The sequence below is a fragment of the Bombina bombina genome, chromosome 9 (genome assembly GCF_027579735.1).
Source record: "Bombina bombina isolate aBomBom1 chromosome 9, aBomBom1.pri, whole genome shotgun sequence".
Taxonomy (NCBI): Eukaryota; Metazoa; Chordata; class Amphibia; order Anura; family Bombinatoridae; genus Bombina; species Bombina bombina.
In genome coordinates this window covers 169,812,273-169,884,361 of record NC_069507.1, presented here as the reverse complement: position 1 = coordinate 169,884,361, position 72,089 = coordinate 169,812,273, and positions in this window count along the sequence as shown.

Here is a 72,089-nt window from a genome sequence, read left to right as displayed (position 1 = left end):
CATTTCATGGTAAAGTTGAGTTCAATTAGTTTTTGTGTATGGGGTGGGAGCCTAATAGGGAGAGCTTCACATTTTTCTAGGTTAATTTTATAACCTGAGATAGATGAGAACTTATCTAGAAGTTGGTATAGATTCGGGAGGGAAAGCAACGTTATTTCCATTTTTAAAGGGACACTGAACCCATTTTTTTTTTCTTTCATGGTTCAGATAGAGCATGCCATTTTAAGCAACTTTCTAATTTATTCCTATTATCAAATTTTCTTCGTTCTCTTGGTATTTTTATTTGAAAAAGGAGGAATATAAGCTTACAAGCTGACTCATCTTTGGTTAAGCACCTGGGTAGTGCTTGCTGATTGGTGTTTAAATGTATCCACCAATCAGCAAGCGGCACTCAGGGTGCTGAACCAAAAATGGGCCAGCTCGTAAGCTTGCATTCATGCTTTTTCAAATAATGACACCAAGAAGAAAGAAAAAAAATGATAATAGCAGTAAATAAGAAAGTTGCTTACAATTGCATGCTCTATCTGAATCATGAAAAAAAATTGGGTTAAGTATTCCTTTAAATTTAGTTCATTCTCTCAATTTCTTTTGTTGAAAAGGAGGTTGGTAAGCTCAGGAGTGTGCACTTATCTGGAGCTCTATATGCAGCAGTTTTGCAAGAATGCTTTTAACAATGTTATACATTTGCAGGACCATTAGACAGCAGTGAAAGCACCATATAGTGCTCCAGATGTGCACAGTACCTACCTAGGTATACTCTTCAACAAAGAATACCATGATAACAAAGCAAAAATTATAGCAGAAGTACTTTGGAAACTTTTTTTGAAATCTTGCAAGAACCCTCTTGAAAATCATATCATACCTATACTTCTTATAATCTTTGATTTTTTTTATTTTTTTTGTTGCTATTTAATTTTTCTAATTCAAATTCTTATGGAATAGAACAGACCTCCCAACGTTTCCGATGTAAGATGTACAGTCCCTAGTTCTGAGCTCTGTCTTGCTGTACTTCTGAGATAGTCATATTGCCCAGACATGCCCATCAACCAATAGGCACACCCATGACTGCACCCCCCATCCATGACCCGCCCCCTCTGGCATGGCTCTTCCACAAAACAGTGACAGTCCCCTTCAACCTCTTGGGCTCCTTACACATAACCACAAATGTTGGGTGGTGTAATAAAATAGCTTGAAAACAAAGAATAAAAAAAAAAGTAAAATGAAATGGAATCAGGGTTGTTGTGTGGAAGACATGCCATAGTGTAGAATTTGCCTTTCCAGTCACATGGCAGCCTTTCAAAAACATCACAAATTAATTTAGCAACAGTTCACCTGCATGGAATTCCCTTTTGATTGGCAGTAAGTGTTCTTTTTAGGAAGGGTAGCCCTACATGCCTTATATTTAAATCTAGGGCAACCAATGGGTAAAACTTTAGCTCCTTATCCTTTCACGGCCTTACTGCTATACAGCACTTATACACAGCAAGGAGTTAGTAGATAAAAAAACAGGTGGCAACAGTATTGGACTTAATTAAGGAAAGCAAAGATTAGAATTATGGTAGCAGGTGATTTAACTGGCCCTCTGCCCATTTAATGCGCACCAGCAGCAAGAGGAATCCAGAATCTACGATGGAATTTTAAAGTATTTACAAGTCTTAGAAATGCCTCTGCCAGCCTGGGCCACTTTCTTTGCTGAATATGAAAGATGGTTTTATTAAGGGGTTTCAAATAATTTTAACACCTGGGATTTCTGGCATCAGATGTAGTCAGATGTTACATAAATAGAATAGAGTTTTAAGGACACAAGGACTTGAGAGAAAAAAATTGAGAAGGAGAATACTGTGTCCACTTCTACAAACATTTCCACTCTGCTTCTTTCAACACCCTCTGTTTGATCTTAACCTCAAAACATGTTATTAAAAATAGTGATTTTTTTCCATTTAAAAAGGGGAGCGTTGATTTTTGGGAATGCAGTCAAGTCTAGTGTTGAAATTCAGCTGGCTATATCTGACCTAATATTATCCAACATAACGTTAGATCATGTATACACTTGATCTCTGCTTTTGTAATTAAATCGCAACCAATTATCTTGTGGCTATTTCATTCAGTTGTGACTGTTATGGTGTTAACACAGATACTGTGAGCGTAAGTCAGAAAAGTAGTCACATGTGATCATGAAGTGACCTATGTAACCACAAATACTTACTTTATATTACTGATTTGAAGGACAAAATATGGATTAAAGGAATATTAAACAATAAAAGTATTTCATGTACCGCCCTCTAATTAGGGGTGCCGCCATTTTGGAATCTATGTTTCATTGCAGGTATCTGAAGGAGAGTTGCTGCACAAATATCAGTGAAAACTAGATTTCAACATGGCAGCTCCTATGAGGGAGGCAGAGAATATCTTCAAAATTATTCTCATAAAGGGCTAGATTACAAGTGGAGCATTATTTTAACGTGCACCTGTAAAGGGGCAAATTTGCCCATTTATGGGCGCTCGTTAAAGGGACAGTAAAGTAAAAAAAAAATCTTTCATGATTTAAATAGGGCATGTCATTTTAAACAACTTTTAAATTTACTTTTATTACCAATTTTGCTTTGTTCTCTTGGTATTCTTAGTTGAAAGCTAAATCTAGGAGGTTCATGTGCTAATTTCTTAGACCTTGAAGACTGCCTCTTATTTGAAAGCATTTTGACAGTTTTTCACCATTAGAGGGCGATAGTTCATGTGTTTCATATAGATAACATTGAGCTCAGGCACTTGAAGCTCCTAGGAGCCAGCACTGATTGGCTAAAAATGCAAGTCTGTCAAAAGAGCTGAAATAAGGGGGCAGTTTGCAGAGGCATAGATACAAGGTAATCACAGAGGTAAAAAGTATATTATTATAACTGTGTTGGTTATGCAAAATTGGGGAATGGGTAATAAAGGGATTATCTACCTTTTTAAACAACAAAAATTCTGGTGTTTACTGTCCCTTTAAATAACCAGCAATTACAAGTGGCTGGTTAATGCTACCGCAAGCTCATGGTAGCACTTTGCGCTAAGCAAGATTTTCCAGAGGTCAGACCTCTGGTTAATTTAAATATATTGCCCCAATTACCCCCCCCCCAAATAAAGTGGACAGTTCCTTTATGAAAATAAAAAATATCAGCATCTTTATTTTTTTTTTAAAATAACTGCATGAAGCAGTTATAAGGGGTTAAAGTGAGAGGATGTGGGGTGTTAGAAAAAAAACGGCACTGAAAAGTGACTTTACATAGTGATCTATGGGGACTGTGTTTAACCCCTTAAGGACCAGCGACGTACCCTGTATGTCGCTGCCCTTTTTTTGGGACTTGATTATTTTATAGCACGGTCTTGCCACCAGCGTTGAGACTGCTCTATTCCACAAAGCCTGCTGGAGGGAGGGAATTAATAGCGTGTTCTTGCTAGACTTGTGCTATTATGTCCTGAAAAAACCCTTAATGACCAGTGACATACAGGGTACATTGTGGTCATTAAGGGGTTAAACTGTAAATATATATGTATATGCTTATATACATATAAATTTATGTCTTAATGAAAACAACTTTACAATATGGGAAGCACATAAAAGTGTCCTAAGAGGAGAATTTATTAAATATAAAGCGCAACAACAAAAATCCCATCGTAATACATATAAATAACTAACTGAAACCTTCACTCGCCTAGATTATGCTCACAAAAGAACACCCACTGACCCTAAAATAACCACAGACCTACAAAAAAACAGGGATGATTTAGATAATTTCTTACAAATTGAATATCAATCATTATGCCGTAAAACCAATAGCATGTTTTACTTTGAAACCAATAGATCAGGAAAATTGTTAGCTAGAGAACTAAAAAGAAAATGCATGAAACCATACTTATATGAACTCAAACAACCACATAATGTAGCTCTAAAGACCACAAAAGATATTCTGCACTCTTTTCATGCATATTACACATTATTATATAATCTACAAGATGAAACCCCTGCTCCAGATCATCATTCCAACATGATATCCTATATTAATAAATGCCATTTACCCACCCTTAGCACAGAACAGCTACAATCTTTGCATAAACCAATTAAAACCCAAGAAACTAAAAATGCGATCAAAACATTAAAAAAAGGAAAGAGCCCAGGTCCAGATGGATTCTCCACACAAAATACTATCAGTTATTCTCCTCCTTACTATCCCCATACCTCTCCACTATATTCAATGAAACTTCCACAGACAACTTTCCCACCATCCATGTTAGAAGCCCAAGTAGTAGTAATCCCCAAACCTGGCAAACCTCCCAAAACACCGGCAAATTTCCGTCCAATCTCCCTACTGAACATAGCTATTAAAATATATGCAAAAATACATGCAACGCAAATAAATACTGTCCTCCCAACTCTGATACATCTCAATCAATCAGGATTTACACCACATAGGGAGAACAGAAACGATATCATCAAAATTATCAATCTAATGGAATATGCCACTCACAACCAACTTCCCTCTGTGTTCATCTTGATGGACGCAGAGAAAGCCTTTGATAGGCTAGATTGGCTTTTCCTAAAAAATACTCTCCTTAAATTTGGCTTTACCCAAGAATTTGTCGGAAACAATTTCTCCCTATATAATAATCGTAAAGCATCAATAAAACTAAATGATTCAATATCTCAACCATTTCACATCAAGAACAGTACAAGACAGGGCTGCCCTCTTTCCCCCATTTTATTCTTCCTAGCTATGAAAACCCTTGCGTTAGTCATAAGAAACTCACCCGACATAACAGGTATTAAAATAAAGGACCATGAATAAAAAAATCACACTCTATGCGGATGACATTTTCCTAACGCTTACTAACCCCACCGCATCAATAACCCCCCTAATCCGAACTTTAAACACCTATGGAACCTACTCAAATGTTAAAATTAATATCCTCAAATCCAAGTTACTAACTATTGCCCTACCTACGGACGATATACGCACAATACAAAACCAATTTCATTTCCGCACACAACCAGTCGCAATGAAATATCTAGGCATCCATATCTCTCCAAACCTAACAACTTTGATAGACCTAAACTACAACATAATGAGGAATAATATTTAAAACAACTTAAGAACATGTAGCGCCAAACCTCTCTCCTGACTAGGTAGGTTCAATTAACTTTTACAGACCACCTTGGTAGCAAATGCTGGCTCCCTTAAAACCAAAGACACTTCCTAAAACCTCTTCCCCTGTTGATCAAAGAAACACCCAAAGTTTGGGATATACACATAAAGAAACACTCCCATATCTCTACCATACCCTCTCCACTTACCACATTGCTAGGAAACCCTATCCTATCCTTGCGACCACCATTCAATAACGACCCTAAAATTACCATCCACAATTCAGTTAACTGCTATATATTATTGATTGATGGAAAACTTAAAACTCTACCTGATAACAAAACTAGGACCTGCGCCTACACACTGGTACACATACTCCCAACTATCACATTTTATCTCAACTCACCCCCTCAAAACACAAATCCTTCGATCACTGACAGGATTTGAGAATCTTTGCAATAACTCTACCTTGGATAAATGACTACTATCTTTAATACATAAACAACTTTTTACAAATATACACAAAATCTCAACCTTCATATACCCGCAAGTGGGAGGAGGAAATCTGCTACTCTCCCGCTCATGGAGATTGGCTAAAAATATTCTCCTCCATGAGCAAAGCCGCATAATCTATACACATCCTAGAAATTAATTCTAAATTCTTATACAGGTGGTATTACACACCATATACTTTAGAAGAAAGCAATGGCACCACTCCTATTTTATGTGAGGGAACACTATAATCTTTTATAGATAAGCAAACCTATTCATATATTGTATATGGAGTGTAAAGGTGCTAAGTATCAAAATTGAAACATTTTAGAAGAACAATTCCAGCATAGAAACTGGACAGGATACTGTAAAAAGCACTCTTCCCTCTAGTGTGGGGATTGTGTACAAATGGAATATAAAATATATAAACTTAGTTATAATTAAAATTGGGTAACAAAATATAAAAACACTTGCAGCAAGTAAGGTGCTGTATCTAACTAGATTACTCAAATATGACAGGTTAATACTAGTGATGGTCCTGGGTTAATATAATCTACTCATGTACATGCTACCTGCTCCTATGGGTGGGGGGGCTAGAATTGACTAAAACCCACAATGAATTGTGGAGTGGTTATAGGTACATTGAAATGACCGCCTAAGACGGATAATGGCCATATAGGTGTGTAACTGCTAGACCATGCACAATCAAATAGGTTTGAAAGCAAAAATATAAGGTAAATATGATGACCTAATATAATAATAGAGGTAATCACCTTAGGACAGATACTGGCCAGGTAATTACAGCTGCCTAATCATATATGGCAGGGCTGGATTAGGAGTCTGTTGGTATTATACTAGATGTAGTATATACAGTCGGAGTTGCAGCTGAATAATTATATTGGTAGCGAGTATTAAGATACACTCTGCCAATCAACCAGAATACCCCATATATTGTAACACTCTCAGTGGGGTGTAGGGAGAGAGCCCAGCCCTTTTTAAACAATGTTCCTGAATCAGCTTTAAATACGATTCTCTCCTTGCCTGAGGACCCATTAAAGGTCCCTTTACTACATATCTAAAGCCCCCCTGGGAGCCACATTGCATTGTAGATTCTGGAAATGGACGGTAAGTAAATCAGGATTGGAACTCGCAATCACTAGCCCTATTCTGCACAGGATTATCATTGCAGCACATATTTAGGGCTAGATTAAAAGTGGTGCAGTATTTTTTTTCTTCCAGATCACGACAACTCTGATAGAACCCGAATAGCGTGAGAAACCTAACTTAAAGGAAATGTAAACTTGCCTGCATTCGATAACGTCATAGCATAGATTTTACAAAATGAGGCAGACTTTCATTTATAATTTTTTTACATTTTGTATATTTCTTCCAAATTCTACCTTTTTATGCTCTAACAATTAGCGCCGGATTAAATAGACTAATCACTTTTCCCCCGTGGCTTTCGGCCACTTTCATGACACGTCACGATTAGTTGATTGAATATTCCTCATCGGTCAATCAAGTAACCAGTATGGCGGGCGTAGGAACGGCCCTAATCGTTAGAGCATAAAAAGGTATAATTTGGAAGAAATATACAAAATGTAAAAAAATGATGAATGAAAGTCTACCTCATTTTGTAAAATCTATGCTATGACGCTACGAGTGCGAGCAAGTTTACATTCACTTTAAGTTTTGTGTGCGCACGCATGTATTCCCCTATACAAATCAATGGAGAAAAAAACTAGAAAAAAACTGAACACCCGATATCGTGCAAACACCATTGCATTTTCGCATTCAATGGAAAAAAAAAATTGTTGAAAAAAAAACACTCATTGCGCAAACAACAAAGGGTTTTAATGCACATATATATATATATATATATATATATATATATATATATATATATATATATATATATATATATATATATATACACATATAAATACATTAATATATATGCAAACATATATTGTCTATGAATAAGGCTAAACAAGGGCTAAAACGCGTAAGACAAATGCCTGCCTGCAGTTCTTACTAACCTTTTCATTGCTTGCCTTTTGCTTTTAATCTATCACTAAGCATCAAATAAATGGAGTTGCTTTGAGCTTTTCCTCTTTTTTATTTTTATTTTGGCTATATATATATATATATATATATATATATATATATATATATATATATATATATATATATATATATATATATATATATATAATAATAGATTAGACCACCTTCTCATGTCAAACACAGGATTTATATACAACACAGCTGACGTAGCAATGCCTGAACAGTGAAACACCGGAATATACTAACAAAGGAATTTTTCTTAACCATCTGATAAGGTAGGCGTACACATTGGAGCCATAAACCGTTGGAGATGACAGTTAATAAGAAGTCGAGGTGAGACCGGTAGATAAGTAATTCGGGACTGTTGCAAACATTACTCTACCAGTGTTCTGTATAAGTGGTTTTACAGTAACCCTGTAATAAGTATCTCCCGCTAAGCAACTAATAAGGCCTTCTTTCATTTTTATGTAAAGGACTGGAGCTGCTACAAACTTTATGAGACACTGAATTGACAAAAAATAGATATTGTAGACATCGGATGGATACTTATATGGGATACATTAGTATTTACTCTGTGAATGTTATTTGAAGTGGGCCCACTCGGTTTTGCTTTATATGGTGGTTATTAAATCACAGTGTGTAATTGATAATGCCATAGTGTGATTAATCTCATTGTTGCAATTTTTTGATATTTATGTTTTCTGTTGTGGCTAACTGCTGCTTATATAGTTCAAGATAGCATATTATTAGTGACATACTTAGGGGCTGGATAAGGGATCTTTTGACATTAGATGGTGGTGCTAATTATTATTATTATTATACTTTATTTATGAAGCACCAACTTATTACCCAGCGTTGTCCATGAGTAGAAGTCACTTAAATAATACAATGGTATAAAACTTGTAAGAGACAGGACACATATAGGAAGAATTGAGGGCCCTATTCCCGTGGGAATTTACAATCTAGAAGGGTAGGAGCGGAGGTTGAGAAACAGACAGGAGGTGAGGACTGCAAGAGTGAGAAAGAAGTTAATACAGAGTTATATGAGGGGATGCTAAACGATTATTATTTAAAGTTTATCCTGATAATGTATTATTGAATTTTTCTCAGCACACCCAAAATACTTTGTCTATAGAAAGCAGCAGGTTGATTAAACAAAAAATTGATTAGAAATGTCAATCTTTAATGAGAAGGAATGGGAATATGACATGGAAGAAACTTTTTCTACAAATATAAATGAAAGTAATAAAAGCGCAGAAAATAGTGCTACAAGTAATATTTATAAATGCTTTAAAGACTTTTAAAAAAAACTAATTAAAGAACAAAAATATAGATGGGAGGTATCTAATTTGCATAAATATACAAAAGCAAAAATGATACCTAGGGGTGTGACAATAAGAAAAAAACAGGCACATATCTAAATGATTCACTAGTACCAGACTTCAAAAAGAAATGGGAGGAATTTGCGAGTGAATGCTCTTTAGAATGGATGAAAATTATGTTAGAAGAAAATTAATTAAGGAAAAAGAAAATAGAACAAGAAATTAAAGATTTAGAAACAACATTAAAACAATGGGAAAGTTTGGATGAATATCAGAGATTATTGGATCTGACAAAAATGTAAGTTAGGAAAATTCATGAAGAGATAAAATATAGAAAAAAGCGGAAATTCAAGAGAGATTGGGGGGAATATAAAGAAGGAAAAGTATATGATTACACTTAGGGGTGGACCTAACATTGGTGCAGCAGGTGCAGTGCACCAGGGTCCAAGTGATGGGAGGATACCCAGGTTGCTACTTTGGCCCCCCACACATATACCAGTGAATATTATTGTTACATTGTTTATGGTTTTATTGGCAACAGTGATTGTTTCATTATTTCTTTGCATTGCAATAGCATATATTAGAGTAGCACTTTTAAGTCATAATTTTGAATATATATCTATTAGATATAAGCTGGATATTTCTGCTTGGGAGACGTCCCAATAGGTAAAATAATTTTTATTACTTTATGATACAATATGTATACTTTTACCACCTTATGATATTTATCTGTTTTTAATAAATTGTTACATTTTTTACACATCCTTTATGATCCCTATTTGCAGCTTTCAGTTAGCGCTTTTCTCTAATCTTTTTATATTTGCATTTTAGTCTAATTGGAGGGGTTAGTCTGAGAACAGCATAGTAGGTCTTTACATCAGTAGGCGCTTCTATCTTCTATTTGCGTATCCAAGTGATGGGGGGCCCATATCAGCTAGTCTATACATAGACAGAATGTGTATAATCCTAATGCAGGGGAGCCATTTATTAGTGCAGGTTGCAAGTTCATCTATCTATCCTCAAAATCATTATACAAAACAGCATATATATTTTTACAATTGCTTACTACTGTGTAACCGTTGGGCCCATAATATATTTTGCACCAGGGCCCTCTGTTGAATAGGTCCACTACTGAATACAATAACATTCAAACCAACAGTTCAGAATCAGAAACCTCAGGAAATGAACAAAATAAATTTAGGAGAATGAGAGGCAATATCAACAGAAATTGTTTTTAAGACAGGAAAAAAATACAAAATCGAAAACAAGAGAAGAGGAAAGAAATATCAGAGAGGATTCTTTAGAAAGAAGTCAGAGATATCCGTTGAGGAAACAAAATTACAAAACACAGAAATAAGAAGAGAAGTTATAAATCTTACTGATAAACAACTAAATAAAGCACACATTTTAATTTTATCAAAAGGCTTAAACTTTGCCCCTACTAATATCTGCAATAAATTTGAACTATTGAAGGATTTCAATTTATTTGAAAGAAAAATAGTTTTGGAAAAGTGGTTAAATAACAAACACAAAGATAAATATGAAGGGTTTGATATTAATGATAGAATGGCTCTCCTTCAATTAGATGAACTAGCAAAAGGCATAGGGGCATATTTATCAAGCTCTGAATGGAGCTTGATGCCCCGTGTTTCTGGCGAGCCTGCAGGCTCGCCAGAAACAGCAGTTATGAAGCAGCGGTCACATAACCTCTTGTGAGCTGCTGGTGCAATGCTGAATACGGCGAGCGTATTGCTCACCGTATTCAGCGAGGTCTGTCTGACCTGATCCGCACTGTCGGATCAGGTCCGACAGACCTTGATAAATAGAGACCATAGCCTCAGAAGTAGCTGATATTAGAATAAGATATACTACATTAAGAAACCCCTCTTCCTATATGCCGGTCCTATCCCAAGTGTCATGTGTAAATAATTTTGTAAAACTTGTTGAAGAAGATATTAATAATTTAAACATAAGAAAATATAACAATGATAATTTAACACCAGACTTAAGGAAAGCTCTAAAAGATCTAATTAATGACAAAGAAATTACTATAAAACCATTGCATAAGCGCGGCAATGTGGTGATATTAAAAACTAATGACAATGCCAAAGAATATTCTAGACGACTTTTAGATAGACAACAGTATACAGTTCTAAAAAAGAACCCAACTGAAGATTTTAAAGCTATACTGGAGGAACTAATAAAGATAGGTTTGAGTGAGCGACTCATTAACAAAATGGGAGCGGATTTTCTAACAGTAAACGTCCCAAGAGTAGTAACTTTTAATACTACCCTGTAAAATACACAAGAAGAAAATACCACCACCGGGTAGACCAATTATTTTAGGCCAGAATTTAATAACTAAAAGAGCATCTCAGTATGTAGATTATATATTGAGACCATGGGGCCTATCTGTCAAGCTCCGGATGGAGTTTGAGGGCCCGTGTTTTTGGCGAGCCTGTAGGCTCGCCAGAAACAGCAGTTATGAAGAAGCGGTCTAAAGACCGTTGCTCCATAACCTGTCCACCTGCTCTGAGCAGGCGGACACACATTGCCGAAAATCGACCCGATTGAGTACAATCGGATTGATTGACACCTCCCTGCAGCCGATTGGCCGCAAATCTGTAGGGGGGAGCGTTGCACCAGCAGCTCACAAGAGCTGCTGGTGCAATGCTGAATACAGAGAGCGTATTGCTCTCCGCATTCAGCGAGGTCTGGGGAACCTGATACGCAGTGTTGGATCAGGTCCGCCAGACCTTTGATAAATATCCCCCCAAGTCTAATGAATTTGCCATCATATGGAAAAGATTCCCAGGATGTACTTAAAATCATAAACGGAATTTCCTTTGAAAAAGATTGGCTGCTGGTAGCAATAGATATAGAAGCCCTCTACTGATCAATAATTTATGATAAAGGGATAGCAGCAAGTAAATACTATTTAAATCAAAGAGGTCAAATATATTCAAAACATACTGAATTTGTAGTTTGGTTGCTAAATTTCGTCCTGGAATACAATTACTTTACATTTGCTGGAAAATATTGTTAACAAATAAGAGGCACAGTTAGGCATCATAGAAATTGTACCAAAGTGGAAATATTTAAAGAGGAAGCTAGAGATCTTAAAAATAAATTTAAAGCCAGGGGATATTCATAAAACAGTTTAAAATCAGCTTATACAATAGCAGTAAAAAGTGACAGGGAAACATTATTAAACAAGGGCAAGGAAAAGAAAAATGAGGATAAAATAACATTTATCTCTGAATCTAAAAAACAAATGGCAAGACATAAAAGGGCTATATTACAAAAACACTGGAAAGTATTAACCATTGATAAGGACATAATATAATTTGTGGGGGATAGAACATTGATGTCTGCACGTAGAGCCACTAATTTAACCCTTTGAGTGCTAACCACGGCTCTGAGCTGTCGCAAAATTGTCCCAGTCAGGTGTTGACAACGGCTCAGAGCCATCGCTAGCACTCATCCACCTTGAAGGCAATCTGGGGGCTCCCACCTACTCCCACCCCAGCGATCTAGCCTGTATAGTGAGAGGCATTGCCCGGGCTTCACGAATTATGCGGTGACATCATGCGCAATGATGTGATGACGTCACCTCGCAACTTTATTTAAAATTAACAATGGACAGTATAGGGAAATGGGGGCATGCTGCTTAGAAGCCTGTATCTCAGGCATCTAAGCAGCTACAGACCCCCAAGACCCACTGTTGGAAAGGTAACAGTATAAGTCTTGGGGATCTGGAAACAAAAGTATAAAAGTAAAAAATAAATATATTTAAAAGCAATTTAAAAAAAAAAGCTCAAATCCAGCTTAGCACCCAGGTGGGAAATGGCTTAGCAGCCAAGAAAAATTAATACATAGCCACTACTTAAAAACATCAGGAAATTGGCTTCAGAAAACTAGTAAAAAAGAGGGAAATTTTAAATGCCATAAATGTTTAGCATGCAATAATATGCAACTTGGGTAATATTTGCAGATAAATATGGCAATACACACAAAATCAAAGGTAGAACAAACTGTAGGAGTGATTCATTTAGTTTTCTGTAATTGCCCGATGTATTACGTAGGTAAAACCTACAGGGAATTGAAAGAAAGAATAAAAGAACATAAAAGAGGTAATAAAAATGTAATCATGGCCAGTAGTGTTTCTCGTCGCTTTAAAAAATTCCATAATATCAATGCTGAAATGCTAAAATTTCTGGGATTGGGAAAAGTAGACATAAATAAAATTCTGCTACAAATAGAATGCAAGTGTATATTTAACTTGAAAGCTTTAAAAACTCTATGATTAAATGAAGAAATTAATTATGCACCTTTTCTATAACAGAGACTAAGAAAGGATCAGGGGCGCGATCCGATATAGATTGCAGTTTGCGGCGCAAGCGAGGGAACCCGCGTCGCCCGCAGTTTCAGCTCGCAACTCGAGCTATCCCATATATGTCGCCGTCAGATGCTAACGTGCCGTAAGTCTGATAAACCAGCGATGTCCAGAAATCTGCGCAAGTACAAATTTCTGGCGTCGCCAGTGACTTGCGGCACGTTAGAAACTGCCGGCGCCTACAAAACCTGACTAAAGTCTAAATTACCCGCACTGTCTAACACGCCTCCCTAAAATAGCCCGACACGTCTAACACGCCTCCCTAACATAGCCCGACACGTCTAACCCACTATCCGCTATCCCCCCTCACTATCCTAACAATAAAATATGTATTAACCCCTAAACTGCCGCTACCTAATAAAGTTATTAACCCCTAAACCGCCGCCAGCTATATTAAATCTATAACCCCCTAAAGTGAGCCCCTAACACTGCCGCCATCTACCTTACCTACCCCCTAAAGTGAGCCCCTACCCCGCCGCTATTTTTAAATTATTAACCCCTAATCTAATCCCCCTCCCCCGCCGCCACCTATATTAAATTATTTAACCCCTAAAATACTAAACTATCCCTACCACTAAACCTAAGTCTAACCCTACAAATAGCCCTGAAAAGGGCTTTTTGCATGGCATTGCCCCAAAGTAACAGCTCTTTTGCCAGCCCTTAAAAGGGCTTTTGGCGGGGCATGCCCCAAAGTAACAGCTCTTTTGCCAGCCCTTAAAAGGGCTTTTGGCGGGGCTTTGTCACAAAGTAAACTGCTCTTTTGCCTACAATCTACATCCCCCTACACCACGGCCACCTATAATAAATGTATTAACCCATAATCTAATCCCCCTACACCGCCGCCAGCTATATTAACTATATTAACCCTAATTATATTAGGGTTAATATAGTTAATATCGTTATTATATTATATATATTAACTATATTAACCCTAATTATATTAGGGTTCATATAGTTAATATCGTTATTATATTATATATATATATTAAGTATAATAACCCTATCTAACTCTAACATCCTAACTAAACTCTTATTAAAATAAATCTAATATTAATATTATTAATTAAAATATTCCTATTTAAATCTAAATACTTACCTATAAAATAAACCCTAAGGCCTAGATTTAGAGTTCGGCGGTAGCCGTCAAAACCAGCGTTAGAGGCTCCTAACGCTGGTTTTGGGCGCCCGCTGGTATTTGGAGTCAGTGATTAAAGGGTCTAACGCTCACTTTTCAGCCGCGACTTTTCCATACCGCAGATCCCCCTACGCCATTTGCGTAGCCTATCTTTTCAATGGGATCTTTCTAACGCCGGTATTTAGAGTCGTTTCTGCAGTGAGCGTTAGAGCTCTAACGACAAGATTCCAGCCGCCTGAAAATAGCAGGAGTTAAGAGCTTTCTGGCTAACGCCGGTTTATAAAGCTCTTAACTACTGTACCCTAAAGTACACTAACACCCATAAACTACCTATGTACCCATAAACCGAGGTCCCCCCACACCGCCGCCACTCGATTAAAATTTTTAACCCCTAATCTGCCGACCGCCACCTACGTTATATTTATGTACCCCTAATCTGCTGCCCCTAACCCCGCCGACCCCTATATTATATTTATTCACCCCTAACCTGCCCCCCACAACGTCGCCGCCAGCTACTTACAATAATTAACCCCTAATCTTCCGACCGCAAATCGCCGCCACCTACGTTATCCCTATGTACCCCTAATCTGCTGCCCCTAACATCGCCGACCCCTATATTATATTTATTAACCCCTAATCTGCCCCCCTCAACGTCGCCGACACCTGCCTACACTTATTAACCCCTAATCTGCCGAGCGGACCTGAGCGCTACTATAATAAAGTTATTAACCCCTAATCCGCCTCACTAACCCTATCATAAATAGTATTAACCCCTAATCTGCCCTCCCTAACATCGCCGACACCTACCTTCAATTATTAACCCCTAAACTTCCGATCGGAGCTCACCGCTATTCTAATAAATGGATTAACCCCTAAAGCTAAGTCTAACCCTAACACTAACACCCCCCTAAGTTAAATATAATTTTTATCTAACGAAATAAATTAACTCTTATTAAATAACTTATTCCTATTTAAAGATAAATACTTACCTGTAAAATAAATCCTAATATAGCTACAATATAAATTATAATTATATTATAGCTATTTTAGGATTAATATTTATTTTACAGGCAACTTTGTAATTATTTTAACCAGGTACAATAGCTATTAAATAGTTAAGAACTATTTAATAGTTACCTAGTTAAAATAATAACAAATTTACCTGTAAAATAAATCCTAACCTAAGTTATAATTAAACCTAACACTACCCTATCAATAAAATAATTAAATAAACTACCTACAATTACCTACAATTAACCTAACACTACACTATCAATACATTAATTAAACACAATTGCTACAAATAAATACAATTAAATAAACTAGCTAAAGTACAAAAAATAAAAAAGAACTAAGTTACAGAAAATAAAAAAATATTTACCAACATAAGAAAAATATTACAACAATTTTAAACTAATTACACCTACTCTAAGCCCCCTAATAAAATAACAAAGCCCCCCAAAATAAAAAAATCTCTACCCTATTCTAAATTAAAAAAGTTACAAGCTCTTTTACCTTACCAGCCCTGAACAGGGCCCTTTGCGGGGCATGCCCCAAGAATTTCAGCTCTTTTGCCTGTAAAAGAATAAATACAATACCCCCCCCCCAACATTACAACCCACCACCCACATACCCCTAATCTAACCCAAACCCCCCTTAAATAAACCTAACACTAAGCCCCTGAAGATCTTCCTACCTTGTCTTCACCATCCAGGTATCACCGATCCGTCCTGGCTCCAAGATCTTCATCCAACCCAAGCGGGGGTTGGCGATCCATAATCCGGTGCTCCAAAGTCTTCCTCCTATCCGGCAAGAAGAGGACATCCGGACCGGCAAACATCTTCTCCAAGCGGCATCTTCGATCTTCTTCCATCCGGTGCGGAGCGGGTCCATCTTGAAGCAGGCGACGCGGATCCATCCTCTTCTTCCGATGTCTCCCGACTAATGACGGTTCCTTTAAGGGACGTCATCCAAGATGGCGTCCCTCGAATTCCGATTGGCTGATAGGATTCTATCAGCCAATCGGAATTAAGGTAGGAATTTTCTGATTGGCTGATGGAATCAGCCAATCAGAATCAAGTTCAATCCGATTGGCTGATCCAATCAGCCAATCAGATTGAGCTCGCATTCTATTGGCTGTTCCGATCAGCCAATAGAATGCGAGCTCAATCTGATTGGCTGATGGGATCGGCCAATCGGATTGAACTTGATTCTGATTGGCTGATTCCATCAGCCAATCAGAAAATTCCTACCTTAATTCCGATTGGCTGATAGAATCCTATCAGCCAATCGGAATTCGAGGGACGCCATCTTGGATGACGTCCCTTAAAGGAACCGTCATTAGTCGGGAGACATCGGAAGAAGAGGATGGATCCGCGTCGCCTGCTTCAAGATGGACCCGCTCCGCACCGGATGGAAGAAGATCGAAGATGCCGCTTGGAGAAGATGTTTGCCGGTCCGGATGTCCTCTTCTTGCCGGATAGGAGGAAGACTTTGGAGCACCGGATTATGGATCGCCAACCCCCGCTTGGGTTGGATGAAGATCTTGGAGCCAGGACGGATCGGTGATACCTGGATGGTGAAGACAAGGTAGGAAGATCTTCAGGGGCTTAGTGTTAGGTTTATTTAAGGGGGGTTTGGGTTAGATTAGGGGTATGTGGGTGGTGGGTTGTAATGTTGGGGGGGGGGGTATTGTATTTATTCTTTTACAGGCAAAAGAGCTGAAATTCTTGGGGCATGCCCCGCAAAGGGCCCTGTTCAGGGCTGGTAAGGTAAAAGAGCTTGTAACTTTTTTAATTTAGAATAGGGTAGGGAATTTTTTATTTTGGGGGGCTTTGTTATTTTATTAGGGGGCTTAGAGTAGGTGTAATTAGTTTAAAATTGTTGTAATATTTTCCTTATGTTGGTAAATATTTTTTTATTTTCTGTAACTTAGTTCTTTTTTATTTTTTGTACTTTAGCTAGTTTATTTAATTGTATTTATTTGTAGCAATTGTGTTTAATTAATGTATTGATAGTGTAGTGTTAGGTTAATTGTAGGTAATTGTAGGTAGTTTATTTAATTATTTTATTGATAGGGTAGTGTTAGGTTTAATTATAACTTAGGTTAGGATTTATTTTACAGGTAAATTTGTTATTATTTTAACTAGGTAACTATTAAATAGTTCTTAACTATTTAATAGCTATTGTACCTGGTTAAAATAATTACAAAGTTGCCTGTAAAATAAATATTAATCCTAAAATAGCTATAATATAATTATAATTTATATTGTAGCTATATTAGGATTTATTTTACAGGTAAATATTTATCTTTAAATAGGAATAAGTTATTTAATAAGAGTTAATTTATTTCGTTAGATAAAAATTATATTTAACTTAGGGGGGTGTTAGTGTTAGGGTTAGACTTAGCTTTAGGGGTTAATCCATTTATTAGAATAGCGGTGAGCTCCGATCGGAAGTTTAGGGGTTAATAATTGAAGGTAGGTGTCGGCGATGTTAGGGAGGGCAGATTAGGGGTTAATACTATTTATGATAGGGTTAGTGAGGCGGATTAGGGGTTAATAACTTTATTATAGTAGCGCTCAGGTCCGCTCGGCAGATTAGGGGTTAATAAGTGTAGGCAGGTGTCGGCGACGTTGTGGGGGGCAGATTAGGGGTTAATAAATATAACATAGGGGTCGGCGATGTTAGGGCAGCAGATTAGGGGTACATAGGGATAACGTAGGTGGCGGCGTTTTACGGAGCGGCAGATTAGGGGTTAAAAGTGTAATGCAGGGGTCAGCGATAGCGTGGGCGGCAGATTAGGGGTTAATAAGTGTAAGGCTAGGGGTGTTTAGACTCGGGGTACATGTTAGAGTGTTAGGTGCAGACGTAGGAAGTGTTTCCCCATAGGAAACAATGGGGCTGCGTTAGGAGCTGAACGCTGCTTTTTTGCAGGTGTTAGGTTTTTTTTCAGCTCAAACAGCCCCATTGTTTCCTATGGGAGAATCGTGCACGAGCACGTTTTTGAGGCCGGCCGCGTCCGTAAGCAGCTCTGGTATCGAGAGTTGCATTTGCGGTAAAAATGCTCTACGCTCCTTTTTTGGAGCCTAACGCAGCATTTGTTTGAACTCTCGATACCAGAGTTAAATTCATGGTGCGGCCAGAAAAAAACCCGCGGAGCGTTAACAGCCCTTTTACCGCCGAACTCTAAATCTAGGCCTAAGATAGCTACAATTTAATTAATAATTACATTATAGCTATGTTAGGGTTTATATTTATTTTACAGGTAAATTGTTAATTATTTTAACTAGGCATAATAGCTATTAAATAGTTATTAACTATTTAATAGCTACCTAGTTAAAATAATTACCCAATTACCTGTAAAATAAATCCTAACCTAAGTTACAAATACACCTACACTATCAATAAATTAAATAAACTACAAATATCTATCTAAAAATACAATTAAATAAACTAAACTAAATTACAAAAACAAACAAACACTAAATTAAAAAACAAAAAAGATTACAAGATTTTTAAGCTAATTACACCTATTCTAAGGCCCCTAATAAAATAATAAAGCCCCCTAAAATAAAAAAATTCCCTACCCTATTCTAAATTAAAACAAGTTCAAAGCTCTTTTACCTTACCAGCCCTTAAAAGGGCCTTTTGTGGGGGCATGCCCCAAAGAAAACTGCTCTTTTGCCTGCAAAAAAACCCACAATACCACCCCCCAACATTACAACCCACCACCCACATACCCCTAATCTAACCCAAACCCCCCTTAAATAAACCTAACACTACCCCCCCTGAAGATCTCCCTACCTTGTATTCACCCCGCCGGGCAGAACTCCTGATCCGATCCGGGCGATGTGTTCCAGCAAGCGGCAGTGAAGTCTTCTTCCATCCGGGCGATGTCTTGAAGCAAGCGGCAGAGAGTCTTCTTCCATCGGCGACGTCTTCAAGAAAATCGGCATCTTCAATCTTCTTACTTCGCTCCTCCGCCGTGGAGCATCCTTCCGGCACGACAACTTCCCGACGAATGAGGTTCCTTTAAATGACGTCATCCAAGATGGCGTCCGTCGAATTCCGATTGGCTGATAGGATTCTATCAGCCAATCGGAATTAAGGTAGAAAAATCTGATTGGCTGATTGAATCAGCCAATCAGATTCAAGTTCAATCTGATTGGCTGATTGGTTCAGCCAATCGGATTGAACTTGAATCTAATTGGCTGATTCAATCAGCCAATCAGATTTTTCTAACTTAATTCCGATTGGCTGATAGAATCCTATCAGCCAATCGGAATTCGGTGGACGCCATCTTGGATGACGTCATTTAAAGGTACCTCATTCGTCGTTCAGTCGTCGGCCGGGATGGATGCTCCGCGGTGGCGGAGTGAAGAAAGAAGATTGAAGATGCCGCTTCATGGAAGATGCTGCCGGAAGGAAGAAGACTTTGCTGCCGCTTGGAGGAAGACGTCGCCGGGAGGAAGAATTCTTCTTTGCCGCTTGGAGGAAGACATCGCCGGAGGAAGAATTCTTCTTTGCCGCTTGGAGCAAGACATCGCCCGGATCGGATGAGGAGTTCGGCCCGGTGTGGTGAAGACAAGGTAGGGAGATCTTCAGGGGGGTAGTGTTAGGCTTTTTTAAGGGGGGTTTGGGTGGGTTTAGAATAGGGGTATGTGGGTGGTGGGTTGTAATGGGGGGGGTATTGTATATGTTTTTAAATGCAAAAGAGCTGAATTCTTTGGGGCATGCCCCACAAAAGGCCCTTTTAAGGGCTGGTAAGGTAAAGAGCTTTGAACTTTTTTTAATTTAGAATAGGACAGGGAATTTTTTTTATTTGGGGGGGCTTTATTATTTTATTAGGGGGCTTAGAATAGGTGTAATTAGCTTAAAAATCTTGTAATCTTTTTTTTATTTTTTGTAATTTAGTTTAGTTAATTGTATTTTTAGATAGATATTTGTAGTTTATTTAATTTATTGATAGTGTAGGTGTATTTGTAACTTAGGTTAGGATTTATTTTACAGGTAATTGGGTAATTATTTTAACTAGGTAGATATTAAATAGTTAATAACTATTTAATAGCTATTATACCTAGTTAAAATAATTAACAATTTACCTGTAAAATAAATATTAACCCTAACATAGCTACAATGTAATTATTAATGTAATTAATTATGTAGGTAAGTATTTAGATTTAAATAGGAATATTTTAGTTTATAATATGAATTAGATTAATTTAATATAAATTTAGTTAGGGGTGTTAGGGTTAGATAGAGTTAATATAGTTAATATAAATACTATAGTAACTATATTAACTATATTAACCCTAATATAATTAGGGTTAATATAGTTAATATATATAATGTAATAACTATATTAACTATAATATACTTAGGGTTAATATAGATAATATAGCTGGCGGCGGGGTAGGTAGATTAAATTAGGGGTTAATAATTTTAATAGAGATGGCGGCGGTGTAAGGGGCTTACATTAGGGGTTAATAATATTAATATAGCTGGTGGCGGTATAGGGGGATTAGATTAGGGGTTAATAATTTTTATATAGGTGGCGGCAGTGTAAGGGGTCAGATTAGGGGATAGATAAGGTAGATGGCGGCGGTTTTAGGGGCTCACAGTAGGGGGTTAGTTTATGTAGATGGCGGCGGGGTCCGGGAGCGGCGGTTTAGGGGTTAATAACTTTATTAGGGATTTCGGGGGGGGATCGCGGTTGACAGGTAGATAGACATTGCGCATGCGTTAGGTGTTAGGTTTTATTTAGCAGATCGCGGGTGACAGGTAGATAGACATTGCGCATGCGTTAGGTGTTAGGTTTATTTTCTAGCTAGTTTAGGGAGTTACGGGGCTCCAATAGTCAGCGTAAGGCTTCTTACGGCTGCTTTTTGTGGCGAGGTGAAAATGGAGTAAGATTTCTCCATTTTCGCCACGTAAGTCCTTACGCTGCATATTGGATACCAATCTGCGCTGGTTTGGTATACCTGCCTATGGCCCAAAAAACTACGGGCGACGGCAGAAATATACGCGCGTAACTTCTAGGTTACGCCATATATGTGATACCAAACCAGCGTAAATATTGGCGTCGCCGGCTTTTGCGGGCGACGATTTTTATCGGATCGACCCCTAGATGAAGAAATAAACTATACCTTCTACACAATAAATAAAAGATTAACAGATGAAACATTGAATTTAAAATATACAATACATCCGGTATTCCCTAACCTTCTTAAATAGAATAAAATAACAACATATATTTTTTAACAAAAGAGTAAAAATTAAAATAAACATAACAATATATTGTTATATAAAGTACAATGAAGAAGAAATATAGGGGATGCCCTTTCTAAAAGACATGTGCAATGCTAAAAATGTAGTTTTGTTTTGTTTCGTTTTCATTAGTGAAATAAATAATTTTGTTTCGGCAAATTAGTTTAGTTAAGGTTTAAAAAATAAATTGTTTTGGCAAATTAGTTATGTTAAGTTAAATCGTTTTTACGGATCCGTTCGTTTTTTCAGGATCCATTTAAAATTACAATTATTAACTACCAATTTAAAAATAAATACAAACTTATCTGTGAAATAAAAATAAACCCTAAGCTTACACTAATAAAACCTAACTTACTAAAAATATTAAAACCTAACATTACTAAAAATAAAAATCTAAGATTACTAGAAAATTAAAACTACAATTACAAAAAATAATAAACACTAAAATTACAAAAAAATAAAAAAAACTACCATTATAAAAAATAACAAACGAAATTATCTAGAAATTATTCCTATTCTAACACCCCCATTTACAAAAAAACAAAAAAAACACCACCCTGAAATAAACCCCCCCCCCTAATCTATAATAAACTACGAAGGGCCCTTAAAAGGGCCTTTTGTAGTGCATTGCCCTAAAGTTAACAGCTCTTTTGCAAAAAAATAAAAACAAACCCCCCTAACATTACAAATCCCCACCCCCAAAACCCACAAAATAAAAATAAACCTAATCTACCCATTGCCCCGAAAAAATCCCATTACAAAAAATAACAAACTAAATTATCCAAAATAATAAAAATTATTCCTATTCTAATACCCCGTTTAAAAAAAAAAAAAAACCTAATCTATAATAAACTACCAATAGCCCTTAAAAGAGGGCCTTTTGTAGGGCATCTTTTAATAAAAAATTATAACAAACACCCCTAACATTACAAACCTCCAATCCCCAATCCCACAAATAAAAGAAACCTAACTAAAAAAAACCCTAATCTACCCATTTGCCTGAAAAGGGCATTTGTATGGGCATTGCCCTTAAAATGGCATTCAGCTCTTTACTGACCTTAAAAGGGCATTCAGCTCTTTTTCGGTCCATTAAACTAAAAAATGCCATAATGTAAAAAAAAAAACACTCCAAAAAAACAAAACAAAATACCTAACACTAACCCCAAAATCAGTACTCACAGTTGCTGAAGTCCAGCCAAAGATCTTCATCCCAGCGGCGAAGCATCTTCATCCAGGCGGCTCTATCTTCATCCATCGTGGAACCAGCATCTTCCATCTTCTTCATTCCGGCGGAGGCGGAGTGGTCGGTGGATGTGCGGAGGCCCAGTTGGAGGTTCATCGGCCCAACGTGGAGGTCCTCTTCATGTGATCATCAAGTCGAGGTGAGACCGGTAGATAAGTGATTCGGGACATTTGCAAACATTGCTCTACCAGTGTTCTGTATAAGTGGTTTGAGAGTAACCCTGTAATAAGTATCTCCTGCTAAGCAACTAATAAGGCCTTCTTTCATGTTTATGTAAAGGACTGGAGCCGGCGCCGCTACAAGCTTTATGAGACAATCAATTGACAAAAAATAGATATTGTAGACGTCGAATGGATACTTATATGGGATACATTTGTATTTACTCTGTGAATGTTATTTGAAGTGGGCCCACTCGGTTTTGTTTATATGGTGGTTACAGAGCCATCTTTAATATTGACTGGACCCTCGGCAAACATTTTCACCCCCCCCCCATTTTCACCCCCATGCATTTTTGCTCTCCACCCCAACATCCCAAAAAACAACTAAAGCTGGGCTAATCATAAAAAAATTAAATAAATTGCAATATGTGAAACTGGACCTAAGCAGTACTAATAAATTAATAAATATATAAATTCCTCCACTGTGGATCAATTTAATATGCTTGTGAATGTGATTCTAGTGTGAGGTTAGCTGGTTAAAGAGATTTAGGGCAGCCAACATTAGCAAAGCAAGGTAAAGACTGAGGAGGAAGCATGGAGGTGCAGACAATTATAAGTTTTTTGACTGGAACAGCAGAACTACTATGAGAAGCTGTAAAATCTGAGACAGAGAAAAAAAACTATAAAAATAAACCTTACCTTAATGTGTAAAGTATCAGCATGACACTATACATCAGCCACAGCAGCACATGTCACTTCTTTGCTAGGAATAAGTTCCCTCTCACCCTGCACTAGACAATGCTGCATGGTGGAGGGGTGTGTGTGCACTCACTTATTCTTCTCACTGACAGCTTTCTACAAAGCACTGTTCCCCTAACAAACTTCAGTTAGTTTATCTTAGGTCCACAGCAGAAAGAGCAGGGCTAAGGGGACCAGCAGACTGGATGCTGTCTGCCCAAGGCTGCATGGATACAGTGTGAGACGAGTCACACTGCCTCAAGACTGAAGAGAGCAGTGTGTGCAGCTGCACAGATGCTCAAGTCCTCACGTGCCTGCCACTCCAGATTTCTGCTGCATGCACCTACAGTCAGCCCTACCCAGAAACAACCCCACCACAAGAGCAGTTACCTGGAAACAGTGGTAACCCCAGCAGGACCTTTTCTGATGCAGTGGGATTGGCTGGATGCTGAGTTAGGGCTTAGCATTCAGTGCTGCACATTGCAGATCTAAAACAGCACATGGCACTAGCTTGTCATGTCACATGACACCGGCACAGTCTGGCACAGTTTCTCACAAATAAATATAAGCAGTTAACTTTTGACTGACAGTATTAGGACTGTCTAGGCGTCTCTGGTGTTCATAACCATAATGAGTACCAGTTGTCAGGGTGCCAGGAATCAGACGAGAAGTGCAAAAATAATCACACTTTTATTAATAACAAAAAATAATAAAAAGTCCACAAGTCAAATAGCAAGCCAGGAGTCAAAGCAAGAGCTGGTAGTCAGACGAGCTGAGTCAGGAGCCAAAGCGAATAGTCAGACGTGCCGAGTCAGGAACCAAAGTGAGTAGTCTGATGACCCGGAATCAGGAACAAGGAGAACATCAGAGTCAGGAACAAGACAGGGATCAGGAACCAGGAGGGATGTCAGACAGCCAGGTAATACACAGGAACTGGAACTCACAATCAGGTCTGAGACAACGCAAGGGCAAAGCATACTGAACAGAGGCCCTTTGAATAATAAGTGATGACATCACAATTCTGAGACTGCAACCTGTCTCACATGGATGATGTACACCAGTCTGACCATAAGAGGGCATGCAGGAAAAGAGCAGCATCACACACTCTGCACTAGACTCAGCAAGAGAGGTGAGTAAAATGGCTGCCAGCAGCACATGGCAAACATAGCAGGGGAAAACCCCTGACACCAGTGTTCTAATTTCATCTGTACCTCACTACATCTAGAGGTTAACTATAATCCATGATTAATAGTACCCTGCAATGGTACAATTATTCCTTAACTCAGGGGGATACAATTATAACTTCTTATGAAAATTTATATTAATAGAATTAATGTACGTTGAGATCAAGGTACATTGGTATAATACTATAACCCAATTTTGCATCACACAATACAACCTTATATTAAATGTTGTTAGGACCAATCGTAACTGTGCTTTAATGGTTTCATTTCTATGTTGGTTATTTTACTTCTATAACCAATAAAAGTTAAATTTTAAAATCCTCTCGAACCGGATGTCAATATAAACACCTGAATTTACCTGAATTTAAGGTTGTTGAGTGCTATATATGTACATTCTTTGCCAGTACTTTACTGGCTTTTTTTGTATTTAACCTTTGTTCAGTGTACAGCACCCGCCTAACAGTACCAGTTTATTCAGTCCCATACCAGTACAGTGGGAATATATTACTGATAGTATTATAGGCAACAACCTATGTAGTGCCATCGTTATTCTCTTTCTTAGCCTATGATTAGGACTGACTGTGTGTGTCCCCCATGTCACAGGACATCAGCAGTCTGGGCCCCTCAACAAAGACTGGGCCCTGGGCAGCTGCCCCTTTTGCCCTGTGTTAAAGATGGGTGGTTATTAAATCACAGTGTGTAATTGATAATGCTATAGTGTGATTAATTTAATTGTTGCAATTCTTTGATATTTATGTTTTCTGTTGTGGCTAGCTGCTGCTTATATAGTTCAAGATAGCATAGTATTAGTGACATACTTAGGTGCTGGATAGGGGAAACTTTCCTGGTGTTACTTTAGCCCAGGTTTCTTATATTACTGTGATATATATATATATACACACACATATATATATATATATATATATATATATATATATATATATATATACATATTTTAGCAATGTAAAAAAGTTATTTAAAAATGAATAGTGTTTCTGGCCAGTATGAAATGGCTGCCAAGCTCAGCCCACTGATGACATCATGATCTGGGCTGCATATGGCATCCAATCACAAAAGGCTCACTAGTTAAATTCAACAGACTGTCAATGTTATTTAGCAGAGTGCCTAGATGCAGCCCACATTGTGATGTCATCAGTGGGCTGAGCTTGGCAGCCATTTCAAACTGGCCAGAAACAATATTAATTTTAAAATAACTTTTTTACTGTTCTTGCTGCATGATATAGAAAGGGTGCAGGAGGATATTTGCAGCTTAATCTAAGGTAAGACTTTAAGATGACTAAGGTGTAGACTGTCCTTTAATATGATTGATTAAGTGTTTTGTACAACTTTTTTGTTTCAGAAAACAGTTAACCACAGCTCTGAGATTGCGGTAAGTATTGAAGCCTAACTGGCGATTGCGCTAACTTGTAATATCAGCACAAGGAAAAAGGCTTGCAAAAAGACATTATCGCTTGCACAAAACAGTTTGCGCCTCACTTCTAGCCCTTAATGTTTATATTAAAGCTAGTAAAATGGACGGTAAAGCATTATTATCTCTGGCTAGTGTAAAGTCATTTTGGATTGTATTTTGTTTTAGGTTCACATTACTTCCTCATTACGTTTTGATAGTGCTTGAAAATGTTGTCAAATTACACAGATTACCTTACTTAATTTCCATTTAATGTTCTGTCATTTTGGATTTTTTATAAGAAAAAAATTATCTCAGGAGGTCTTGCATAGAGACTCTAGATTTTTTTTTGTCCAGACTTCTTTCATCTGTGATCAACTCAGCTGCAACAGATGCTCAAATATATTTAAAAATATTTAATAAACTATGTCATTTATTTCTATGTCAGACTCTTATGGTTATTATTTTACTCTTATGTTTATTTAATATGTTGCTCCTCATTCTAAATATGAATTATTTGATACTTAAATATGTGATATTCCAAGGATATATACAACTTTAAATGATATTTATAGATAGGTATACTTTATAGTCAAACATATTAGACTAAAAAGAATATTAAATGGAAGTCTACTCCAGAATTGTTATTGATTAACCCCTTGAGGGCCAACGACGGCTCTGAGCCGTCGCAGAGTTTCCCACTCTGGTGCTAACGACGGCTCAGAGCCGTCGCTAGCACTCTCCCACCTTGAGGGAGATCTGGGGGCTCCCACCCACTCCTACCCGGCGATCAGGCCTGCATAGTAACAGGCATCCTCGGGGCTTCAATGACGTGATGACGTTACCGCGCAACTTTATTTAAACTTAACAATGTTAAGTATAGGAGCGGGGGGCATGCTGCTTAGAAGCCTGTATCTCAGGCATCTAAGCAACTACAGACCCCCAAGACCCATCGTTGGAAAGGTAATCGCCTAGCCTTTTCAACAGTGTAAGTCTTGGGGATCTGAAAAAAAAAAGTTAAAAAAATGTTTCCCAAAAAATAAAAAATACAAAAAAAAATCTTAAAAAAGCTTAGCACCCAGATGGGAAAGTGCTTAGCACTCAAAGGGTTAATCTCTTTATTACCCATCCCCCAGTTTTGCATAACCAACATGGTTATATTAATATACTTTTTACCTCTGTGACTACTTTGTATCTAAGCCTCTGCAGACTGCCCCCTTATTTCAGTTCTTTCGACAGACTTGCATTTTAGCCAATCAGTGCTGACCCATAAGTAACTCCATGGGAGTGAGCGCAATGTTATCTATATGGTACACATGTCAAAGGTCAAAATACACTGAGATAAGAGGCAACCTTCAAGGGCTTAGAAATTAGCATATGAGCCTACCTAGGTTTAACTTTCAACAAAGAATATCAATAGAACAAAGCAGATTTGATAATAAAAGTAAGTTGGAAACTTGTTGAAAATTGCATGCCCTATCTGAATCATGAAAGTTTAATTTTGAATAGACTGTCCCTTTAAATATTGATATTCAATTTTATTTAATATGTGTGTATTTTACATGTTTTAAATATGTTTAACATTCTTTAATACAAGTTGTAAAGCACACGCTTGATTCCTTATGGCAAGATTCTGTGCTAATTAAAGGGACAATAAAGCAAAACTTAAAGTTTCATGATTCAGACATAGATTGCGATTTTAAACACCTTACTTCTATTATTTAATTTGCTTAATTTTTTATCTTTTGTTGAAAAAGCATACCTAGGTAGGCTCAGGAGCAGAAATGCATGACTATAAGCTAACTGATGATTGGTGGCTGCACATAAATGCCTTTTGTTACTGCCTCACCCATGTTCAGCTAGCTACCAGTCGTGACATGCTGCTCCTTCAACCAAGGATACTGAGAGAAGGAAGAAAATCTAATAATACAAGTAAGTAGGAAAGTTGTTTGACAATTGTAAGCTCTATCTGAATCATGAAAAAATAATGTTTAACTGCTCTAATTAATTTCAATGTTAGCTGAAAACACCCTTCAGTTGCATTAATGCGGCTAGAGCAAAATGGCATTCTGACTGCTACATGAACAGCTGTAAGTGGTTATGGTTATTGTTACTAACAGCATTTAACAGCCTGTAGAAAATGAGTGGCTTTTATAAAAACATGGCCCCCAAAGACATTCTGCGTTTAAATAATTTGCATGAAAAAATTGATCAGACCACAATATATATATTATATTTCCAATTAACAGTATTGCATAGAAAATTATTTATTTATAGCTCTATAAATACATTTATTTACACATACACACGTATATATATGTGTGTCTGTGTGTGCGCGTGAGCATGTGTGTTGTTGTCTCCTAACAGATACATTTTAGTTTTATATACGAACATTTTTAAAAAATGAATTGCTAAATTTGACTTGACTTCTACAGTCCACTCATTCTTTAATCCCAGAGGTTAAAACAAATTTGTGAGTCAGAGGTCAGACCTTACACAATGGAACTAATTTAGCCATCTAGGAATCTATTACTAGACCAGCCAGGCTGTGAGAGACAGGTAGACACACTACTTTGCTTTCCCACCTCTATTTTTTTATTACAAATGTCCATGTTTAGTCTCTACTTTGATGCCTGCAGGTAATGAAAATGAAAGTAAATTTTATAAGAAAAATTAAGCTCTGGACCACTGAACCTGCTGCACCACCAGTAGTTCCGCCTCTGGTTGGAGCTAGCATTAGTGTAAGAAGAAATTTCCCTTTAAAGGGACAGTAAACACCTTGAGATTTTAATATAACATGCTTAGTTATACAGAGTAAAACAACTTTGCAATACTCACTCTGAAAATGTTCTCATTTCTAAGGCTTGCAAAAGCACCCTGTAGACTTCTCAAGAATGACCCTACTACATATCCCTAACTGACAGATAACCACTACAAAACAATGAACTTTATAATAGCAATTTGGCCATAGCTAGCCTTGTTGTCTGCAGACTAAATCCTGTATTCCCTCCCCCAAATAAGGCAAGTGGTGTGCTGAGTTTAGCTATTGAAAAACAGATACAGCAAACAAGAAGTTTATTTGTTTTAAATATATTTGCACTTGGATGATATTCTGTTCTTTAGCAACACAACAGAAATGGCTTGTTGTAAGTACAAGGGGGTCTATCCATTAAGAGGTGAATGTCAGGTGAATTGAAATATTTTAATTCCCAACATTAAAGGGATACTAAACCCAACTCCTATTATCAATTTCTCTTCATTCTCTTTCTTCACGCTAAGAGGAAAGCAGGAAATGAAAGGTGGGCGTAACTAGTAAGTTACAAAATATACATTTTAAAACGTTATGAATACATTAAAAAAAAAATGATTGCAGCAAATTTTATATTTAATACATAAACAATCCAATGACATCTTCTCAATACATTAACTTTACCATCACTTTAACCAATCAGGTCCATTTAAACAATAGCACTTGCTCAGATTGCTACCTCTTTGCATAAGTAATATAGCTTTGGCTGTAGTATGGATGTGTGTGGGTCATGAGAAACTCTACCTTGGTCCTTGAAAGGTAAGTTAAAACGTGTAAGTTAGGAGGATGAGTATTGCCTATAAAGAAGCTAGTGTAAAAAGTGTTTGCCATTTCCACAGGACACAGCACTACCTCCATTTGGCCTGCAGTCGAGTTTAAAGGGACGGTAAAAACCTTGGAATTAGAAGACATTTCTGTTGAGTTGCTATAGAATAATATATCAGCTAAGTCTGCAATTGTTTTTCAAAAGCCAAACTCAACCCACCATTTGACTTATTTGGAGGAGCCAATGGGGTCTTTAGTGTGCAGACAACAAGGCTAGCCACTGATAGAATGTTAGTATAAAGTGCATTGTTTTGCCGTTGTTATCAGTTAAATCAGGGACTGATGTGTAGCAGGGTTAGTCTCGATAAGTCAGCAGGGATCATTTAAAGTTCTAAAAATGTGAATTTTCATAGCTAAATTGCATGTTTTACTGTCCTTTTAATTTTGCTGTAATTAGTGGGTGGCCTACTGCTACCTACTAGCCCCGCATTGGAAACTACAGCATCTATCTAGCATTCTATGGATTCATTTGGGATCACCATGATGGTTATTAAAGGAGCAGGATGAGGAGAGTCACAAGGTGCCAGCCGGACCAGCAGCTAGTGCAGGAAGTAGAAGCTAATAACAGACAGTAAGGTAATGTCTATGGACAACAAAGGAAAGGAGATGCACTGAGATCATTACAAACTAGCCGTATTCATTTTAAACAACTCAATTACAATGCTAAAGCTGAAGATGAATAGAATAAATCCAACATAATGGCAGTAACGAAAACGCAATATTTAAAAGGACATTAAACACTTTGAGATATTAATATAAAATGTGTAATTGTATGTAGTAAAACAACTTTCCAATATACTTTCATTATTTATTTTGTTCCCTTTTCCTGTAATTTAATTCAGAATATTGTGGGCTTTCCAAATTCCTGTTACAAGTGTATGTGCAGACACAGCTGTAATCTACACAGTCATTGGCTGCACACTCTAGTAAGCCATTTATAACTGTCCCTAATTGGCTTTAGCAGAAAAAGAAGCCTAAGTAACAATATGGCAGCGCCCACTGCTTTATGGAGTTACCCTTATTTTTTCAATATTTTAAAAAAACTAATATTTAAAAAAAAAAATGCATATATATATTGTTCTCAGGCTAATGTGTGCTCTGAATACCTAATTTTATTAATGATTTAGTCAGTGTTTAATGTCCCTTTAATAGAAAAATGACATTATTCTACTTCTTTTTAACCACCTCCCAGCCGCCTCTAAGTAAGATTAGTTTTTCAGTTATTTCACAAGCGGGCAGTCCAGCCAATAGAAACCGCACTGCTCGCGCTATTGATTTCTGTTGCAGTGAACTCCCTTGTACTGCTGCTAGCCTGGAGGATCAGCTTTCGTTGCAAATATGCAGTGGTTTGTAGTGCGTTACAAGACCAGCAGCTGTACGAGAGAGCGCGCCGCCATAGAAATACATAGTGTGGTACGTGCAGTTTCTATTGGCTGGACCGCCCACAACAGTGCAATAATAAAATAATTTTCTTTTTGCATTGTACGTACTTTTAAATAAATATGAAACCCCAAACTTTCCTTTCATGATTCAGATAGAGCATGCAATTTTAATCAACTTTCTAATTTACTTCTCTTATCAAATTTTCTTCGTTCTTTTGGTTTCTTTTGTTGAAAATCAGGGGCTTAAGCTCAGGAGTGTGCATGGGTTTAGAGCACTATATGGCAGCATTTTTGTAAGAATGTTATCCATTTGCAAGATAATTAGATGGTAGCACTATTTCCTGCTATGTAGTGCTACCTAGGTATCTCTTCAGCAAAGAATACCATGGGAACTAAGCAAATATAATAAAATAAGTAAATTGGAAACTGTTTTTAAATTGTATTCTCTGTCTAAATCACAAAAGACAATATTTGGGTTTCATATCACTTTAAGCAAAGAGTTGTAATATTCTCTTACAGTAAAAAGTTTAAAACAATGGTGAATCGACTAAAATTTACTTAAAGGCAAGGTAAACTTGTGTGCACTCGTTAACTATTTCTTAAATATCATTTAAAATTAGCATAACTTTCATTCATCATTTTCTATGGATCTATATATATAGCCGCAATTCTTATTTTTAAAACTTCATACATCAACGATTCCTCGGCCGCCCGACTTTTATATAGAAATGATTGACACTTCGCTACCACTGTGTCCTCCAATCAATGCTTTCTCCACATGGTGGTGAACACAGCATATTGTACGTCATAGGAGCGCAGAGCGCATGCGTCCAACCGTAATCCTCTACATTATTGACCGCGCGAGTTCATGAGTCGCGCATGCTCAGTGAAAATTAGTGTACTTTAGCAAACAGCTGCGCAGAGAGAGATCTCGTAAATAGTAAGTATAATCAAGTTGATAGTTTACGGACAATAAGGTAAAAGACTCTGTCTGATACATTCAATATAATGTATCTTACGGAAGTTGCGCATGCGCACAAGTTTTTTTTTTATCCGTGAACGCGCAAAATGCCGACGTCGATAGCGGGTGGCTTGGGTCTCTACGATGAGACAAAGAAAAAAGGAAGTAGAAGGGGGTGGAGTTTTACACAAAACGGTAGGGATAAAATAATTTATTTTTCATCAGCATACGTTATGCAAAGTTAATAAAAAGTTAGCGACTGCATTTCAGTGTTAAATAGCACACTATAGGTGTTTGCAAATGTACCGCACTTTACCTTGCCTTTAAAGGGACATTAAACCCAAAAAAATTATTTCATGATTCAGATAGAGAAAACAATTTTAAACAACATTCCAATTTACTTCTATTATTTAATTTGCTTAATTCTTTAGATATCCTTTGCTGAACAAATAGCAATGCACATGGGTGAGCCAATCACAAGAGGCATCTGTGTGCAGCCACCAATCAGAAGCTACTGAGCCTATCTAGATATGCTTTCCAGCAAGGAATATAAAAAAAGTGAAGCAAATTAGATAATAGAAGTAAATTAGAAAGTTGTTTAAAATTGCATGCTCTTTCTAAATCATGAAAGAAAAAAATTGGGTTTCATGTCCCTTTAACAGAGTATATTAACCCCTTAGTGACCAGACCACTTTTCAATTTGTTGACCATCTGGGACCAAGGCTATTTTTGCATTTCTGCGATGTTTGTGTTTAACTGTAATTTTCCTCTTACTCATTTACTGTACCCACACATATTATATACTGTTTTTCTCGCCATTAAATGGACTTTCTAAAGATATGATTATTTTCATCATATCTTATAATTTACTATAAAAAAAAATATAAAATATGAGGAAAAAATGAAAAAAAATGCACTTTTTCTAACTTTGAGCCCCAAAATCTCTTACACATCTACAACCACCATAAAATACCAATGCTAAACAGTTTCTAAATTTTGTCCTGAGTTTATAAATACCCAATGTTTACATGTTCTTTGCTTTTTTTGCAAGTTATAGGGCAATAAGTACAAGTAGCACTTTGCTATTTCAAAACCATGTTTTTTCAAAATTGGCGATAGTTACATTGTAACACCAATATCTGTCATGAATCCCTGAATAACCCTTCAAATGTATATATTTTTTAAAAGAAGACAACCTAAGGTATTAAACTTGGGGTATTTTGACTTTTTTCATGCAACCATTTTACCACCAATCTATGCCAAAGTTTGGGGGGGAAAAAAAAATAATTTGATTTTTTGACAAAATAGCAATTTAAGAATACATTTACTGATAATATTAAGGGTTACTGCCAAATAACACCCTCATATGTCTTCAGCAGCATCTCCTGGGTACAGTGATACCACCCATGTATAGGTGTGTCGGGTTCTCGGGGGGCTAAAAGCTCTTATTTTTAGGGAGCGCATTCCAGTTTTTCAACTTGGAATTTTCACATCGGTCATCATGCACCCATGTCCTATTTGGGACATTTCTGAAGCTGGTCAATGGAATTTACCCCCATCAAACCATATATTTTTGAAAAGTAGACACCCTAGGGTATTTCAAATGCTTGTATTTTAACACTTTCCATGCACTAATTCAACCACCAGTCTTTGTCAAACTTTTGGGTAGTCATTATTTTGTGTTATTTTTCACACACATTGTACTTTAGGCATGGATTCTCAGTTCCTGTTATGTGTTACTACCAAAAAAAAACTCAATATGTGTTCAACAACATCTCCTGAGTACAGTGATACCACCCATGTATAGGTGTGTCGGGTTCTCTGGGGGCTAAAAGGCCTTAATTTTAGGAAGCGCATTCCAGTTTTTCAACTTGGAATTTTCACATTGGTCATCATGCACCCATGTCCTATTTGGGACATTTCTGAAGCTGGTCAATGGAATTTACCCCCATCAAACCATATATTTTTGAAAAGTAGACACCCTAGGGTATTTCAAATGCTTGTATTTTAACACTTTCCATGCACTAATTCAACCACCAGTCTTTGTCAAACTTTTGGGTAGTCATTATTTTGTGTTATTTTTCACACACATTGTACTTTAGGCATGGATTCTCAGTTCCTGTTATGTGTTACTGCCAAAAAAACCCTCAATATTTGTTCAACAACATCTCCTGAGTACAGTGATACCACCCATGTATAGGTGTGTCGGGTTCTCTGGGGGCTAAAAGGCCTTAATTTTAGGAAGCGCATTCCAGTTTTTCAACTTGGAATTTTCACATCGGTCATCATGCACCCATGTCCTATTTGGGACATTTCTGAAGCTGGTCAATGGAATTTACCCCCATCAAACCATATATTTTTGAAAAGTAGACACCCTAGGGTATTTCAAATGCTTGTATTTTAACACTTTCCATGCACTAATTCAACCACCAGTCTTTGTCAAACTTTTGGGTAGTCATTATTTTGTGTTATTTTTCACACACATTGTACTTTAGGCATGGATTCTCAGTTCCTGTTATGTGTTACTGCCAAAAAACACCTCAATATGTGTTCAACAACATCTCCTGAGTACAGTGATACCACCCATGTATAGGTGTGTCGGGTTCTCTGGGGGCTAAAAGGCCTTAATTTTAGGAAGCGCATTCCAGTTTTTCAACTTGGAATTTTCACATCGGTCATCATGCACCCATGTCCTATTTGGGACATTTCTGAAGCTGGCCAATGGAATTTACCCCCATAAAACCATATATTTTTGAGAAGTAGACCCCCTAGGGTATTTGAAATGCTGGTATTTTCACACTTTCCATGAACTTATTTAACCACCAGTCTTTGTCAAACTTTTGGGTAGTCATTTTTTTGTGTTATTTTTCACACACATTGTACTTTAGGCATGGATTCCCAGTTCCTGTTATGTGTTACTGCCAAAAAACACCTCAATATGTGTTCAACAACATCTCCTGAGTACAGTGATACCACCCATGTATAGGTGTGTTGGGTTCTCTGGGGGCTAGAAGGCCTTATTTTTAGGAAGCGCATTCCAGTTTTTCAACTTGGAATTTTCACATCGGTCATCATGCACCCATGTCCTATTTGGGACATTTCTGAAGCCGGTCAATGAAATTTACCCCCATAAAACCATATATTTTTGAGAAGTAGACCCCCTAGGGTATTTGAAATGCTGGTATTTTCACACTTTCCATGAACTTATTTAACCACCAGTCTTTGTCAAACTTTTGGGTAGTCATTTTTTGTGTGTTATTTTTCACACACATTGTACTTTAGGCATGGATTCTCAGTTCCTGTTATGTGTTACTGCCAAAAAACACCTCAATATGTGTTCAACAACATCTCCTGAGTACAGTGATACCACCCATGTATAGGTGTGTTGGGTTCTCTGGGGGCTATAAGGCCTTATTTTTAGGAAGCGCATTCCAGTTTTTCAACTTGGAATTTTCACATCGGTCATCATGCACCCATGTCCTATTTGGGACATTTCTGAAGCTGGTCAATGAAATTTACCCCCATAAAACCATATATTTTTGAGAAGTAGACCCCCTAGGGTATTTGAAATGCTGGTATTTTCACACTTTCCATGAACTTATTTAACCACCAGTCTTTGTCAAACTTTTGGGTAGTCATTTTTTTGTGTTATTTTTCACACACATTGTATTTTAGGCATGGATTCTCAGTTCCTGTTATGTGTTACTGCCAAAAAAACACCTCAATATGTATTCAACAACATCTCCTGAGTACAGTGATACCACCCATGTATAGGTGTGTTGGGTTCTCTGGGGGCTAGAAGGCCTTATTTTTAGGAAGCGCATTCCAGTTTTTCAACTTGGAATTTTCACATTGGTCATCATGCACCCATGTCCTATTTGGGACATTTCTGAAGCCGGTCAATGAAATTTACCCCCATAAAACCATATATTTTTGAGAAGTAGACCCCCTAGGGTATTTGAAATGCTGGTATTTTCACACTTTCCATGAACTTATTTAACCACCAGTCTTTGTCAAACTTTTGGGTAGTCATTTTTTTGTGTTATTTTTCACACACATTGTACTTTAGGCATGGATTCTCAGTTCCTGTTATGTGTTACTGCCAAAAAACACCTCAATATGTGTTCAACAACATCTCCTGAGTACAGTGATACCACCCATGTATAGGTGTGTTGGGTTCTCTGGGGGCTAGAAGGCCTTATTTTTAGGAAGCGCATTCCATTTTTTACACTTCCCATTTTCACATCCCATGCACCCATGTTCTATTTAAGACATTTCTGAAGCCGGCCAATGTAATTTACCCCCATAAAACCATATATTTTTGAAAAGTAGACATCCTAGGGTATTTCAAATGCAGGTGTTTTAACACTTTCCATACACTAATTCAACCACTAGTCTTTGTCAAACTATTGGGCATTCATTTCTTTGTGTTATTTTTCACATACATTGTACTTTAGACATGGATTCACAGCTCCTGTTATGTGTTACTACCAAAGAAGACACCAATATGTGGTCACCAACATCTCCTGAGTTCAGTGATACCACCTATGCATAGGTTTGGTGGCTTGTTTGGGCGGTGCAATGCCAAATGTCTGACATGTGTTTGTGATTTTTTTTCACATTTAACATATTTTCTTTGCCTATCGTCTTTTTTTGGGGGTCTTTTAACATACCCCAATTTATTTGTTTTCCATAAATGTGATTATATTTAAAAAGTTGACCCCCCAAGGTATTATACATGGAGTGGTTTGATGACTTTGATGCAACCGTTTTAGCCCAAAAAATTGGAGAAAGTATATGGTGGTAATTTTTCAATTTTCATTGTTACAGACACATTGCTTTTTTACTATGATTTAGGAGAGACTGTTGTAAGTTATTGCAAAAGAATACTTCAGGTTGTTTTCTGCAAGGCACCCTGAGTACACCTATGCCCCCCATGCATAGGTTTGCCAGGATTTTGGGAAGGTTATGTTACATGATTTTAGTTATTAAAAATGAGAGTATTTCTTCTGATAGGCCTATCTTTAGTTTGGGGCCTATCGCATACCCCACTTTTATTTATTGCATTCAAAGTGTATATTTTTTAAATGTTGACACCCCAAGGTATTGTATATGGTGTGCTTTGATGCCTTTGAAGCAACCGTTTTAGCCCAAAAAATTGGAGAAAGTATTTGGTGGTAATTTTTCAATTTTCATTTTTACAGACACATTGCTTTTTGACTATGATTTAGGAGAGATTGTTGTAAGTTATTGCAAAAGAATACTTCAGGTTGTTTTCTGCAAGGCACCCTGAGTACACCTATGCCCCCCATGCATAGGTTTGCCAGGATTTTGGGAAGGTTATGTTACAATTTTATGACTTGTGATTTTAGTTATTAAAAATGAGAGTATTTCTTCTGATAGGCCTATCTTTAGTTTGGGGCCTATCACATACCCCACTTTTATTTATTGCATTCAAAGTGTATATTTTTTAAATGTTGACACCCCAAGGTATTGTATATGGTGTGCTTTGATGCCTTTGAAGCAACCGTTTTAGCCCACAAAATTGGAGAAAGTATTTGGTGGTAATTTTTCAATTTTCATTTTTACAAACACATTGCTTTTTGACTATGATTTAGGAGAGATTGTTGTAAGTTATTGCAAAAGAATACTTCAGGTTGTTTTCTGCAAGGCACCCTGAGTACACCTATGCCCCCCATGCATAGGTTTGCCAGGATTTTGGGAAGGTTATGTTACAATTTTATGACTTGTGATTTTAGTTATTAAAAATGAGAGTATTTCTTCTGATAGGCCTATCTTTAGTTTGGGGCCTATCACATACCCCACTTTTATTTATTGCATTCAAAGTGTATATTTTTTAAATGTTGACACCCCAAGGTATTGTATATGGTGTGCTTTGATGCCTTTGAAGCAACCGTTTTAGCCCAAAAAATTGGAGAAAGTGTATGGTGGTAATTTTTCAATTTTCATTTTTACAGACACATTGCTTTTTGACTATAATTTAGGAGAGACTGTTGTAAGTTATTACAAAAACATACTTCAGGTTGTTATCTGCAAGGCACCCTGAGAACACCTATGTCCCCCATGCATAGGTTTGACAGGGGTTTTGGTTAAAAAAAAACAGGCCCAATTTTAGAAAAAAATAGAGTAGTGAAATGTAAAAATCTGGCACAGTAAAAGTAAAAAAAAACAAAAAAACATCTAACTGTAAACATAACCAAAAAAATATATATATATATATGTAACAGCAAATGTATTTATTTTTTTAAAAATTGACCATTGTATGGTACCGCTTGAAGCAGTCCCCAATGCAGAGTGCAGGCTGTCCAGGGCAATCAGGACAGTAATATATGGTGTCCCTTCTCTTCCCCCTCTTGGTACAGACTCTGCATTTTTTTTGTGGTTTCTGCTTTGTGGCAGTAGGGGGGATTTTAAAAATAAAATGGGTAGCCCCAACTCTGCTCTCTCCCATCACCGCCCGGGGAGCAGGTGCATCATGGTACAAAATCCCCGTAATAATCTGGAGCTGAAACTGTAAAAAAAGTCTTTTTAACTCTGGGGTTTGCTTTTTTGAACAACAAAAAAGCGTTGTGGGTTGCAATCTGCATTAGGTAAATTGCAACCTTTTTGTACCAGGCCCTTGTCTTCCTCATAATTAGGTAGGGCTGCAGCAGCTGATCAGCCAGATCAACCCCACCCATATGCCGGTTATAAGACTTGATGCACACTGGCTTCCTTATGATCTCAGCTCTGCCACGTACAGAAACCGCCACCGTCCTCTCTGTGTGGATGGTGGTAAGAAGGTATACATCCTTCTTGTCTCTGTACTTCAGTGCCAACAGCTCCTCTTGGCGCAGAGCTGAGGTCTCCCCCCTTCGTAGCCGGGTGCGTACAAGCTGTCCTGGGAAACCTGCGCGGTTCTTTTTAATTGTACCGCAAGCTACTGTATCAAAGCAATACAGTAGCTTGAACAAAAGGACACTTGTATAAAAATTGTCTAAGTACAAGTGATACCCTTTGTTCATTAGGGGTAATATCAGGTCCCAGACAATCTTGCCAGTGGTTCCCATATGTTCTGGGCAACCTGGAGGGTCAAGGTGGCTATCCTTTCCCTCATACACCCGGAAGGCCTGAGTATACCCAGTCTCGCTGTCACAGAGCTTATACACCTTTACCCCATATCTGGAGCGTTTGGAAGGAATATACTGCTTGAATCCCAGCCTTCCCTTATACTTCATTAGGGATTCATCAACGCATATATTCCTTCCAGGTGTATAAGCCTCTGCAAACCTGGCAGAAAAGTGGGTTATCAGGGGGCGGATTTTATACAGCCTGTCAAATTGGGGATGCTCCCTAGGGGGGCACAGGCTGTTGTCGCTGAAGTGCATGAAATGCAGAATCATTTCATACCTCTTCCTCGACATAGTCTGGGAGAAAATGGGGTAGAGCAGATGGGGCTAGTACTCCAGTAGGAGCGAATGGAGGGTTTTTTTATGATGCCCATCAGCATAGTCAATGCCCAGAATTTTTTGAATTCTGGCACATTGATGGGGGCCCATTGCTGCTTTGCCAAATATGTTCCAGGCTTTGCAGCACGGAACTGATGGGCATATAAATTAGTTTGGGCGACAATGTTCCCCAATATATCATCGCCCAGAAACACTTCCAGAAACTGCTGGGGGCTAAAACCTGCCACATCTATATTTATGCCAGCATTTGCTGTGAAGGGTGGGATATCTGGCCTCTGGAGATGAGGCGTTACCCACTCTTCAGCAGCAATGGCAGCAACACGCCTCCTTCTGGCAGGGGGGCTAGCAGGGGGGCTGGCAGGGGGGCTAGCAGCCACAGATACATCACTATCAGTTGAGACTGCATCTAGTGATGTATCTGAGCACATGGCAGGGTCAAAATTGGGGTCTGAGTCAGAAATAGAGGCATCTGACTCTGACGCAAGGATGGCATACGCCTCCTCAGCACTATATCTTTTCTGTGACATTTTTGTATCTGTCACAGAAAACAATTACTAAAAAAAATTAAATTAACTAAATTAATTAACTAAATTAACTAGCAAAAAAGTACAGCTATGCTACTGCCAGTGATTTATAGCGATCACTGGCAAGCTAGAGGTTAATGGCTCTGAAAATTAAATTAAATTAACTAAATGTTTCTGAAAAGAGCCTTTGGGTTTTTAAAAAATTACAACAAAATTAACCCCTAAAAAAATGCACAGACAGCAAAAAAGTACAGCTATGCAACTGCCAGTGATTTATAGCGATCACTGGCAAGCTAGGGGTTAATGGCTCTGAAAATTAAATTAAATTAACTAAATTAATTAACTAAATTAACTAGCAAAAAAGTACAGCTATGCTACTGCCAGTGATTTATAGCGATCACTGGCAAGCTAGGGGTTAATGGCTCTGAAAATTAAATTAAATTAACTAAATGTTTCTGAAAAGAGCCTTTGGGTTTTTAAAAAATTACAACAACAAAATTAACCCCTAAAAAAATGCACAGACAGCAAAAAAGTACAGCTATGCAACTGCCAGTGATTTATAGCGATCACTGGCAAGCTAGGGGTTAATGGCTCTGAAAATTAAATTAAATTAACTAAATGTTTCTGAAAAGAGCCTTTGGGTTTTTAAAAAATTACAACAACAAAATTAACCCCTAAAAAATGCACAGACAGCAAAATGCAGCAAAAAAAAAGTGAACCTATGCTACTGCCAGTGATATATAGTGATCACTGGCAAGCTAGGGGTTAATGGCTCTGAAAATTAAATTCAATTAACTAAATGTTTCTGAAAAGAGCCTTTGGGTTTTTAAAAAATTACAACAAAATTAACCCCTAAAAAAACGCACAGACAGCAAAATGCAGCAAAAAAAAGTGCACCTATGTTACTGCCAGTGATATATAGTGATCACTGGCAAGCTAGGGGTTAATGGCTCTGAAAAGAGCCTTTGGTTCTATATTTTTTAACAAATAAAAGAAATAAATCTCTCTCTCTGCTAAATACAGGTCTCTCTCTCTCTCCAACAAAATGGCAAGTGAGGAGAGGGAGGGAGATCCACACTGATCATAGTCAATATTTACAAATATTGACATGATCAGACAAATGGGGTATTTTATTATTATTATTTTTTTTAGGGTGGGAGGCTCAGATTGGGTGACCCTAGCTTGCCCCTATGATGATGCAGGCTAGGGACACCCCCAGAGGCCCCATGATGCACTGGGCATCGCCATCTTGGATGCCTAGTGAAGGGGAAGGGGGGGGCTATTTAGGGCTTTTTTTTATTTTATTTGTTTTTTTTTTTTAAATTTTTAACTTTTATTTTACAACTAACTAAGTGCCTCGACCCACCGAGGCACTTAGCACACAAGCAGAGCATCGGAAGCGTGTCCGATCGCTTCCGATGCTCTGAAACACTGCCGGGCTCCACGTGGAGCGAAACCGGAAGTGATCACTCGTGGGGGAGTGATCAATCCGGTCCCGGCACTCGGGAACAGTATTGCAGGATGCCTAGACATCAAGGCAAGCCTGCAATACTGTTAGAGCAGCTGGAAGCGATTTCGATTGCTTCCAGTGCTCTGTTAAACCGACGACGTATGCCATACGTCCTCGGTCGTTAAGTGCTTTTTTTTTGAGGACGTATGGCATACGTCGTCGGTCGTTAAGGGGTTAAAATTAGAAGTATAGGTTTTAACATTTTGAAACCTTAGGCATTTGTAAGGTTGAAAAATAATACGTGAGAATTCTAAGCCCCTCCCACCAAAATGAATGCTCAATTCATTCACAAAGATGCAGTAAGCTTTAGATAACGTTTGTGTCTGTTTTATATATAAATGCAGCAAAGCTCTCTGATAAACATTTGGTTGCTTATTTGTGTAGGCAGAACGATTACAATTTTACCATTTTAAATTGTTCTATATAAAACTAACAACTTACACTCCCCAATTTCTAGAAGGTAAGCACAGATCGCAATATTATATATAGGAAAGACAACATCGCTCAGAGGGAGAATTCCTTTTTTACGAGAAAATGTTCATGTCTTTCCTAATCACTTAGACATCTGCATTATGAGGTTAGGAGATGGTGTGAGGCGTTATCATTTCTTATTGATCAATATGTGCAGTTATAGAATTGTGTAAACTTAATGTATGACTTTAAATATCAAGGGACTCAAAACTCTTACAATTGTATTTTTGGCTTAGAACTTTTTTGTTATCTTGTATTTTAGGGCCTAAAACTGTTGGTTAACTAGCCTGGATTGCTGCTAAATTTGATGTTATTTTGCAAAACCCAAACATACATCATTCTTTCAAGCCTCTGCCATCTTAGGGCAAGATTACAAGTAGCGCGTTATGACTTTTCCACACGCGATGTGGTCTTTTCGCAATCAATTTCCATTGCACAGGTATTACAAGTCTTAAAAAAAAATCGAGATTGCGAGAGCGCATTTACCTTTTCCGCAACAATCCTTTCCGCGCTCGAAGCTGTAGTTAACAGTTTTGTTTTGCGCAACAAAAAAGTTTCACAAAATACTTAAAAAATACATTACAAAGTACAGTTACACTCATAGTAACACTATCTAATAAAAATTATTTTAAAAAAATATTGCACACAAAAGGTATAAGGGGTTTAAAGATACAAGATCTCGGGTGTTAGAAAAAAAAAGCCTATGCAGGGATTTTGCATTGACATACATACACATACACATACATAGAGAAACATGGATTTATATGGATAGAGATATGTTTAACTTTGGAGATAATAAAAAGCTATCACATTACAATCTTATGCACATTAAGCAATATCTCAGATGTATTTTCAAAGAGATATTCGCATAAAGATCTCTAGATATCTTGACATATAAATATTCATATACATATATCGCTATAAATAGATACATCTGTCCAAAAATCATCAGATATATAGAGAAATATTTATTTAGAATTAAATAGATTATATTCCGTTGTGAAAACATTTTCGCAATATGAAATATTCGCATTTTCATGTACACTTTTCAAGGAGAATATGTCATGGGCTTTGCACAACATATTACGGTTTTTATGTTTTTTTTTCTATTTGTCTTCTCCCATGACTTCTATGGGGAATACGTGAACGTGCACGCGATTTTGCAGTTTGCATTACACGCAAAATAAGTTATTTCTCAACTTGTAATAGCTGCACAACCCCAAATGCGAAAAAGTCATAACTCGCGCAGAGTTTTGGCAACTGATTTGATGCGCGACTTGTAATATTGCCCATGGTAAATATAGTAAAGACTTCACACTCACACAATGGAATATGTCCATATTGCAGTTGAAATTATGTAATTTACACACACACACACATACTGTATCTATCTATCTATCTATCTATCTATCATCTATCTATCTATCTATCTATCTATCTATAAATATGTATGTGTGTGTGTATATATATATATATATATATATATATATAGTCACTTAACATATAACATAAATAGATTTCAAGAGAATAGAGACAAATCTTTATCATTCATGCAGGCATTCAAGGATTTCTTTCCAAAAAGTGGACAACAGCGCCACTTAGGTACAAAATTCATAAAACAAAGACAGAAATCCTGAAGTTGAAATAAATATTTGTATTTGTTTTCATGAAATGATTGCTTTTCTCCTGTAGAAAACCTTTTTTTTTTTTGCAAGTTCTTGTGCAATTATATACTGATTTCTGCAAAGACTCAGGATTCAGGAAACCTCACATTTCCTTGGTTAGTTGCATTTCTGTATATCCTGACTTCATGAAACCTAGTACTCTAAAGAAACTGTGTGACAAAAAGTTTTATGTTTGCCATTAACTGTCTTTCAGCTGCAATAAACACCATAACCACTCAGTATATAGGTGTGAATGAAAGGAGAATTAACTTTTATTTTCCGAGAGAGAAAAAAAAAAAGGGTCAAAAGGTTATGAATAATTACCTGCAGTAACAAAAAAAGAAAAAGAAAAAAGTTTTGTTTCATCTTTTGCAAAGACTAAAATAAAATACTGCATTGCACTCCAGCCATAAAAAAGAGGAGGGAATGGACTTACGTGGAGAAAGGTTGATTGAGCAATTAGTAACTACATGAAAATGGTGTTGGCAAACCACAAAACAGTGTTGGACAGGCAGCATGGAAGTGTAAAGTTTAATTTAAAAAGGGGACAAGCAAAGTCCATTCATATTCACAGCTTTTTTTCAAGTTTATTATTGCCCAGGGGAGCTTTTCACTTCTGTGCTATGTTTCAGGTAATTGTGAATTAGATTCTATTGTCATATATTTCACAGCCTCCTTTTTGTATTCCAACTTTCTTTTTCAACAGGATTTTTAGCATCACCCTGTTTGATTTTCGCCTGCTGTGAAGTCATTAAAGGTGCAACATATTTTGTAATGTGGACAAACCACTCCTCGTATTCATTGGCTTTGCAAGCTATTGTTTTTTTTTAATGCAAACATTTCAGTGCAGCGTATTGGTAAACGTCTGACTAGACTTACAGTGTTTTGGAAAAACAATTTTTGAATGATTCTTAAAAATACTGGTTTACCCATGTATATTGCCAAATAAAACTTTTGGTTTATCTTAGTGTAAAACGATTTGTAAATTTATAAGATAATATTCCAGTGTGGGAGCATATACAAGCCCAACAAATTCTATGGTATGTAGTAAAGTACATCCAGACAATTATTTTATTTAATATATTCTAAAACGTGTTAACAGTTTAAAAAAAGTATTCTACTGAAATGCTCTGATATTGAATTAAATTAAAAAATGCTCTTATTTGTTACAGCATTTTATAATTAAACAAATGCTTGTTGGTCTAGTTTAAAAGTAGATTGCAGTTTAATGGGCGGTTCATTATTTTGCACTCTATCTTAAAGGGATAGTCTAGTCACAATTAAACTTTAATGATTCAGATATAGCATGCAATTTTAAGCAACTTTCTAATTTACTCCTATTATTAATTTTTCTTCGTTGTCTTGGTATCTTTATTTGAAAAAGCAAGAATGTAAGCATAGGAGCTGAACCATTTTTGGTTCAGAACCTGGGTAGCGCTTTCTGATTGGTGTCTAAATGTAGCCACCAATCAGCAAGCTCTACCTAGGTGTTGAACCAAAAATGAGCCGGTGTTCTAAAAGAAGTTGTATACCGCATAGGAATGCGCAACCTACGTCACTTCCGGTGATGTGAATCAGCTGCTGGAGGTGCGTGGCGCTCAATGCGCATGCGCAAGAGGCCCAACCTCCTCCAAACAGCTGTTTAAGGTGACTTCTTTGAGAACAACGGGTCGAGGAATTCTATGGGCCATGCCGCGCATGCGCACACGGCCCTACTCTTCACTCATCAGACAAGGCACTAGCGGCACACTGGACCCTATTGATTGTACAGCCACTGACTTCACGGACACACGGATCAATCAGATAATGCAGTAACGCTTTTTTACTATGTATTATCTGATCGGTCCGTAGTCCGTTTGATTTGCCCACCTTCATTTAATTTCCAAATTGTTCCATCGCACGCCGCCGACTTGCCTTGCCCAGGGGGGGGGGGGTGTTTGTGCTTATGGGGTTTACAGTGGGTGCTGATAGGGCTTACGTCGCCTTAAACAGCTGTTTGGAGGCGGTTGGGCTTGAAATTGCATGCTCTATCTGAATCATGAAAGTTTAATTTTGACTAGACTATCCCTTTAAACAATCGATCATCACAATTTGGTATTACAAGTTATTGGTTGAAATGTTTAACCAAACCATTATTAATGCACCAGATACTTATATATCACCCCTAAACTTTCAATGGGAAGACTAAGTAGTGCTCTTAATGCATGGTTCAGAAGAGTCACTTTCCAATTTACATCTATTATCTAATTTGCTGCTTTCTCTTGATAACAATTAAAGTTTTTTTCTATTCATTATTAAATATTGTATGATCCTCGTTACTATTTTAAAAAATATTATTTTCCCATATGAAGTAAGTGGAAACAATTTAATATATATATATATATATATATATATATATATATATATATATATATATATATATATATATATATATATATATATATATATTTATATTTATATACAGTATATATATATGTGTGTGTATATATATATATATATATATATATATATATATATATATATATATTATAGTATAAATGTATTAACACTGCATTTGTAAATACTTTACATATCCATTATATTGGGTCAGTGTTTTCTGTTTCTTTCAGATTTCTAGTGCTAATTGTATAGAATATTTTAGTGCTGGACAACACAGGATGTAGCGAATCAGTCAGGGCAAAACTGTAAAAAATCTGACTTTGCTTTTAACAAGATGCTAAGTAACAGCTAATAGGTGTTAATCTTCAGATTACATGGGGTGAGTACACTTGTAACCCAGCTAAGAGTTTAAAAGGGGCCACATATGAAAAGCTGTAGCTCTATAAAACATCACAGTTTACATGGGGTATTAAAGAGCTCTTTCTGGGTTCAGACAGAGCATACATTTTTAAGCAATTTATTTTTATAATGAATTTTGTTTTATTCTCTTGCTATCCTTAATTGAAGAAGCAGCAATGTACACTGGGAGGTTGAACACAATCGATAAGCCAATGACAAGAGGCATATATGTGCAGTCACCAATCAGTAGATAGCTCCCAGTTCCTAAGCCTACCTAGGTATGCTTTTCAACAAAGGATGCCAAGAGAACTAAGCAAACGAGATAACAGAAATAAATTGGATTTTTTTTTTTTTTAAATTGCATAAATCTGAATTATGAAATAATTTTTTGGGAGTTTAATTTCCCTTTAAATAAAAAAACCTGGCTCTATGTCCAGCTAGCAGAAATCCTTTTGGACGTGAGTAAGTGGGAATGAGATTAGCACTTACTATTAGGATTAAGATGAGCAATGTAACAAAATCTAGCGGTCTATCCCCTTAGTTCTTTCTGGCAGCCAAGCGATTAGATTAATCGCTGGGAGGAACTCATTATTAGAAAGTAAAGAGCCTTCAACTTTTATTTTGTTCTTTAAAAAAAAAAAAACTTTAAAAGGGATATTAAACTGCTGGTCACAAATACCATGACACGGATACTGCTTACCAAACTCCTGTTTTCCTTCCTGTTCCTTCAGGTCTATTTAAAGCTTTTTTTCTTACTTCAATCACCCCCTTTACTACAGGTGCCAGTATATGAAGTTCTGCATCTTAATACTAGGGATGCCATTATGGAGCTTAGGTATTCTCGCACCCTGTGACAAAAGCAGTTTTTTGATTAACAGATTTGTGACATTATCAGTTTTTTTTTACAGCTGTAACATGCGCATTGTGTGAACGTGCCTAAAAGAGTGGGAGTTTTAAATTTTTACATCAGCTACATCACTCTGTATTACACTTTAAGGCTTTTTATGTATATTTTATGTAACTTTGCTATCTATATGGCACACATGAACTAGCGGTGTCTAGCTGTGAAAATGCACTGAGATAAGAGGCGGCCTTTAAGTGCTTAGACATTAGCACATGAGCCTACCTAGGTTTAGCTTTCAACAAAGAATACCAAGGGAAGAAAACAAATTTGATGTTAAAGATAAATTGGAAAGTTGTTTAAATTTGCATGCCCTATCTGAATCCGGAAAGTTTTTTTTTTTTTTTTTAAATGTTTTTATTGAAGTTTCTGTTTCAAATTACAAAATACTGAAGTGTATACATTTCAGGAAGACAGAGACTTACATATTTTTGATTTGAACAAACATTAAACAAGAAAAATAATTGAACAAAGTAACTTAACTTAGTGTAACCATGTTCCGCATGCCATCTCTACCAAGCTCTTGTGTAATCAGATATTTTACCTAGCTTATAAGTCCAATTTTGCTCTTAATACAACCATATCCTGCTCTCCCCAATTGGCCAACCAACTATATATTGCTAATGAATGATTCCCACATGACCTTCATCTGCACAAAAATATCTCTCCTGTTAGTTCTCATATAAGCATATTCTTCAAGAGACATTATAAATTGAAACTGGGAATACCAGGTGGCCATGTTAGGGATATATTGAGATTTCCAATTTTTTGAAATCAGTTTTTTTAGACTATTGCCGGCAATAAAAATCAGCTTTCTTTTAAATGTTGGGAGTTTGCTAGGTAGGATGTTAAGTATCCAAATGCGGGGGTCCGTGGGTAATTTCAGCTCAGCTATTGTGTTTGTCGCTTTAACCACAGAAGCCCAGATCGGTGCTATTCCTGGACACTGCCACCATATATGCATCATGGTCCCCTGTTCCCCTCCACACCTCCAACACTTGAGAGAGGCCGACGGGAACAGTTTGTTAATTCTCGTTGGAGTGAGATACCATCTCTGTATTAGTTTAAAATTTAGTTCTATAAGGCTGCTAGACACCGAAACTTTAGAAACATTTGTAAAAATTTTGGATATATCATTTATAGTCAATTCAGTATCCAGCTCCTCATTCCACCTATCTAGATAATATGGGGTGTACCCTACTGGAGGTTTTTGAAGCATTGCATATATTAAAGATAAGGTCTTTCCAGCAGGGGAATCAGAGTGACATAGAGATTCAAAGGGTGTGAGGGTTCTTAGCAGGTTAAGTTTAACAGGGTGTTTGAATATATAAGAATGACATTGGCGGAGAGTAAACCAACACCTAAAGAAGGTCAAACCCCTCTCCACCAACTCAGTTAGAGTGAACAGTCTTGTCTCATCTCCTAAATGTAATAACAGTAAAGCCCTTAGGGGTCGGTCTATGCGTTTAATTTTTTGTAAGAGGCCGATGGGTATTTCGGGATTTTCTGTAAGGGGAGTGAGTGGGGAAAATTGTGAGGTAATGTTTGGGTATTCCCTCAATGTTTCCTTCCATACTGATAAAGTTTCCATTAATATGTCGTTCTGTTTGAAGGCTGGAGCTAGGTGTGGTGTTGATTGCCAGCATATCGTTCCTAAATGTGATTTTCCTGCTATGTCGTTTTCTAGTGCTACCCACCTCTTAGTCTCATAGTTCCTGAACCAGTCTACAACTCTGCAGAAAAACTGCCTGTCTGTATTTCTTTAAATTAGGGACTCCCAGTCCTCCTTCATCTACAGGTAAACACATAAGTGTCTTGTTAATTCTCGCTTTCTTTTTATCCCATATAAAGTCAAAAATTTTATTCTGTAATGAGGATATAAAGTCTTTAGGAAGGGGAATAGGGAGTGTTTGCAACAAGTATAATACCCTAGGAAGTATGTTCATTTTGATCGAGTGTATCCGGCCCAACCATGAAATACTTTTAGATCTCCAGGAAGAGAGATCGGCCGTAATGTTCCTCTGCAGAGCATCATAGTTAGCCTTGAACATTTCCTGGTTGGTTGTTGCTATAAAGATGCCTAGATACTTTAGGTGTTTTGTATGTACTCGAAAAGGGCATGTTTGTGTAAGACGGTTTAGATAATCAGGATCACAGTGAATGCATCTCCGATTTAGTGGTGTTAATAAGGAAATTTGAAGCGTGAAAAAATTTGTCAAACTCTGTCATCAAGCGGGGAACTGAGATGACAGGATCTGGTAGGAAAAACAAGACATCATCCGCGTATAGTAGTAATTTATGTGTGGTGTTATGTATTTGGATTCCAGGAATTGTTTCATTCTTTCTAATAGTGCAGGCCAGTGACTCTATAACGCATGCGAAAAGGAGTGGGGATAGGGGGCACCCCTGTCGAGTACCGTTGGATATCTGGAACGGGGCAGACAATATGCCGTTAACTCTAATTTTGGCTACTGGGGAGCTGTACAGGGCCATAATTTTAGATATGAAATATGATCCCAAACCAAACCTCTCCAGGGTGGCTCTCATGAAGTGCCAACAGACGCGGTCGAACGCTTTTTCCGCATCCGTTGACACTATCGCTGATGGTTGATTAATGTGATTAATATAGTTCAAGATATGTAAAGCCCTCACAGTGTTGTTGCGTGCTTGTCTGTGCTGTATAAAACCCACCTGGTCTCCATCTATGATACTTGGTAACACGTGGGATAGCCTGTTTGCCATGAGTTTTGCATAAATCTTAATATCCGAATTAAGTAGAGAAATTGGTCTAAAGTTTTCTACACGGTCTGGGGTTTTCCAGGGTTTGGGCAGGACTACTATATGTGCTTCTAACGCTGAGGGTGAGAAAGGGTCAGTTTCGGATATCTTATTAAAGAGTTTCTGTAAGTGTGGTACCAGCAATACTTTATAGGTTTTATAGTAGCCATTGATATAGCCGTCTGGCCCAGGTGTCCTACCATTAGGGAGGTCTTTTATAACTGCGAGTATCTCAGACTGATCGATTGGCTTACTCAAAGAAGCCTGTTGGTCTAAGCTAATTTGTGGGAGGCTGATGTTATCTAAGTATTTCTCTATCAGGGTGGGTTTGTGTTTCTGTTCTGTCAGGGAGATCGATGATGTGGGAGTGAGGTTATATAAATTCTTATAGTATTCCCTAAAAGAACTGGCAATTTGCTGAGATGTGTATACTTTTTTCCCCCCGCTGTTGTTAATAGATAGGATAAATCTCTTATTCGTCTTCCGTTTTAGTTTTCTTGCGAAAAGGGAGCTACTCTTATTGTCATTTTCAAAGTACTTTTGCTGTAGTTTGAAAGCTTGCTTCTTACATTCTGCATGTAGCATGTCGTTAATACGTGATTTACAAGTAGCAATGTTTTGTGTTATTGCCAGGTCTGTCTGGTCAAGACCTCTTTGTGTTTCTAGGTATCTAAGCTCATTAAGTGTGTCTTCCAATAATTTTCTGGCTAGTTTATCTTGGTGAGATCTAATACTAATCATCTCACCTCTAACTACCGCCTTATGTGCTTCCCATGTTAGTCTGCTGTCAAAGTCGTCGTCACTGTTAAAAAGGAAGTATTCTTCTATCACCCCACCAATTCTTTCAGTAACAATCGGGTCTGTCAGCAGTGTGTCGTCCATTCTCCATGTATACTGGTGCATAGGGGTATGTGACCACTATAAGGTACATTCAACCATTGCATGGTCAGACCATGCGTTAGGTGTAATCTCAATTTTGGTTACTCTTGAAAGGTTGGTGACATCTAACATAAAATAGTCAAGTCGAGAATGTCTACGGTGTGGGTTGGAGTAAAAAGTGTATTCTTTAATTTCTTGGTGCGTAATTCTCCATGCATCGTGTACAGTTAGATCTTTCAGGTTTTGTTTCACTGAGTTAATAACTTTGTGGGGCACAGAGGACAGGCTATTTGAATTATCCCAGTTCGGGTTCAGTGTGAGATTAAAATCCCCGCCCATGATGATAACTCCTTTCGCTACTTCTAGAGTAATGTTAGTAAGGTGCTTAAAAAAAACATCCTGTTTCAAATTGGGAGCATATACATTAATCAGGGTGACAATGGTGTTCACCAATTTGCCTATTAGAATAAGAAACCTTCCCGATTTGTCTTTAAATTTTTTGATAAGGGTGAAGGGAACCCTCCTCTTGATTAGAATGGCTACCCCATTAGTTTTTATGGAGTTTGAGGCATAATGGGCATCCCCGAATTTATACAAAAAAGTCTTCGGCTCTCTACCTGACAAAAAATGTGTCTCTTGCATAAAAATGACATCGCCTTTACGGCGTATGATGTCTCGGATAGCTATGTTGCGTTTATGTGGGCAATTTAACCCTTTGGTGTTAGTTGTTATAAAATTTAGACATTTATTTGACTGAGTCATGGGGATGATGCTTAACTAGACTCTTTTGTATCCTTATAGGACTGTAATGGCTAACTTTAGTGCACACCAAAAGCCGCCATAAATGTGTTGGTAAACCTATGGGTATGCAAACATACATCAAGACCAAGAGCACATATACAAAAATCTCGTAGTAACCTTGTGAGACGGCTGTGGAACAGAACAAGAATTTCAACTGATAATATAACAAAATTATACAACAATAACAATAAACAATACAATAAACCATAAATATGTCATAGGACATGACAACTGGAGTGAGGAGTGCTCAGCGTAGACTCCATTATTTGTAGACATATGTAATGAGATAAGAGATAGTTAAACATTACCAGCATGTCATTTATGAGGCCCCTTATAGTCATATGCTGGTTTAGAACACTAGGGGCAGAAGACTCTATATAAAGAAAAAGGGTTAGGTACCCTTGGGTTATCTGAAAAGTCAAGTTCCACTTCTTCGAAGACAGAAACCATGTCCAAAGTCATTGAAATAGTTTATATAGTGTAACCCAATCACATAGGAACTGTCTTTGTGAAAGCTTAGTTTAACAGATATCAGTATAACCTGTAAATGCAAAAATTAGCTATAACTGTAAAGATCTCACCCATTTTGGACGAAGAGGGAGTATTCAGGTCACAGAGTCCGTCCGTTGATCTGCTTGTGATGTAGTAGCTTTAACACTGCTTTTCTTATAAGAAACTTTTGTCCAACTTGAGTTCTTGGCTTTGCTTGTGGCTTGACTCTCGGAGTTGAGACCTTTTATTGATACATCCGTGATCCTAGGCGTTTGAAACTTGATATTTAAAGCCTTAGAAAGCATGTCTAAATCCTCAGGTGACTTGTAAGTGTAGGAGTGCCCTTCATGTGAGATACTTTTTGAACTGTGGTTGGGCTCAAATCCAGATACACTTGGAGTGAGTGATCCAGGTATGTAATGTTTTGAGATTTTCTGGATTGTAGCCATATCTTCTCCTTTTCATTAAAGCGCAGAAATTTTAAGATAACATCTCTGGGTGGGGACCCTGGGGGAGGCGGAGGTCTGAGGGCTCTATGAGCTCTTTCCAGTTCTAAGTCTGGGGCTTGCAGGTTTTGAAGTATAAACTTGAAAAAACCTTGTTAATATTGATGAAGATCGTTGAAAGTAATAGCTTCTGGAATGCCTCTTATGCGTATATTATTCCGCCTCCCCCTATTGTCCAAATCTTCTACTTTGTCTTGCAGAGCTTCAATTTGTGAATTAGATACATTGGCATATGTAGATAGGTTATCGTACATTGTACTTAGAGAATCTTGTGAATCTTCCACATATTCCATGCGGTGCCCCAGGTCCTTTATGTCCTTTTTCATATTAACCAGCTCAGAAGTGATCAATACTTTGAGTGCGTCAAAGTCTGCTTTTGTGGGCATATTAGCTATGTTATCTCTGAGTTCTTTTATACAGTCATCAGACATGGTTGTTGTTAAAGATGGCCCTTCAGAGCTGATCTTTGTAGATAGGGGCTGATCCGTACTTGATAGATTAGGAGATGGTGATCCCTGGAAAAAACTGATGACGGATTTAATGGTAGGAGTTGGCCCTTTCTGTACCTTGTCAGGCCTAACAGACCTTCTAGACATGATATTTATGATGCAGAGAGGAAACTATATTCAGTTTTTGCAGCTCGCTTTATTTGCTACTGAAGGGTATAGGTATTATGATGCCAAGTATGACCGTTATTAACATGTGTCCGTAATGGCGGCAGATATTGAAAACGGAGTTAATAGCTTATCTGTTATATCATGTATAATTACTTGCTCTGCCTGTCATCTATCCCACAGCCTGACTCCTCGTCCTAATATCTTATTGTTTCCAAGAAGTGGGGTTATATGTATGCGGCATAGCGGTAATATGCCACGCTGTACTTGGCTAATATGTTATGCTCTGAATAGGGCCAGCGGCATTAGTGTTATAAGTTCTGCTTTTCTCCTTGGCGGTCATGCGATTGAGTGCTTGTGGCCATCATACCTCCTTTTCCTGAAGCAGTGGACATCAAATATGCGCAGGCAATAGCGGCTCTATTTCGGCTTGAAGTCGGCCAAGATGGCGACCGCGGCTCACCGTGAGAGGGTAAACAGCTTCAGATTTGTCCCCAATGGTCTCCAGTGTGGAATGTAAGCATTCCCGGTGTTAGTGGGACTTCTTGTCTGGTAAGGTAGTCCAAAAAAAGTGTCTCTTATCTGGCTATCATTCTGAATGAGTCTAGTACTGGCTCAGAGCTTCAAGGTTTAGCGGCCATTCACCAGCATGGCCAGACTCCGCCCCCCCCGGAAAGTTTATTTTTGACTAGACTGTCCCTTTAAAAAAATGTGTGTTTTCTAACTGTAAAGTGATTGATCTAAAGCAGTGCAGAATTTTTGGTGCAGTGGGAGAAATGTTTAAATGCTTACATAAAAGATGTTAAAGTGAATGTCAATTTTGATGCTAAAGTGCCCGGGTTTTAAAAATTCGATTAAAAACAGGGCCACTTTAATTCATCAAAATTTACATTTCACTCCTGTTGTGAAAAAAAACTTACCTTTTAATCTTCACAGCAGCTCCAGCTTCCTCCACCCATCGCAAAGCCTCTTCCTGGGTCTAAAATGAGGAATCCGACTTAGTCCAGTCACGGCGTTGAATCAGACACTGATTCCCCCAAGGGGGAAGCCGTGATTGGAGGATGACCTATCCATCATTTCTGATGTCAGAAATGGCTTGCAACGATCGGAGGAAGCTGGAGCAGCTGTCAAGATTAAAAGGTAAGTATTTTTTTCACAGCACGAGTGAAATGTAAATTTTGATGAATTAAAGTGCCCCTGTTTTTAATCAAATTTTTAAAACTTTAGCATCAAAATTGACATTCACTTTAAGGGACATTTTAGCACAGTGTGACACACTATTCAAGATCTCTTCTTCAGATCACCTTAAGAATGAGTAAATTCACACTATAAATGAAAAATCAGGGTTAATAAGTTGTAGTAGGTTAGAAATCTGCTAAAACTTTACATTTTCATATCTAACACATAATATGGTTCTGGCAGATTAAAGGGACATTAGAAATTTATATTATGCATATAAGAGCACTATTTAAAAATGTTAAAATATTTTTGCTTGAAAAACATTTAGGTAAAACTGTATATTTTAATTATAAAGCTAACAAGGAAGTGCGAATAGGGTAAAATCTACCCAACATGTAGATGTTAGCACGCCCTAGCCTATAGCTCAAGCAATTAAAGATAACGTTAATAAAAGTAGAAGCTTTATTCATTGCACTTAATCAATGTTAAAGCACAATAGCAGTAATATTCTTGCACTTCTTCTGTAATCTAGTCCTTTATGTTTTTCTAACAAAATAGTTTAGATTTCTAATAGTGTTACTTGTAATTATATATTAAAGGGGCTTTACTAGAAAATAATGTTCTATAATTCTGCACAAATTTTATAACATTATCTTAGCCAAACTTTATTCAACATAATATTGCCGGTGAAATTTGATTAAAAAAAGAGGGATTTTCAGACCGCCGCTCTTGCTCTACTGAGCGGCCTGGTTTTCCCCCTGAGCGCATCTGGGCAGCTTTCTAGTAACAGCCCGGCCCGATCGCGCCATTACACTCAATGTAGCTCGCTCCCGCTATCAGACAGAGCAGGAGCGAGCTACATTGAGTGCAATGGCGCGATCGGGCCGGGCTATGACTAAACAGCTGCCCATATGCGCTCAGGGGGAAAACCAGGCCTGCTCAGTAGAGCAAGAGCGGCAGTCTGAAAAACCCTCTTTTTTTAAATCAAATTTCAGCGGCAATATTATGTTGAATAAAGTTTGCCTAAGATAATTTTATAAAATTTGTGCAGAATTATATAACATTATTTTCTAGGTTTACTGCCCCTTTAAGCAGTATAACTACTTTTTCAGAACAGACTAACAGATATTAAAGGGACATGAAACCCAAAAATTTTCTTTCATGATTCAGAAAGATGATGCAATTTTAAACAACTTTCCAAATTACTGCTATTATTTAATTTGCTTCCTTCTCTTGTTATCCTTTGCTGAAATATTTATCTAGGAACGCTCAGAAGCAGCAAAGAACCTAGATTCTCGCTGCTGATTGGTGGATACATAAATATACAGATTGTCATTGGCTCACCCATGTGTTCAGTTAGAAACCATTAGTGCATTGCTGCTCATTCAACAAATGATACAAAGAGAATGAAACAAATTAAATAATAGAAGTAAATTAGAAAGTTGTTTAAAATTGTATTCTCTAACTAAATCATGAAAGAAAATTTTGGGGTTTCATGTTCCTTTAAACATAGATTGTAGATAATTATGGATGTAGATAAGATATAATATTGTATAGATGGTTTTCCTTTTTATTTTGCCAACTGTAAAGAAATGTAACAAACACAGAAGTATGGTTTTCTGACTTATCTGGTCTTATGTTTCCCCCTAGTGGACATCTTGCAGAAGTACATTTTATACTTGGTATCCATTCAAGAACATGGTGGGTATATGTTTACAAGTTTTGTTCTCTTTGTGTGTTTGTCATGCTATGTTTCAAAATATCTGGTAGTTTTCTTTTTATATATTTGTTTCAATTGTGTTAGACTAGTGTGTGAGTTTGTGTGTATGGGATGTTTGTTAGTGCTTCAGTAAAGTCTGCTGTTCATGTGCCAGTCTTGTTCTGAATGTAATTCTAGTTATATGTGAATGTGTGAGTGCTGCCTAATAAATGTATTCATTAGTTTTCCTAAAGCTGTTTTATATGTGCACGCATGTCTGTGAGTTTTTGTGTGTATGTAAATGTGTGTGACTGGAATATCTGCTGTGTTAGTAAAACTCTGGCAGGAGTGCATGAACATTTTAAAAATTGTGGGCTAGTTTACAAGTGGAGTGAGTTAAAGGGACACTGTACCCAAAAATTTTCTTTCGTGATTCAGATTGAGCATGAAATTTTAAGCAACTTTCTAATTTACTCCTATAATAAATTTTTCTTCTTTCTCTTGGTATCTTTATTTGAAATCCAAGAATGTAAGTTTAGATGCCGGCCCATTTTTGGTGAACAACCTGGGTTGTCCTTGCTGATTGGTGGATAAATTCATCCACCAATAAAAAAGTACGGTCCAGAGTACTGAAACCAAAAAAAAGCTTAGATGCCTTCTTTTTCAAATAATGATAGCAAGAGAACGAAGAAAAATTGATAATAGGAGTAAATTAGAAAGTTGCTTAAAATTGCATGCTCTTTCTGAATTACAAAATAATTTTTTTGGGTACAGTGTCCCTTTAACATTGTTTGAGTTAAAGCAATAGTGCTTCTAATTTTGTGCTCATATTACAAGTCAAAAGTAAAATTTTAGTGCTTGAGCGATGGTCTAGGGCGCACTAACATCTAGATATTGGATTGTGCAGTGCTCCAATTCCCTCACATAATAGACGTCTAGGGGGTGAGCTTAAAAGCTCATGTGGACTATTGCTGATGGTGCACTAAACCTTAGCTCAAGTAGTAGAGATCTTCATTTAGTTATATACTATGGGATTTAATTGAAATTCAAGTATATAACACTTGACACATACATACACACTGTCAGGACTTACCCGGTTCCCAGTCTGAGCGGGAGTCTCCCCAGTCTTGGCGAATGCTGGGAGGGATTTCTTCAGTCTCAGCGTCGCCCCACTTGGGCTGCAGCTCTATAGGTGCGCATGGCTAAGCGCTGTCTAGATTTAAAGGGACCATGTCCTAATTACCTGGTCTCCCACCTGGAGGCTATTAATGTGGTAGTTCCTATAAAAGGTCACTCAGCTCACCACTCTGGGCTGAGTTTTTTGACTTACCTACCTTGTTCTTTGAGTTTGGCATACTTACCTTGAGAGACCAAGCATACTTACCTGATACCTGCGTATGCTCACCTTTATTGTTTTAAAAGATAGATAATCCTTTTATTACCCATTCCCAAGTTTTGTATAACCAGCAATTTTATATCAATATACCTTTTACCTCTGTGATTACCTTGTATCTAAGCCTCTGCAGACTGCCCCTTATCTCAGTGCTATTTACCGACTTGCATTTTAGCCAATTAGTGCTAGTACCTGCATAGCTCCCGGGAGTGAACACAATGTTATCTATATGGTAAACATGAACTAACAGAGTTAAGATAAGAGAGAACCGGCAGTCTGTAGTGGCCTAGAGACAGGCAGACATTTAGAGGTTTAAATGTTATAAAAATATATTAATATAATAATGTTAATTGTGCAAAGCTGGGGAATGGGTAGTAACGGTGTTATCTATCTTTTTAGAATTACATTTTTTGAGTAAACTGTACCATTAAGTTTGAAAAGGAGAGCCTCTTAATTCAAGTGAAGGTTTATTTGACTCTCTAGATAACAATAGGTCAAAGCAAAAAGTACAATTTCTTCACCTATTCTAACAATTTTTAGAGTAATAACATATGCAATAAAGTTATATGACTGGAAATCCCATGAATAAGTGCAATTATATAGCCAGGAATCCCAAACCATCAGGAAGTGTATATAGCCAGCAATCACATTCAATGGAAGCTTTATGAGACTACAGGTTTATGGCCAACCATCACTGATATCACATTTTAGAGGACTTTTTAATCACCCAGTATGAATAATCCCCCTCACTGATCACTTTCTCCCTACAATCTTTCATTTTCATTTGAACCCCTTTCCCTCTACTGTTTGTTTTCCTATAACCTTACTCTCTCTTTGCACATCTCACCGGCTTTCTTCCTTTCACTTCCCCATTTGCTTTATTCACTTCCTCTTTGTTATTTTGCCACTTCCTTGTTTCTCTTTTTTCCGTCCCTGTTATTGCCATTATTTCCCTCTCCAACTGCCCTCTTTACCATTGTTTTATGTCACTGCTGGTTCTTCTTCCTTCCCAATCTTCTCCTATTTCCGTCCCTTTTATTGCCATTATTTCCCTCTCCAACTGCCCTCGTTACCATTGTTTTATGTCACTGCTGGTTCTTCTTCCTTCCCAATCTTCTCCTATTTCCGTCCCTTTTATTGCCATTATTTCCCTCTCCAACTGCCCTCGTTACCATTGTTTTATGTCACTGCTGGTTCTTCTTCCTTCCCAATCTTCTCCTATTTCCGTCCCTTTTATTGCCATTATTTCCCTCTCCAACTGCCCTCTTTACCATTGTTTTATGTCACTGCTGGTTCTTCTTCCTTCCCAATCTTCTCCTATTTCCGTCTCTTTTATTGCCATTATTTCCCTCTCCAACTGCCCTCGTTACCATTGTTTTATGTCACTGCTGGTTCTTCTTCCTTCCCAATCTTCTCCTATTTCCGTCCCTTTTATTGCCATTATTTCCCTCTCCAACTGCCCTCGTTACCATTGTTTTATGTCACTGCTGGTTCTTCTTCCTTCCCAATCTTCTCCTATTTCCGTCCCTTTTATTGCCATTATTTCCCTCTCCAACTGCCCTCGTTACCATTGTTTTATGTCACTGCTGGTTCTTCTTCCTTCCCAATCTTCTCCTATTTCCGTCCCTTTTATTGCCATTATTTCCCTCTCCAACTGCCCTTGTTACCATTGTTTTATGTCACTGCTGGTTCTTCTTCCTTCCCAATCTTCTCCTATTCTGACGCTCAGAACAGTTGATGCTTCTGATCATATGGTCTTATTATTCAGCCGCAAACATCAGTCAGTCAGTCAGTCAGTTTAGTCTTTTATTGAAGTTTTGCATTTGAATACACAATAACATACAGACGAAAAAATATCCAGGTCAAGAGTTACACTGTTTAGATAAAATAGTATTGCGTACATCAAAGAATTAATCAAAACGATTTGCTATCTGTTAATATTGTCTTAGAACCTAATTTTTTGTCAAGAAATATTAGGATATAATCGTAGCTATTGAACTGCCTTCAAGAGGTCATCAGATATAGGAAATACATGCGTACATGATAGCTACTAATAAGCCCCCAGTTGGGCGCAAAATGTAAGACAAGGGTAAAGTATAACATTATAGTATGGCCTCTATTTAACAAGGTCTGGCGGACCTGATCCGACAGTGCGTATCAGGTCCGCCAGACCTCGCTGAATACGGAGAGCAATAAGCTCTCCGTATTCAGCATTGCACCAGCAGCTCACAAGAGCTGCTGGTGCAACGCCGCCCCCTGCAGACTCGCGGCCAATGGGCTGCCAGCAGGGGGTGTCAATCAACCCAATCGTACACGATCGGGTTGATTTCCGGCGATGTCTGTCCACCTGCTCAGAGCAAGCGGACAGGTTATGGAGCAGCGGTCTTTGTGACCGCTGCTTCATAACTGCTGTTTCTGGCGAGTCTGAAGACTCACCAGAAACACGGGTAGTCAAGCTCCTTTCGGAGCTTGATAGATAGGCCCCTATATGTTTAAGTATATATATATATATATATATAAATATTTTGTGGGGCCCTATGTTGGACCTCTAAATATCAAGGAAATAGAATGTCATAGTTTAGTATTCAGCGGGTAAGCACTGCTTAAAATGTAGCATATAAAGATAACAATAAGTATATAGTATCTGGTAATAAATACCACTTTAGCATATAGAAGATACACATATTAGTTAGGATAAGGTGTGGTATAGTGAATCAGTATAATACAAGGAAACTCTCAAGATAACTAAGCATCTGGAGGAGGCGACAATAAGCACCGCTCACCGAGCTCTATGTAACATACACGTCATGATAAACTATAAAACCTTATTATTCATTTGTAGTAGGACATAAGTGGTAGTGCTGGAGAAATATAGCAGTATATGTACTTCTCTATATATAAGAGCCCCAGATAGACTGCATAGATATCACATTCTAATGTGATAGGTAGACTAAGTATATCTTAAAATAAACAAGCTCCAAGTGGGATAGCAGGCTAACCCATAAATTGCATAGCATGTATTAGAGCCCATATTTTCAAAACAAAATTGTCACAATAGAAACCAGGTAACTGAAAAAGTAAATTACCAAATCCCTAACTACTTATGTTACAATGTGGTTCTGGAGGGACTATTCTCCCATGACTAATGGAATATAGCAGTAGCAGATGTTCAGTGGGATTCAGTTCTATCAAACTAATCTTATTAAGCATAAATGATCAATTTTTATGTAAACGTGTTAATCCATAGCTTTCCTGCAACAATTATTTACAACTAGCTGGGGATATAGAAAATAAAATGATGTCACTACGTTCTCCAAAGATCGTTTATATGTCTTCTGTGATAAAAATGGGATTGCAGGCATCCACAGCAAGAACTGTCTTCAAAGGGAGAAGTACTATAAAGTTAGGTACTGTGGGCTCTGCTATTCTTCTCTGCCAAGAAGGAGTTCATCCTATCCCAAGTTGAGGCAGTAGCCATACAAAAAGCAGTGTAACGGGGGTGGAGCCAACCACCAAACTGACTGGACGCATGCTACAAGAGCTCCGGCTCTTAACCCTACTATTGTGGCAAATTGATAGCTCTATATGTGTTCCAATCATTCTAATGAAGACCTCTGCAAGCCCATTCCATAAGTTAAGCTGTCGGCTAAGAACGGAAGCCTAAGAATCAAAATCAACCCAGATCTAAGTCCTCGGATTCAGCCATGTGGAGTGCAGCCACAAACACTAATACGTAGGAAGCAGATTAGCAGTCTCACTACATATAAGCTAATCGTATCTATAGCCCAATCGCATTTGTAAAAATGGCACTGGCACCTACCGAGGACTTCCATGAAGTGGTACAGACCTTACTGAGAAGATTTGAAAGGCAGATGGAGGAGAATCACAGTGCGTTTGTGATAGTGGTTGGACTGATAGTAAGGGGGGAATATTGCACACCTTATAAAACTTTATCCCAATGTTTTATACAAATTAGCTGAGGTGATGGTAGGTGGCGCAAATCAATGCTGATTCCCTGTAGTGAAGTGTTAATATCTCAATGTTTATTGTTGGCTAAGTGAGTTCCGTGGTAAATTCTATTTGCTTATTTTAAATTATAGTGTCGATTTCTATTAATATATTAATTTCTATTAATAATATACTCCTTATATAAATATAAATGAATAAAATGCCTTTAGTGGGTAAATAAAAACAATTTATTTTCACAATACGTTAAAATGTATACAATTTATGTACTGTTGACACCGGTGTCTAAGATTACTAAAAAAGATACTAAAAAAGATACTAAAACTGGACAAGCATAAAATAAAATACAATTCTAAGTTAAAATGATATATTTTCAAGTTTAAAATGATACTTTTACGTTGAGTGTTAGTGTTACACTTTGCTAATTTCCACAGTGAGGCCTAATTTCAACGGTATGTTACAGTATTATTAACATTCATATACTTTAGCTGTGGACTGTTATTAGTCTCAGTCTTTTGACGAAATGACCTTACAGTATTAGCCGGGTATAAGTGATGGTACACTATATTTTAGTAGTACTGGTTGTGCTGTTTTAACAGTGCTCTAAAGTACCTTGAAGTGTATCCGTCTGTTGTTGCTGTATCCGTTGGGGAATATTGCGGTTAAATATATGCCGCTACTTGATTCCCTTAAGTGTGTCTGAAGTGATAAAGATCTCACACCCGACGGACAAAATATCAGGAACCATCATCCTTGAAGAATCAGATAGGTCACTGACCGACAACACTTCAAGCGGTCACGAAAAGCCACAGGAAACACTCACGTCAGTGGGTATAACAACATCCACACTTTGTTACTGCAGGTAGAACCTATACTGCAACTAAGTCACCGCAGCGGCATATATTTAACATCTCCACTCATCCATCAAACCCAGTCATTTCAAGTAGCGGCATTTATTTAACCGCAGTATACTTAAAACGTGTCATTAAACAGACACACTTAAGGGAATCAAGTAGCGGCATATATTTAACCGCAATATTCCCCAACGGATACAGCAACAACAGACGGATACACTTCAAGGTACTTTAGAGCACTGTTAAAACAGCACAACCAGTACTACTAAAATATAGTGTACCATCACTTATACCCGGCTAATACTGTAAGGTCATTTCGTCAAAAGACTGAGACTAATAACAGTCCACAGCTAAAGTATATGAATGTTAATAATACTGTAACATACCGTTGAAATTAGGCCTCACTGTGGAAATTAGCAAAGTGTAACACTAACACTCAACGTAAAAGTATCATTTTAAACTTGAAAATATATCATTTTAACTTAGAATTGTATTTTATGTTATGCTTGTCCAGTTTTAGTATCTTTTTTAGTATCTTTTTTAGTAATCTTAGACACCGGTGTCAACAGTACATAAATTGTATACATTTTAACGTATTGTGAAAATAAATTGTTTTTATTTACCCACTAAAGGCATTTTATTCATTTATATTTATATAAGGAGTATATTATTAATAGAAATTAATATATTAATAGAAATCGACACTATAATTTAAAATAAGCAAATAGAATTTACCACGGAACTCACTTAACCAACAATAAACATTGAGATATTAACACTTCACTACAGGGAATCAGCATTGATTTGCACCACCTACCATCACCTCAGTCGAGGAGAATCACAGCCCTTCTGAAAGCAGTCTTTTGTAAACCCGCTGACCAACAATTTCCATTGGGAGAGGACCTACCTGAAGCTACGGTGGTTGCCGAGAAGGCCATTAACCCACCTAATGAAGACGCGGGGCACAGTGATCTCCTTCCTGGCGGGTCTCTAGTACGTGCAGCTGACACCTCAGGATCTGATAGGCCTCAGAGACAGCTAAGTCAGAAAAAGCAGCATAGCATGCACATGGGTACCTTACGATCGACTGGAAGTTCCTTGATGCTGGCTGAAACGCTTGAAATCCCAGCCCCGGACTCTGGTTCTTAATCAGCCAGGGGATTACCCACTTCACCCATAGAGAAGGTGATGCAAAGAGGCCTGAATGCAGTGCTCCGGTCCACAATGCTGGCTATCTTTTCTGCAGCTTGCCGCTTCAATACCGCAATGGAGTTACAATGCGATCATGGGCAAAATATGATCTCTCACCTATGCCTGAGAACAGGTGTGGGCTAGCCTGTATATGAATTGTACTGGGGCAATTTCAAGTTCTTTTTTTCCCCTAGTTAGCGACTTCACATCCACCACTTGGTGGAATGAAGCTGACATATATAGCTCTCTGGTATTTATTTATGGACACGCAAATTTCTAACCCTATTTACATAAGTACCCCATAATGTTTTACTACCCTGTTTGGTCTGAAATATTCTCTTGCTAACTTGTATTCAGTTGGGTTTGCATGTCTCTGTTTAGTTATATAGATATTTCAGCTGTGTTGACCACTTAGGTCGAGGTTTCTAAGTTAAAATTCAGTAAGATTATTATTACTAACGCGGGCTAGTGGGGAATTATTTCACAGTTCACTCTAGATAGCAGATCCGTTATTTAATATGTAACTGCGTTGTGTGAGAGATGAATATACCCAGTATTATCTATATTTATTCCCAGCTGCTCTTGTGACCTACTAATTTTAATATAATCTATGGGCAATACATCGCAGTAACCTGGGGATCTCAGTTTAGCTTTTATATAGTATATATTATACTTATTCAGTTACTTTTATTGGGGTGATGCAATGCAGCCCATATTTCCTTTAAACCCTGTCTAGTCAATACTCATATGTACTCTTGGGATACCCTTCACCTCTGCAGAAAATCCGCCCCTTCCTGTCCCTTAGGTTCCACTTAGTGTACAGGGTATAAGCATACTAATAAAGAGAAACTAGAATTTAGGATCCCATAGACATTTCCTCATGGAGCTCTACTCCTAGGACACTGACTTTCCATCGATTTTACTGAGGACGACAGTAATGTCTGATACGCCTCCTAGAATTGTTGCTACATAGAAGGTAAATGGCTTGCCATATGCAAACAAGCTTTAGGTATTCTAGTTCTTTAGGTAAGCCCGTTTGTATACAACATGAGTAATCTTAGTGTTCACTAAATATTTTAGTTCAGGTTCACTTAGCATGAAGGTTTTGCAGCCAGAATTCAGTGTAAGCAGTGTTATATAGCTCACTCATTTGACACACAGGTGGGATATAATAATTATACTGTAGACAGATGGTCTCTAGTTAATATGGTTGGTGGCATCTGACTATCTTGTGCTAAATTGTTCCATGTTTGGGGGGTGCTGCTGGCGCCCAAAACGGTGCCCTGTAAATGTATTATAAGATGCTAATCTAGGTACTGTATTATCTACACTATTCTCTAGGTTCACATGTATACTTACTATCTCTTTAGACAATATACTTAATTCCACTTTAAGCCTTAAACCACGCTAAGAACCATAATGCTTTATGGAATTTTGGGGAAGATACCACTAGTTAATAGAATGAGACTAGGTTATGTGTTGTGCAGCACTAACTTGCTCAGCGGATGGTCTTTATTCCCTACCATGAATGCCTATCATTAAATATAACTAACTCTCTATGCATACCATCTAATTATTTCTCACTCCCCTGACCCCTTTTCTGTTCTAATATAGAAGGCTCTGCCCCCCTCCTTCCCCCCATCATCCCCCATACTTTGAGCGGCTCTCGCCCGCTGATTTCTTTCCCCTCCCTTATACCTTGGTCTAAGTATGGCCATCACAAGAGCTAACTCTCCACATCCTGTCATTTTTGAATTAGAAGGTCATAGAGTACTTCCCCTGTAGATGTGGAGACTATTTTCTATTTAATATAATTATATAGCCCAAAAGTGGCTGCTCACCTGACTACCATATGTTTCTCAGTTTTCAGGACCATTTGGCCCATAAGTGGCCACCCAATTAGTCAGCCACCTAAGCTATATTATTATAAAAAGATTATGTTATATACATTTTCAAAATGAGGATTTCATTTTGCCGAATGTCATTGTGCTTTATTTAGTGACGATTTTCTTTGTTAATTTTGCCAGTGAAATGTGAAGTATTGTCGCTGTCTTCTATTGCATTTGTATTTGGTTACATGGTAACCTTTGTCACAAGACTTCTTGTATTTGTTATATTTCTAATAATCCTCAATAAAAAAAAACAACCCTCCCAAAAAAAACAGTGTAACCTCTGTCCATAATGCCATATGTTGGTGTCTATAGGCATCAAGATAACATGGGGGACACAAATCTCCACCAGCAGGTAACCTGGAAGCTTGGAGTTCAAACAGTTGCTCGTCTCATCTAGTAGTACCAAGCTCCAGAATAAGTCTGGTGATGTTCTCCTGAAGTGTTCATGAGTTGGCTTGAGAGCTAGATTCAAAAGGGTTTGAGCGGGTCTGGTGCTTGCGTACTAGTGATAGAGACATTCCTGCCTGAGCGGTATATAAAACTATTGGACATGTCAAATATTCTGGCTCTACCTCCATGCATGATTTATTTACATCTCCCGGGGGGGGGGGGGGGGTGCATCCACCCCATCAAGGGTCTGGGTGATGGGCATGATACTCTCACAAGTGTGCTCTGAGTTATTAACCAGCTCCTTCCTGCTTCCAAGTGGCTCTGTATATTTCCCCCATCGATCGTCTGACTCTCAGACAGGAGCAACATCAGGGTCTAATAAGTCTTCAAATAATAGGTCTTCAAATCGTCCAGTCCAGCTCAGCTAGGAGGTTTTGTATAAGTGTGGTGATGTCCTCCATAATCTATTCAGTCGAGAGTTATGATAGTAATATCTTAACTGCTAACCCAAGTTAACGGGGAGGGGGGGAGGGTAGTAGGATCGGTGAAGATGAGGTCTCTGCTGATGGTCTTTGCAGTCTTACTCAGTTCCCTGAGATCATACGCACAACAAACCTGGTAGCTCCGGAGTCAGCAATGTTTATTTGGGGTAATTCTCAGATTCTTTTCTAAAGTTGTTGTCAAAAGCTAGGAGTATATATTGAAATACCTAGGCTTCTCTCAGAGCTCCTGAGATTGCGGCCATACTTGGTCGTAGCTTGGACACGCCCCCTCTTTTTATTCTTTTAATAAAAGACTTGTTGGAAAGAGTATTTTAATACCCACTCACTTTGAATACATTTTCTTCCCATCCTCCATTTTGGAAGTCATTACCTGGAGAAGAAAACTTGATCAACAGAAAAAACAGTTAGCGGAGAGGTTGTAAACAATCCCAGACTGCAAGATTAGCACTAAGTGCACTTACATTGTAAGAGGCCAGTAATACCAAGAGGACAGCTTCCTGGGAGGCTGTTAATTTACCCAGATTTTGAGACCTGCACTGAAAGAGCTTTACACTTGTGGGTGCGTTATATTTATTTACTATATCTGATTGTTGTCTGGTTAATGCACTATCTGAGCGCCCTCTCTCTCTTGCATGTTTTTGCAGATGATGGATGTTTAACCCTATACCGATTAGAGAGGAGCTGGACCTGACACTTTGAAGAGGAATTTTGAAATATTGGATCGTTGGAACCATCTACTTTCTTTTGTGTATCCCTGAATGTTATGATATACCTTACGGGGCGCCTCAAGCCTTATATAATTGTGTTCAGTCGGAGTCAGTAAAATGACCTTGAAGAGAATAATATACATTTTCAATGAACTGGTAATAGGAAAAAGGGGAGTTGTTGACATCTTTAAAGGCCAGGCAACCTAGAAAAGTTATTGAGGTTCTCTGATGGGTTGGAAATTGCAATGTTAAGCCTGTGTGTATTATTGGTTGGTGTGTGCACATGTATGTATGTGTACACGTGTATGTGCACGTGTGTGCGTGTGTGCACGTGTGTTTACAATTGTCTTCATGCCTTGGCTGCTTTTTAAAATAAAGAATTAATAAAAAAAGGCTACGTTTGATGATTATACAAAGTTGTTAGGATACTGTCCAAGATACAAGAAATGTCACAGAATATAGAAGAAATCAATAATATCCTAAATAAATCTTATATAAAATAATATGCTAAACAAAGTAATTAAAGCATTTCCGTACATGATTTTCTTTACATCGCGGTGCCTTTTACTCTCAGTTTTTGTTTGATGCTAAAACCCTTTTGAACAATTTGCCTTTTCCAAGTAGGCCCCTTGATGGCTTTTTTCCAAAATAATCTAGAATCTCACCTATTTCCCTACGCGTTTGATTAATGCACATCCTTCCATAGCTCAGCATCTGTGGCTGCCGTCTCTTCATGCTTATCCTTTTCTTAGTTTTCTTTCTATTTTAAATGATTTATATGTTTTCAAATTTGGAGTATACTTAGGTTTTTTTTGAAGAAATACATAATATAAAATAAAAACCTTTAATAACTGTTAAAGCAACAGGGGTAGTTGGGCATCTGATACTCCATATTTTGTACCATATTTTGTGCTATAATAGTAAAAAGAGTGGTATTTATTGATTTTTAAATTTTAACCCCTGAGCCGTTGCAGAGTTTCCCACTCTGGTGCTAACGACGACTCAGAGCCGTCGCTAGCACTCTCCCACCTTGAGGGAGATTTGAGGGCTCCCACCCGCTTCTACCCCGGCATCATCGGGGCTTCACGTTACGCGCGGTGACATAACGCGCAATGACGTGATGACATCACCGCGCAACTTTATTTATACTTAACAATGTTAAGTATAGGAGCAGTGGGCATGCTGCTTAGAAGCCTGTATCTCAGGCATCTAAGCAGCTACAGACCCCCAAGACCCACCGTTGGAAAGGTAATCGTCTAACCTTTCCAACAGTGTGAGTATTGGGGATATGAAAAAAAAAAAGTATAATTTAAAAAAGCTTAGCACCCAGGTGGGAAAGTGCTTAGCACTCAAAGGGTTAAAGTTAAAGGGACATGAAACCCAAATATTGTCTTCCCAATTTACTTCTATTATCTAATTTGCTTAATTATCTTGATATCCTTTGTTGAAAAACATATATAGATAGGCTCAGTAGCTGCTGATTGGTGGCTGCACATAAATGCCTGGTGTGATTGGCTCACCCATGTGCATTGCTATGTCTTCAACAAAGGATATCTAAAGAATGAAACACATTAGACAATATAAGTAAATTAGAATGTTGTTTAAAATTGTATTCTCTATCTGAATCATGAAAGAAACATTTTGGGTTTCATGTCCCTTAAAGGGACATATCACCTATATGCAGTTATTTGTAGAGAGACAACAGATTCTCCAGTGCTTTAAAAACATATCATATGCAAATTGAGCATTTATAGGAGACAAATGGGTAGAGGACCCTGCCAAGAGCTGCACTGTTGTAGATCAAACATTCAACAAGAACTATAAAAATGGCTCTATAGGAGGCGCTAAACAATAGGATACATAAAACATACAAGGTTAAACAAAGTATATACAGATAATGATCACAACAATAACCCTAGTCACAGGATATATTGAACTCCCATATATTGTCAGTTCATCAGGGGTTAAAGTTCCTGAACTCCCATATATTGTCAGTTCATCAGGGGTTAAATTTAATGCAGCAATTTCAGGATCACAGTGGCTGCACTCCTCTTCACACAAATGTAGTGGAATAAAACAACAGCATCTAGCAAATATAAGAGAAGCGCCTCACGTGTTTATCAGTCACTAAATAGGCAAATCAGATAGAAAATGTCAAACACAGGGTACTCACATTTCCATAGAGCACCCTTATGTGCTAGTAGACGCAGGCTGGCAGTATAAAGGTGCGTCAGCTCACCTCCTCCCGACAGCTCCACGTAGTCCAGGGACAGCTCAAACACACTGACAGTGATGAACCAAACAGTAGGCCCAACACATATGTGCACCTGGCAATTAGGGCTTGTAAACACTGTTTGTAGTTTAAAAACTGATTTATTAAAACCATATAAAATTCAAACAATACAGTGTTAATAGCTGGTGGGTATGCACAGTCTGTACCCCCAGATATGCAACGCGTTTCTCAGCAGTTACGTTGTTTCCTCAGGCATAACAAACCCTATGTGTCACTTATTTAAATGCTATCCTATCCAATCAGATTCTGAGAACACAGGTGTAATGAACATGTCATCTAATCACTAACAGTCTTTAGCTGTTGTGTCAAACAGTCAGTTTCAAAAGTGTTAGATCTAAAATATGTCTACATTATATATAACAATCAATCCGAACTGATTAATCCTTGTATACAAAGCTATTTCACAGATAAAATCATGTGTACATATATCCTATTGGAATAGCGATGAAAACCACATATGATGAAACAGAATAAAATAAGATAATTAATTGACACATCACATATGATAGATCAAAAGTAGATGACACATTCATGCTGACATTAAAAAAGTTAATTTATAAGTGTGTAAACCAAATAATACAATGTAACTGTTTTGTTGAATAATACAATGTAACAGTTTTGTTGAATAATACAATGTAACAGTTTTGTTGAATAATACAATGTTGAAGCTGTCAGAAGCTGCCAGAAACTGCCAGAAATAACCCACAACCTAAAAAATTATAAATAATAATAAAAATGAATAATGTGTGAACTTCAAATGAATGATGTACGAAAATGCCTATAAGTGTGTACAAAAACTAGTATATGTGTGTGCACAAACTGAGTACCATATATTGATCACTTTGAGAGGATTATGTATGTAACTTCCTATAGGTGTGTGCACAAACTGCTGAATGTGTGTGCACAAACTGCTACTCTAATACTAATTCCATATGTATCTATAATTAAATTATCTATTGGAAGTTAAAAAAGTAAACTTATTTAAAAATAATTATATACTTGAGTGCCTGTAAGTGTGTGCACAAACTGCAATTAATAATTATAGAAAGAGGATATATGTCCTCAGAGGGTGCGCAGATGCTGGCAAGCTGTTTGAAGGAAAAGAAACTTTGAGGCGATGGCTGCACTCCCGATAATAGTCCCGATGGAATCCAGATGGACCTCGAGCTGTGAGAAGGAGAAAAGAAGAGAGGCGCCAAGAACATAAAACAGTATCATGATCTGGAAAGGAGAGAGCTCCTATATAATCGAAACACCCCGCTGTTCCAGATACTCACAAAATCGGCGGCACAGATGACGTGCCTCTAGACGCAGGTCAGGACTGTTTAGAGTCGCCCGACTGACACACCTCCGTTAGCGTACGTCACTCCCTGTCCACCAATCGACACACACCTCTGCTGGCTCCGTGCGTCTCCGAACAGACCAATGCCACCGGAGGTGTCGGAACAGCGTAGGGCGTAGGCAGTAGCTCCCAGCAAGCGGATGAAGGTAGGGTAAAATGATAATAACAGGACAGGACAGGTATAAAATTTGTCTGCATTTATTAAAAAGTTCTAATTCTGTATTTGTCTTTACCTGAATTATATATTGAAGGTGAGAACTCCAGGGAGGTATATCTCTAATCGTGTGTGAATTTATTGCTCACTTGATGGTATTAAATGTATGTAAGTGCCTATAGGTGTGTGCACAAACTGCTATTCAGAATTCTAATTCTTATTCTATGTGTGTCTATAGAAGTGTAACCCCCTGGAGGTGGATCTCTGATAGTGTGTGAGCTTATTGCTCATGGTATGTAAAAATTTGTATATGATGATATAAGTTGTCATATGTATTTAAATGCACACGGCAGTCAAAAAGAAGCACTTCATTTAACCCTGTGGAAAAGGGAGACTGGAACCAAAAGATCCAACAGGTTTCTCTCTGACGTAGCCTGGTGTACCTATTATATTGTTGGACTAGGGGAATTACTTTGAGGGGTGTGATGGAAAAGCTACAGGTACCCTTACAGTGTTCTAATGCATTATGTCTGGATACACTGTGTTTAAGGGAGCCTTTTTTGATGTTACGCAGATGTTCACTCCATCTGGTCCTGATCTTCCTACAGGTACGCCCCAAATACTTTACAC